Source organism: Primulina tabacum, chromosome 4 (assembly GCF_025594145.1).
Source record: "Primulina tabacum isolate GXHZ01 chromosome 4, ASM2559414v2, whole genome shotgun sequence".
NCBI lineage: Eukaryota > Viridiplantae > Streptophyta > Magnoliopsida > Lamiales > Gesneriaceae > Primulina > Primulina tabacum.
In genome coordinates, this window is record NC_134553.1 from 34390112 (window position 1) to 34462200 (window position 72089).

At 38.4% G+C, this 72089-nt stretch overlaps 1 protein-coding gene across 1 annotated transcript; it reads left to right on the forward strand.

Annotated features, from left to right (window-relative positions):
* The first annotated feature begins 39182 nt into the window (after positions 1–39182).
* LOC142543213 (uncharacterized) lies at positions 39183–56178 on the forward strand. Its single transcript, XM_075650321.1, has 9 exons — positions 39183–39651; positions 53364–53513; positions 54079–54293; positions 54397–54467; positions 54622–54783; positions 55047–55240; positions 55443–55601; positions 55702–55790; positions 55941–56178. Exons 1-9 carry the CDS (start codon positions 39282–39284, stop codon positions 56037–56039), a joined length of 1509 nt encoding a protein of 502 aa, XP_075506436.1. The 5' UTR covers positions 39183–39281; the 3' UTR covers positions 56040–56178.
* The last annotated feature ends 15911 nt before the right edge of the window (positions 56179–72089 follow it).

A 72089-nucleotide genomic window follows, 5' to 3' on the forward strand; every position in this document is an offset into this window, starting at 1 on the left:
CTTTCTGTGGACAGACTCTGGCAAAGTGTCCTTGTTGTTTACAGATATTGCAGCGACCCATCACACCCTGACACTGCTCTGTGGCATGTCGAACTCCACAAGAACTGTAATACACACCTGTATACTCTGTACTCTGACCAGGACCTCTCTGTCGTGATCCACTGGAGCTCGACGAACTGCTCCCTAATCTCTTGAACTGTTTGCCTTTCACTTTCAATTGGTCTTTCCTCCCGCTGCTACTACCACCGCTCTCAAATCTGGGAGGGGGTTGAACTGAGGGATGTGGCGGTCTCGAAGTCAGAGCGACATAGGAAGTGCTTCGTTGCCTAAGCAATCCAGCTTCTGCCCCCTTGGCACGGTTCAATGCATCAGCAAAGTTGTTGGGTCTACCGGTATTCACCAAAGTAAAAATATCCGGATTCAAGCCATTGATAAACTGATCTGTAATGGCCTCGTCATTTTCTGCGACGTGAGGAGCGAATCGAAGCAATGTCGAAAACTTTGCCACATATTCCTCAATTTTCAGCTGTCCCTGTCTCAAATTGGCAAATTCAACGCCTTTGTCTTTTCGGTAGGACACGGGAAAGAAGCGTTGATAGAACTCTGCTTTAAAAACTTTCCAAGTGATCTCTGTGCCATGATGCTCCAATGCTTTCTTCGTGGTAAGCCACCAGTTCTTTGTAACTTCTTGCAGTTGATATCCAATAAGTTTAACTCGTCGCTCGTCGGTGTGGTCAAGAGATTCAAATAGCATCTCGATGTCATCGAGCCAACTTTCACACTCAACTGAACTTTCTGTGCCCTTCAGTGTCGGTGGTCGAAACGACTGAAACCTTTTCAGCAAAGTCTCCATCGGTGTAGCGGTCACATCCATTGGATCATTGGAAGTATTGCCCTGTTCTGATGCACGACCTGCTACTGGTTGCGGTACTCGTCGAGGAGGCATATCTGATTATCAAACGAATTAGTACACAATCTATACAATTTGTCCCAGTCCTTCTCTAATCATATACCTCTGATCCAGAATCGGTTCTGATTCAGTCTTTGCAAATACATGCTGTAATCAACTCAGATAACAAAACAACATGTAATAGTGAAAGCAATAAATCATGCTAGCACAAGAAAAGCAAGGAAAAATTTCAATCTACCCCCGCTCATTCTATTCTATCTCAGTCTAAAGGATCTATCGCTCTGATACCACCTGTTGTGGGGACCCGGGCTCTAACTCAATTGTCTTTGGGATTAATTGGATATTTGCTAGAAAATGTGGGTCATAAAAAAATTTCTTTTAACAACATAAACCAGTGTATATAAATCATACACAAATGATAACTCTATTTTATTTTAAACAAAGAAGGTACATGTCTTGTTTCATTACATACTTAAACAAACTAGTATTTGATCACATTACATATCAAATGTAAAAACTACTAGTCCATCTTCTACGTCCGTAATCACCACGCTATCTCGATCTCTCATCTTTGTCTCGACCCTGATCCTGTCTCACCTGTTGTCATGTACACATACAGAAACAACAACAGCCGGAAACTCCGGTGATAACAAATCCCAGTATAAAACATGTATACATGCATGTCATGCAATTTCATACAAAATCATAACACATAATTCAGTAAATATGACACATTAGTGAATACAGATAAAACAATTTGACTCTTACTCTTTAACTCGACTCATATCTAAATTTAGGGATCCCGGTGTGAATAAGACGTAACAAGTCTCCCACCTACTCTCCCAATCGGGGTGGCGGTACGTCTTATTCCTAGACTTCGGCCCTGTCTGTATCGAATATCTACAATCGGAGTCAATCTTCTCCTATGCCTCGATACTACCGAACGTCTAGAAACTTGGCATATCTGCCAATGACTCTCCTATCTCAATGCTTGTATATAAATCAATATTAAGCACAACATAACAAGGTATAGAAGTCTATTATGTGATTGTGGGAAACTCAAACCGGATCTGATTCGAGTTATATCTCCCCAATCAAACATTGAATTATACCTTTCGTTGTTCAGTCTTTGTCAAGATCGGAATCTAGAAGTCAAATCTTGCCGATATCAATCTGAAATGGCAATGTCAAATAGCATAATATCAATTCACAACTCAAACCGATACATGTACATATCAATATTCAATCTCGGTACATTTAGACGGCATAACAACGTAATCTCGCGATACTGGTCATCTCAAACAACAATAATCAGTCACAATAACTCACAATATTCCTCATAAACACCTAGCAATGCTGAAATCTGCATATCTCAAATTCGATACATGCTGAAAATTAATAACAATAGCATACAATGTCCGTTCTACGATCCGGTTGTGAATATCATTTCACCATAATCATAAGAACACATGATAGTAAACAAAATCTGATTTCTCCAATCATCTCACTTCAAAACATGCTGAAATGTAATAATACTTACGTCCTTTCGAAGCTGGTGATGAGAGGAACACGAATCTAGTCTCGGATCGAAAATCGGATGGTGAGATCTTGTGCAAGCTAATTTCTAAGCAAAGAGCATTCTTGAGGTTTTCATGGGAGTTATTTCGGTGGTCTGCTGAAGAAATGCTGAAGAATGAAGACTCAGCACTTATATTGCATGGCAAGGGACACATGGTTTATTTTTCAAGTTCCACGTCGCACCGCAGGTGCGCTCATTCTTCTACCACGGGTGAGCGGAGCATATTGGATCATATCCAAAATTTCAGAAGAACGACCGCGGGTGCGCTCTTGTCTCGGTGCATCCACCGCAGTTGCGGTCCTTTTTTTACCGCGGGTGTAGTCCTAGCTACTGTAAACCTTCAACATTTCATGAGAAACGATCGCGGGTGCTCTGTCTCTGCTGTCCCAACAATATATTTTGCAACTAGAATCGAGTCGCAACATCGCTTCTTCGGCCTTCGATAAATACACCAAATCATGCATTAATAATTTCTGATTACCAACTCACATCTCGGGCATTACAAAAATGCTGTAAAAGAAACACCATTGCACACAACACCAGATTAATCACATAACCGAATCCATCTTGGGACACGCAACAGAAAATCCATCGGGATAATCGAGGTGTGGGTCCCTAAGGGTCTAATCAGTTCAGGACCCAAAATAGAAAAATGTACCAAATTCTCATTTTAATGATTTCAAGTACTAAAGAAAAAGAACTTGGAAGAATCCATATAGTTTTTGGATAGTGGTTGTTCAAGACATATGACATGAAATAAAAATCTCCTATCAAAAGTCGTAGACCAGAAAGGACCAAGAATCACCTTTGGTGATAACTCTAAAGGTAAAGTTGTGGGTAAATGGCAAAATTATCATTAAAGATGTGCTCTTAGTTGAAAAATTGTGCTATAACTTGATTAGCATAAGTTAATTATGTGACAATAGTTACACATTGAGTTTCACAAGAACACATGCATTGTTAAATTTGTTGCGGACAATACTGTATTGACCAATCTTAGAGAGCAGAACACATATATGGTGAAATAGAATGATGATAGTTTAAATGCTCCTACTTGCTTTATCTTCTTAAAGGAAAACAAAAATTGGCTTTGGCACAAACTATTCAATCATCTAAATTTCAAATCCATTGCCACTATCAGCAAGCTTAAGTTGGTATTTGGTTTGCCTAATATTGATTTTGTTTAAGATAGAATCTACAATGCTTGTCAACTAGATAAACAGGTTTGTTTAGCATTCAAAAACAAAATAAGAAATTCACCAGCTCTTTGCCTGTAACAACTCCACATGGACCTATTTGGACCCATACAAGTAATGAGCTTAGAGGGAAGGAAATACCTTAGTAGCAATTAACGACTTTTCCCGGTTTACATGGGTAATATTCCTGAGTTATAAAGATCAAACCGCCACCCAACTCATCAAGCTCCTTAAGAGACTCCAAAATGAAAAGACTGTAGTGGTAGACAGGATCAGGAGTGATAGAGGAACTGAATTTCTTGAAGATCATGACATCAAGCATGAGCTCTCAGCTGCCAAATCACCACAACAGAAAGTAGTTGCTTAAAGAAGAAAACGAACTCTCAAGGAAGAAGCTAGGATTATGCTAGCAGAATCCAGAATCTCTCAGTGATTTTGGGCAGAGGCTGTGCAACACTGCCTGTTATACTCAGAACCGGTCCATGATCAACAAGAATCATGAAAAGGCTCCATACTGAGGTGTGGACTGGAAAGCAGCCCGAAATTGAATACTTCCAGATATTTGGTTGTAAGTGCTTTATTCATAATAATGGCAAGAAACATTTAACTGCATTTGACGTTAAATCTAATAATGGTGTCTTCCTGAGATATTCAGCAGTGAGCAAAGCATATGGATTATATAATCACAGAACTCTCACTGTTGAAAAATCCATACATATTTTATTTGATGAATCATCCATCTATCACGACAATAGTAATAGCAGAATTCATGATTTAACTGATAAATTAGATGCTACTAACCTTGAATCTAGCAGTGATGATGAGATAGGTTTAAGAAGAACGGTTGAGAACATTTCTGAAAAAAGTCCAACCGTTCAAGAATAATTTCATCATGGAAATGAACTAGTGAACAATCAACCACAGGAAACTAATCAGATGGAGGAGGAAATTGCATAACAAGAAGATGCAACGGCTCAATCAACAGAGCCCAATCCATATAAACCATGTCTCCGATGGAAAAAGGATAATCCACTCAAGCTGGTCATCGATAACCCAACCGCTCCCCTTAGAACAAGAAAACAAATGATAAATGAACTTATGCATGCTGCTTTCATTTATCAGTTAGAACCTAAGAAGATCGGTGATGCACTAAATGATATCAATTGGATTGATGCCATGCAGGAAGAAATTAATCAATTCGAAATAATTAAAGTTTGGAATTTAGTTTCTCGACCTGCTAATCTGCATGTAATTGGTACTAGGTGTGTGTTTAGAAACAAGATGGATGAAAAAGGTTCAATAGTTAGAAACAAAGCAAGACTCGTTGTAAGGTCTAGAAAATTCGAACTACGTAATCTAACTGCATGCAATCTATGGTTTTACTAAAATATGTGTTTAATTATTTTATTGCATGATTATTGCATGGATATGTGGTTAGTTCATGGTTTATTTAAAGTTTCATGCATTAGGACTTAAGTTGTATTTCACGCTCGAACGAGGAACGGAGACCAGGGATAATTAGGAAAATATTTTTATTAAATAATTATTTAATGTATGGTGTATGAAAGATCGTGTGCTGGGCACCTTGAGGTGCTTCAAATACAATATTCTCCAAGAGCTGCAATAACTCGTATTCTAAGAAATATATACACCGATGAATTAGAACGAGTTTGGTTTTAAACCAAGCGGAGAACACTCGAAATAATCCTTCGTTAAGAAACACTGATAAATTTTATATTCTGTGTAGCTGAATAACTACAAAATAAGAGAATCGGTTTTGGTATATATTAGTTCAGTTATGGTGAAAACTGAACTGACGGATGCTCTAACTGATCAAATCAGTTTAAGACTAGGGGTTAACAGTTAGACTACACGAGATATGTTTATGTATGTTCGGAGACTTCAACTGCTCATATGTCACCTCTTCTAACACCTCGGATAGGATCCAATAGAAGACTCTGATTTATATAACACCTTGTACAAACCCACCCAGCTTATGGCTTACCCACTGGCTAACTGAATTCCTAGACTAGACTGAAGGCAGCACCTTCCAGTCAACACTTGTTTAACGTCTGTATATCAAAGACTACATACACAAGTTTATTGTCTTTGTGTAAGATTATTTTAAGTGGTGGTGTGTGTGTGTGAGAACTGATCTCTGATTATAACACGGAAGTTTTCTCATACACTGAGGGAGTTGTGCTTCTAATATAAGCTGATAACACGATGAAATGTTCCCTCTGGGCTGATTGCTTCTTGTAAGCGAATATGCAATATGCGTGCCCTTTTACTCTGTATCTTCACACACTTCTATATTATTGGTATTCACCGATCTTCTATTTATAGGCGGGAAACTGATCGTACAGTGAGACTCAATAATTGTATTCTTTGCAGCTTGAATGTGTTCCTTGAGATTCGTGTCTTGACTTTCCAACATCTACGCTGGAACATTTTGTCTTTAATCTTTGCTGCAACGTTCATTATTATACCTTTGATCGTACAATAACTTTTCCTCGGTGCACACAGCTGGATTCCATTGAATAAGTTTGCCGTGTTCTGCAAACTGATTGAATCTTAACTGTTGTTCTGAATTGATCAGTTGAACTGACCTTGAACTGGTTCGATGAAATCAGTTGGCTTGTCATCTGAACTGATTTCGCTGCTTCAGTTGAACTGGTCAGCTAAACTATTCATCAGTTGAACTCTTCATTAGCTAGCTGGGCTTCTGAAGGTCTTCTGCTGGACCATCAGTTGAACTGGTCTTTGATATATCAGTTGAACTGATTCAGTTTGGGCGATCAGTTGACGTTTTCAGTTTGCATCTCGATAGCTTCAGTTTTGGCTCGATAACTGATCAGTTCGACGCCTGATCAGTTCCAGCTTCCTGTGCACTTAGGTAGAATCATCAGTAACAAAATAACAAGTTTTGTTATCATCAAAATCAAGATTGCGAACATGAAATGTTCTAACAATCTCTCCCTTTTTTATGATTACAAAACTTGAACAGGTAACGCGATTTTAAAACAAATTTTTCAGTTTTAAACTTTAAAATTTAACTGAGTTTAACATTAAATTGAATTAAAACAAAAACAATTTTCAGTTCGAGGGATAAGAAAGCTTCAACTCAATAACTGAATATAAAATCGAGTTAAACCGTGATTAAAACATTTTTTCCAGTTCGAGGGAACTAAAGCTCCTCCTCACTAACTGAATTGAAAAATCCCCTCTAAAATTAATTATCTTTGCCAAAATTTAGTAGCTTTAATCATTCAAGCAGTTTAGGCAAGAAATTTGGAGATTTCAGTTCAAACATACAGAAACATAATTGGATAAACATGATGTTTATTTAATCAAATAAATTTCTCTTTTATTAAAAATTTAAGTACATCATCAGTTATAAGAGACAATTGCTACTACAATAGCATATTTTAACCAGCATCAAATATCAATCAGTTTATGCATGTAAGAACTGAATATACCAACAACTGGTTGCCTTGAACTCTTGAAGTGCTGCAATGATATTGAGTCTTATTGCCAGACTAACAGCTAGCTGCCTTGGACTTGATCTCTGTGTTTCCAAACTGGCTGGGCTGATTCAAATTGGACTCAGATGATGTTGAACCGCATTGATCATCTGCTTGAATTTGATATGGCAGTTAAGCGGCGGTATCCTGCTGATGATTAAGCTCAACTTTAATCATCCAACATCTCAAGATAGCTAGGCTTCGTCTGTTGATCAGCTTCAACTGGAAGGTTGGCAGCTGAGACCTTGTCTTCCGATCAGTTTTGCTGAATAACTAACAGGTAGGACTCATACCCCTGCATGCTGATTAAAGCCCCAAAGCTCTGAGTCGAGTGAAGTGGCTACTATGTTAGTTGCAGAGCCAATCCTCTCAACTCTTCGCAATGAGTGTTAGATAAACATTCTCAAATAGTTTTGAAAATAATATAAAGTACTTTTAAATATCTTTTAAAACTATTTTATAGTAAAATAATTTTAGTCAGTTTTCAAATGTCGTTCTTAGAACAACTAGCTCTGATACCAATTGAAGGATTGTGTGCTAGGCATCTTGAGGTGCTTCAAACACAATACTCTCCAAGAGCTGCAATAGCTCGTGTTCTAAGAATATATACACCGATGAATTAGATCGAGTTTGGTTTTAAACAAAGCGGAGAATGTATGCAAAATTTAGCGAGTCGGGGGACTTTTTGAGGGTTCAAGCAATAATTTCAAAAATGTACCTAAACGAAAGATTCTTCGGGAGTGTTACTGGGCTTAATGGGTTTATTTTATTGCTTAATGGGCCCAAAAATCTTTTAATCCCTTTATTTTTAATTAAGGGCCGATTAGCACCTTATATTATGATTTAATCACCTCATTTGCAAACCCTAAACCTAGCACTAACCTCTCGCCCCCCCTCTCTCATTCAAAAGCAACATTCTGAATTTCCAGCAGCCCCATCTTCGAAAATCCTCTCAAAGTTTTCAAAGAAATCATTCCCCACCTCTCCGGTGCTCGTCCTACGCGAAGATATCTAAGGTTTCGAGTGTATATTTGCAAAAGGACACCATAAATCCTTTTTTTCTTATAATACACGCTATTTATGATGATGTGTGTGTTTTTGCACGAGATATGCATAAATATTTTATGTTTAATCATTTATGCATCGTTTTGTCACGAATTATGTGTTTGTTGACATATAACTCATGTTTTTGCTATTGTTGTGTAAGAGGATGCCGAGTGGTGGTGCTAGGGGGATGCACATGTCGAGAGTGATGGTGACTAGCCGCTGGAGTCACTGGTTTGTCGAGCTTGAGTAGAAAGGGATCGGACCGAGGGCATGGTTCGACGTTTGGGGGCTAGCTCGTGTTATGGGAAGGGAATCGGCTGTAGGAGAGTCTATCCAAGCCACGGTGCAGTACCTAAGGGGGTTGAGACGTGGTCTAGGAGGGCTCAACCACGGCTGGCCAAGAGCTATGGTTCGGTCATCGCGCAAGAACCAGGTAGGGTGAGTGTGGTCTTGTCTTCGGGTGAATCGCGTACGGTTGATTGCATGGACACTAGGCGAGGTTAGGGTCGGTCCAGTAGGCTTTCCTGGGTCTGAACTTGGTCCTAGTTAGCCATGGTTCTTGGCTGGTTCGAGTTGGTTAGGCCTATGATCGAATAATCAAAGGCTTGGTGCATTAGGGTTTGTAGGAATCAAGGTGCAAAAAATTCCAGCAGGTAGTAGCGGGTTTTAAGGGGTTCTAAACAGCTGGAATAGTGTTGTTTAGGGGCTGATAGGGTGTGAATAAGTTGTGGTTAAAATTTGGGAAAGTTTGGTTAAGTTTCGAGTTGATTCGGGTTAAAACCGGGACCCCGGTCCAAATTTAAAACGAATCGAATAAGTTATGAAACGGGCTCGAGTTTACATTTAATAAATGATTATAAATATGTTTTGAAGTGTTTTAAGGTGTTTGGTTGGCTTCGGGTCGAAATTTTGAGGTTCATGGGTAAAACGGTTAATTAGGGTTTCCAGGGGCAAAATGGTCATTTTGCACCCAGGTCGAGCTAGCAGTCCTTGAAGCGCCCTGATCACAAAAATTTCATGTTTTAAATGTTTATGATATCATGAACATGGATTTTTATGGAAATAGGAAAAATACACTGCATGCTTGATTTTAAAGAAATTTACGTATATGCATGATTTTAATGATTTTTATATTGTGATGAATATGATGACATTTTTTTTGGAGGAAGAAAGTTAGTTGTGACTAATATGATGATACGATAATACGATGACATGTAAGTTCAAGGCTCAGTGGATGGGTAATATTGTCGCTGATGTCCCCGCCGCCGGATACCGCGGTTATGCGTAGATGGATCCATCGACTAATACGATGATACGAAAGTCACAACTAAAGAACGGAATTCAAATAAAGAAAAATGAATATGTATATGTTGATATGATGCGATTGGAACATATATATGTTTTATCATGTTACATTTATGCTTACGATTTGAAGCTCTTCAAATGTATTTTTATTTACAGTACTCTTCACTGTTGCATGCTATGTATATGTACTTGTTAACGATTCAGGATGTTGAGTCTTTAGATTCACTAGGTATGAATGATGCAGGTGAGAATATTGATGAGGAGATTGGAGGCGCTGAAGACTGAGTAGGTGGAGTTGGATGTGCGCACGTTAATCCGATGACCATACTTTTTCCGCACATTATGTTTATGAGTTAGGAGTGAAGATGGATATTTTCATATACTTTCGTTTTTACATGTCGATGGTTTGTCATGATAGTTGCATGCTTCACATTTGATTTATTTTACACGACAGTCTAGGGTTTGACGATTTCTCTTATTTTTAACTACAGTAATTTTTACCAGTATTTGCACATTTATATTTAAAATGGGTGGTTGCCAGCTGTTATTGCATGCATGCATTTAAATGTATTTTGAGATTTACTTTACAAAAAAAATTCTATTAGTATTTTAAACAGCAGACTTTTCAGTTGGTATCAGAGCAAGGGTAATGTATAGGGTTGTGCCACCGCCAGCTTCAGCAGCTCAGTCTTCAAGCTTCAAGTCTGTAAGTTTGCATGTTTTAAATGTTTTGAATGGTTTAATTCTATAATCTGCACGTTTACATTATACATGTTTTTCAGTGATTTACAATATATGTTTAGCTGTTTACTTTATTTGAGGATTAAATGTTTTAAAAACTAGATTAAATTGCATGATGGGTTACGTTTAGAATTTGTAGTATATTCAGATAATATGCCTCACAGACGCGCCCCCAGCACTGATAGACAGGATGATACTTTTGAAGGCGATAGAGGCCTTCCACCACCTCCACCTCCAGGAGACGCAGCTTGTGGGGACCCGAACCTAATTCATATTCTTAATCATTATTAGGATCAAATGTAACAATCAAGTAAACTGGGTCATAAATTTTTTTTTTTAAATACATAAGTGCGGAACATATGATAATCAATCTGATATACATATCAACAGTAAAGTACAAGTCTTGTACAAAGTACATTTATCTCAAACTAAGGTTCAACCACTATACATCAAGTGTTGAAAGCCAATTCTACTTCTAAGTCCGGATCTCCACGCTAATCTTGATCTCTCATCCTCTTCTCGAACCTAATCCTGTCCCACCTATTGTCATGCACACATACAAATACAACAACAGCCGGATAACTCCGGTGAGAAATATATTTCCAGTATAAACAACATATACATGCAATCATATAAACAGATATAAAAGCATGAAACAGATATCAATAACATGTATCATAATCTGAAAGACATGAATCAATATAAAATCGTAAATCAAACTCTTGACTCATAATCTCATACTCGACTCTTCTCTAATCTAGGGATCCCAGTTCCTGGACATTGGCACACTATATCGAATCTCAGCAATAGAAGTCGATCTGCTCCTAAGCAACATCGATATAAACCAAACATCCAGTGTCTTGGCACATCCGCCAAAGACTTGGCACCTCAGCCAATGACTAGGCACATCAGCCCATGACTCAATACATGCTTTGCTATAAATCAATAGACTAAGCATATCAATCTCATGAATTGCAAACATCAATGCAATAAAATAAAGTATGTGGTTTTGGGAAACTCAAGTCGGATCTAACTCGAGTCGTATCTTCCCGGTTCAACATTGATTTATACCTTTCTCTTGACGATCTGACGAAGTCAAAGTCTCGAATTCGAAGCCTGTCAATACTCAATCTGGCAATGACAATATTGAGGAATACAATATCAATATACAACCCAACCAATACTGGATATAATCAGAACTCAATCTAATTCTGTTTCAACGGCATAACGGCACAATCTCGATATACTCAGCAATACAATATCAGCAGATATCAATCTCAATAACTCATAATCGATAAAAAAAACTCAATCTGATATCAAATTTGTATAATCTCAATCAATTCAATTCTAAAAAATAATAACAATTTCATACGGTATCCGTTCTTCAATCCGGTTTCGATTATACAATGATAACAATCTCAGGAACAAATAATAACAATCATATCATGATTCATTCCAGATCATATTTTCAAACCATAATGAAACATAATAGAACTTACGTCCGTGTGAAGCCTTTGCTGAGAGGAACACGGTACTGAACTCGGATTGAAAACAAGACGGTTGGATTTTCCGCAAATCACAATCTATGATTTTAAGACTTGAAGCTTTCCCCTGAGGTTTTCTCGTTCTTTCCTCTGTAGCTTTCCCAAGGAGAATGAAGGTAATTACATATATATTGCATGGCCAAGCCAAGTGGCTTCTCTCTTGTGATGCACGTCTCGTGCATATGCGCGACCTCCCTCGGCGCATATGCATGAGACCTACTGGTCTCGGCATTTTCATTTCCTCAGCTCGCGCATATGCGCGTCCTCTCTTCGTGCATATGCGCGAGGTTCTCTTCCATGCTCGCGCATCGCGAGGTTTTCTGCCATGCTCGCGCATATGCATGGGTCCTGGTCACGCATATGCGCGAGGTTCTCTGCCTGCCTCACACATATGCGCCCTGCTTGGTCGCGCATATGCGCGAGGGGTTCAGTCCTCGCACATAATTCAAGTCTTATTTTGTCTTTCCCGGTCAGATCCTTTTCGTCTATAATCACCTCAATTATCAATTAATCATTTCAGATTACAATAATCAAAATCTCGGGTATTACAATTCTCCCCCTATAAAATCTGATTTCGTCCTCGAAATCGCAAGCAATCAAATCAGATAGCAATTCAGATATAATAAGAAATGGAGAATAGAAGCTAAACAGTAAACTCACATCAGTGAAATAACTCTGGGAATTTCTGTCTCATGTCTGATTCAGTCTCCCAGGTAGCTTCTTCAGTGTCATGACGACTCCACTGAACTTTCACAAGCGTAATAGTCTTCGTTCTGAGTTACTTTTCTTTACGATCAAGAATCTGAATCGGATTTTCGAAATAACTCAGAGTCTCATCTAGTTCTGCCTCGTCTGGCTGAATAATATGAGATGCCTCAGGAAGATACTTCCGCAATAGAGATACGTGAAAGACATCATGTATTCCAGATAAAGAAGGCGGTAAGGTGAGTCGATAGGCACGATCTCTTATCTTCTCGAGAATCTCATATGGGCCAATATAACATGGAGACAACTTCCCTATCTTGCCAAATCTGACAACACCTCTGAAAGGAGAAATCTTCAGAAATACTCTGTCTCCTGCCTCAAATACCAACGATCGACAACAAACATTGGCATATTTGGCATGTCTGTCTTGAGCTGTCTTCATTCTATTCTGAATCAGCTTCACTTTCTCAGTCATTTCTCGAATCACATCAGGCCCAATCTCAGGTACCTCAGAAATATCATCCCAATAAAGAGGGGATCTGCACTTCTTGCCGTACAACGCTTCAAATGGAGCCATCTCTATACTCGTCTGATAGCTGTTGTTGTACGAAAACTCACAAAGAGGCAAAGATTCTTGCCAACTAGTGCCAAAATCTAGCACTACAGCTCTAAGCATATCTTCCAATGTTTGGATAGTCCGCTATAACTGTCCGTCGGTCTGTGGATGATATACGGTACTCAGATGCAACTTCGTACCTAGAGTTTGCTGCAGACTGTGCCAAAAGTGCGAAGTAAACCGAGGATCACGGTCTGATACAATCTACTTCGGCACCCCGTGCAATCTGACCACTTCTCTGACATAAATCTCTGCCATCTGGTCATGTTTGTACGTCATCTTGTACGGAATAAAACATGCTGATTTGGTCAATCTTTCAATCACGACCCAAATCGCATCGCAACCTCTGGAGGATCGTGGTAGCTACGTAACAAAATTCATAGAAATGTGATCCCATTTCCATTCAGGAATAGACAAGCTGTGCAACATACCTCCTGGTTTCTTTATTTCGGCTTTTACCTTCTGGCAATTCAGACATTTTGATACAAACTCTGCAATATCTGCTTTCATCTGTTTCCACCAAAATTGTCTTTTCAAATCATTATACATCTTTCTGCCACCAGGATGAATACTGAATCGACTACTGTGCCCTTCTGACAATATCTGTCGTTTCAAATTTGAAACATCTGGCACAACAAGACGATTATTCACATACAATACATTATCACGAACCTGATATTCTGATTGATGCCCTGCTCTGACCATCGAAATCGAGTTCTGAACATTCTGATCAACTTTCTGAGCTTCTTTAATTCTCAAAATCAGCTCTGGTTCAACTTGAACAGCATAGAGTCTCAATGGTTTACAATCTGTCTCAAATATCAATCCAGAAAGACAGCAATCTTCAATCAAATTTGAAACACCAATCATCGATAAGGATAAAGAACATACCTTTCGACTCAGTGCATCAGCTGCTGCATTCGATTTTTTCCGGATAGTATTTGATTTCACAATCAAAATATTTCAGTAAATCAAGCCATCTTCATTGCCTCATATTCAATTCTTACTGTGAAAACAGATATTTCAAACTCTTGTGATCAGAATAAATCTCAAACTTCTCACCGTATAGGTAATGTCGCCATATCTTCAATGCAAAGACGATGCCTGCCAATTCAAGATCATGAATTGGGTAGCGACACTCATGTGGCTTCAATTGTCTTGAGGCATAGGCAATAACATGTCCTCGCTGCATCAAAACACAACCTAATCCTCTGTGAGAAGTATCACAATAAACAACAAAATCACCAGTACCTGACGGGATAGTCAACACAGGAGCACTGGTCAATCTCTTCTTCAATTCTAGAAAGCTGATTTCACATTCTTCTAACCAAACAAATGGTGCATTCTTCTGAGTAAACTGAGTAATCGGCTTAGCAATACTGGAAAAATCTTTAATGAATCGACGATAGTAGCCTGCCAAACCCATAAAACTGCGTATCTCTGGCACTGATGTCGGTCTAGGCCAACTGATCACTGCCTCAACTTTGCTAAGATCAACAGAAATACCATCTCCAGATATAATATGTCCCAGAAATACAACTTGCTTCAGCCAAAATTCACATTTAGACAGCTTTGCATATAATTTCTCCGCCCTCTGAATTCTCAACACATTTTATCAAATGCTCAGCATGATCAATCATATTCTTTGAGTAAATCAGAATATCATCAATAAATATAATCACGAAATCATCAAGATACTTATGAAATACACGGTTCATCAAACCCATAAATACGGCTGGAGCATTTGTTAAACCAAACGGCGTGACAATAAACTAATGACCATACCTGGTTCTGAAAGCTCTCTTCGATATATCAGAATCTCTGACTCTCAGTTGATGATATCAAGATCTCAGATCGATCTTAGAATAAACAGAAGAACCCTGCAACTGATCAAATAAATCATCGATACGAGGCAAAGCATATTTATTCTTTACCGTAGCCTTGTTCAGTTTTCGATAGTCAATGCAGAGTCTCATTGAACCGTGCTTCTTTCTCACAAATAGTTCTGGAGCACCCCAAGGAGAAACACTCGGTCTGATGTAACCCTTGGCCAGTAAATCTTCTAACTAATCTTTAAATTCTTTCAGTTCAATCGGTGACATTCTGTACGGAGCTCTAGAAATCGGAAATGTACCTGGTACCAATTCAATGCTGAAGTCTGTCTCTCTGACTGGAGGCAAACCCGGAATCTCATTCGGAAAGACATCAGCAAACTCGCATACCACTGGCAAATCTATCAATGATGGGCTCGATTTCAGTACGTCTACTGAATATACAAGTCATAGATAATGCAGATATCAAAGGAATTCTCGATCTAGAACCCTTACCGTAAAATTTCCATTCATCAGCCATCTCAGGTCTGAATCTCACAATCTTGTGGAAACAATCTACGGTAGCTCTGTACTTGGTCAGCATATCAATACCATTAATGCAGTCAAAATCAGACAACCCAAGTACATTACAGTCTAACTCAATCTCGTGCTCGTCATACTGTATCATACAATGTTTCACAGAATTCACTGATATAAGACCTCTCCCCAAAGGTAATGAGACAGATACTACAGCAGATAATGACTCAACAGGCAATGCATGAATCAATGCAAATCGCTCAGAAATAAAAGTGTGGGATGCACCCGTATCAATCAATACGTAAGCAGGATAACCACATAAAGAACAGTTACCTACAACAACATCATCTGGTGCTTCCTGGGCCTGTTCTTCAGTCAAAGAAATTACCCTGGCCTGCTATCTCGGAGGCTGGCTAACAGTCTGGCTTCCTCCTGGCCTCTGCTGTGACTGAGTAGTAGCCGGTGGCTGGAAGGAGTGAACAACAGATGATTGTCTATCAGTCTGAGCCACTGATCCAGATGATTCTGCTCACTGGGATCTTTGGGAACCTCTCTGTGGACATACTCTAGCAAAATGTCCCTGCTGTCTGCAGATGTGGCAACTACCAAATAATCCTTGGCATTGCTCTGTGGGATGTCTTTCTCCACAAGTTCTGCAATAGACCCCTGTACTACTCTGGCTCTGTCAGGAACCACTGGAGCTAGATGAACTACTCCCTGACTTCTTGAATTGTTTTCCTCGAGCTTTCAAATAGTCTTTCTTTCCGCTGCTGTTACTGCCACTCTCAAATCTGGGAGGGGGTTGTTGGAATGGTGTAGAAGTTTGTTGCTGTGGTCTCGGTGCTGGAGCAACATACGAAGCTCCTTTCTGTCTCATCAGACCTGCTTCTGCTCCTTTGGCTCTATTCAGGGCATCAGCAAAGTTATTCGGTCTTCCAGTGTTTACCAATGTAAAAATCTCAGGATTCAACCCATTGATAAACTGATCAGCAACAGCTTCATCATTCTCAGCAACGTGCGGAGCAAATCGTAACAAGGTAGAGAACTTGGCCACATATTCTTCAATATTCAACTGACCCTGTCTCAGATTAGTAAACTATGCACCCTTGTCTTTCCTGTACGATACTGGAAAAAATCTTTGATAGAATTCAGTCTTAAAGATTTTCCAAGTAATAACTGTACCTCGAAGCTCCAACGTCCTCTTAGTCGTGAGCCACCAATTGTTTGCAACATCATGCAACTGGTGCCCAATCAGTCTAACTCTGCGTTCATCTGTATAATCCAATGAACCAAATAGCATCTCTATGTCATCGAGCCAACTCTCACACTCAACAGAATTCTCTGTGCCCTTCAAAGTCGGCGGTTTGAACGAGTGAAATCTCTTCAGTAATGTCTCCATCGAAGTTGCTGTAACATCCATCGGATTAGTCGAGGTACTACCCTGTTCTGGGACTCTTCGAGGAGGCATATCTGATTATCAAAAATATTAGTAAACAAATACAACAAATCTGTTTCAGTCCTCCTCTATTTATCTTACTAATGATCAAGAATCGGTTCTGATTCATTCTCCACAACACATGTTTCCAATCAAATCAGATATTCAGGTAAACATGTATTAAAGCAGTAAACCATGCTAGCATAGCAAAAGCAGGAAAGAAAACTCAATCTACCTCGCTCACTAGCTTCTATCTCAGTCTAAGGAACCTACTGCACTGATACCACCTGCTGTGGGGACCCGAACCTAATTCATCTTCTTAATCATTATTAGGATCAAATGTAACAATCAAGTAAATTGGGTCATAAATTTTTTTTAAAATACATAGGTGCGGAACATATGATAATCAATCTGATATACATATCAACAGTAAAGTACAAGTCTTGTACAAAGTACATTTATCTCAAATTAAGGTTCAACCACTATACATCAAGTATTGAAAGCCAATTCTACTTCTAAGTCCGGATCTCCATGTTAATCTTGATCTCTCATCCTCTTCTTGACCCTGATCTTGTCCCACCTATTGTCATGCACACATACAAACACAACAACAGCCGGATAACTCCGGTAAGAAATATATTCCCAGTATAAACAACGTATACATGCAATCATATAAACAGATATAAAAGCATGAAACAGATATCAATAACATGTATCATAATCTGAAAGACATGAATCAATATAAAATCGTAAATCAAACTCTTGACTCATAATCTCATACTCGACTCTTCTCTAATCTAGGGATCCCAGTTCCTGGACATTGGCACACTATATCGAATCTCAGTAATAGAAGTCGATCTGCTCCAAAGTAACATCAATATAAACCAAACATCCAGTGTCTTGGCACATCCGCCAAAGACTTGGCACCTCAGCCAATGACTAGGCACATCAGCCCATGACTCAATACATGCTTTGCTATAAATCAATAGACTAAGCATATCAATCTCATGAATTGCAAACATCAATGCAATGAAATAAAGTATGTGATTTTGGGAAACTCAAGTCGGATCTAACTCGAGTCGTATCTTCCCGGTTTAACATTGATTTATACATTTCTCTTGTCGATCTGACGAAGTCGAAGTCTCGAATTCGAAGCCTGTAAATACTCAATCTGGCAATGACAATATTGAGGAGTACAATATCAATATACAACCCAACCAATACTGGATATAATCATAACTCAATCTAATTCTGTTTCAACGGCATAACGGCACAATCTCGATATACTCAGCAATAAAATATCAGCAGATATCAATCTCAATAACTCATAATCGATAAAAAACTCAATCTGATATCAAATCTGTATAATCTCAATCAATTCAATTCTGAAAAATCAAAACAATTTCGTACGGTATCCGTTCTTCAATCCGGTTTAGATTATACAATGACAACAATCTTAGGAACAGATAATAACAGTCATATCATGATTCCTTCCATATCACATTTTCAAACCATAATGAAACATAATATAACTTACGTCCATGTGAAGCCTTTGTTGAGAGGAACACGGTACTGAACTCGGATTGAAAATCAGACGGTTGGATTTTCCACAAATCACAATCTATGATTTTAAGACTTGAAGCTTTCCCCTAAGGTTTTCTCGTTCTTTCCTTTGTAGCTTTCCCAAGGAGAATGAATGTAATTACATATATATTGCATGTCCAAGCCAAGTGGCTTCTCTCTTGTGCTGCACGTCTCACGCATAAGCACCCTGCTTGGTCGTGCATATGCGCGAAGGGTTCATTCCTCGCACATAATTCAAGTCTTCTTTTGTCTTTCTCGGTCTGATCATTTTTGTCTATAATCACCTCAATTATCAATTAAACATTTCAGATTAAAATAATCAAAATCTCGTGCATTACACAGCTACCGAGTCCTGAGGGCATTGCTAGATTGATGGAGCAGGCGCAGCAAGCTCCCAGACCCCAAACAGACGTCTATGAGCAGTTTAGACGGCTCAACCCGAAGGAGTTAGGAGGTACTACCGACCCTTTTGTAGCGGAGTGTTGGATACGGTCATTGGAGCTACACTTTTAGTATTTGGAGATGAGGAATTGCGACCGGGTCAGGTGCGCCACTTACGTGCTAAAGGATGATGCATCCCTATGGTGGGAAGGAGCTGCTAACGTGGTGGACTTGGCTACCCTTACTTGGAGTTAGTTCAAGGATGTCTTCTACAAAAAATATTTTCCACCGGATGTCAGGGGACACCTAATGAGGGAGTTCATAAGTCTCCGACAGGGGGACTCGTCTATGACAGAGTTTATCAGGAAATTCGACATGGGCTGTCACTTTGTACCCCTTGTTGTGAGGGATACCATTCAGAAGTTGAGGCATTTCATGGTTGGCCTCAGACCCACCATGCACTAGGATGTAATGCTGATGAGATCGGCAAGCTATGATGAGGCCACCGCTTGTACATTTCAGGCAGAGCAGGCCCTGAGGGACGATGATACAGAGATGCAGCGGAAGAGGCATCAGGCCCAGCAGAGCTCACAGTCACAGAAGAAGCAGTTAACAGGGCCACCGAGGCATCAGGGGCAGCAAAAGCCCTAGGGTCAGTTCAAGAAGCCCGGACAACAGCAGCCACCACAAGCACCAGGGGCTCCCAAGCCGGAGGAAGGACATTCGTGCAAGCATTGCAACAAATTAAACTACGGTAGGTGTATGAGGGGGACCTTCAAGTGCTTTATATGTAAAGACGAGGTCCATAAAGCAGCTTACTGCCCTAGGAACAATGACCCGACGACTGGCAAGGCCTATGCGATGCATGTAGAGGAGGTGGAGGTTGAGCCAGACTCTACAATTATCATCGGTAACCCTTATGTTTAAAATTTTTATTAACCGCCTCGACTGCACGAATTATTATGTTGGTTGTGGGAATTGTTTATAGGATTGAGAACCTAAAGTAAATTAGGTTGCATGTTATAATAGGTGGACTTAAGGGTTGAATTGATGTAATTAAGAGATTTAAGGACAAAAATGCAATAACCAAAATTTCAAAGACCTTATTGCAAAAAATTCAAAATTGAAGCGCCAAATTGTAAAGAATTCGAAACTTTAAGAGAGCCAAATTGCAATTTCCGGAATTTTTGAGGTAAAATTCAAAATTTTTGACGGGGCACTGGGATTAATTAGTGATTTTTTCGAGGATTTTGGGGATAATTACTGATAGGAAATCTCTTAAGTTTCAACACGATCAGATTTGATGGCATGTTTTGTCGCATGAATGATATATATTTTCAGGTGTAACCATGTATGCATTGCTAGATTTCGGAGCTACACATTTATTTATATCTGAGTCATTTGTCAAGCGACTAGGAATCATAGCAGGAGCTATGGATACGGGATTCAGAGTTTTGATTCCATCCGAAGATCAGATGTAACGTCTACCATTTTAAAAGTGCATAAATATTATATTTTTTTTAAAAGCTCACATTTTGAAATTAAACATTTAAGAAATTGCATGCATGCAGTCCTACTTAAAAATATCATTTAAAAATAATCATAAGTAATTACCAATAAAAATATAACGAAGCAAAAACGAGTAAAAATCCTAACATCAAACAGTAAAATAAAATAACATATGAAATTCTCATATCCTCTCAAATCGTAAAATCATAAGTGCGGAAAACATGAAATCCTCGGGTCGTGTCGTCCCACCAGGTTTGCCTACTCAGAGTCCAGCACCTCCAGTCCCCTCAATATCGAGCTCACCTACATCACACGCCTAGTGAGTTTAAAGACTCAACACACATTTACCATAAATAACAAGCACATATACATGGCACACAGCAGTGAAAAATAAAATACTAAACATACATTTCATGAACTTTAAAAGCGTAACATAAACATGTCGTATAAAATCATGACGTGTCAAAACAGCTCATCGTTAATCATCATTCATCATTCATCGTTATCATTTCCTTTGGTGAATTAAGTTCATTAGAGGTGACAATCGTACGTTATCATTTACAATGGATCCATCATACATAAAACCGTAGTACCCGGCGGCTGTCGGACATCAGTGACAAGATTACCCATCCACTGTGCCTATGCCTCATCATCATCATTTACATATACGTCTTATGCATTTACATATACTTCGATAACCACAACTAATTCATATCATTCAAAAACATCATCATTTTCATCACTTATAAAAATCATGCACATATGCAATTTTTGCATAAATCCAAGCATGCAACGTATAATTTCATAAAATCTTAAAATCATGAACATGATGCATAAACATTTAAAATATGGTAAATTTGTGCTCAGGACGCTGCCAGGACTAAAATCTCACCCCGGTTCCAAAATGACAATTTTGCCTCAAGAAACCTAAAATTACCGTTTTATCCTTGGACCTCTAAAATTTGACCCGAAGCTTACCCAACTCCTTAAAACATCTCAAAAAATATTTTTAAGCAGTTCCTAGATGTAACTCGAGCCCATTATACAACTTAACCGATTCGTTTAAAACTTAGACCGGGGTCCCGATTTTAACCCGAATCGACTCGAAACCTAACCAAATTTTTCCCAACTTTTTACCATACTTAGTACACATCTAAAAGGCCCTAAAACCATCAAAATTAGACCTTAAAACTTTCGAATGGAACCCTGAACGGCTGCTGGAAAAATCCAGCAAGTTACTAACCGTAACTCTAGTGCACCGAATTCACGTTTTAACCTTCCTAGACCGAACCACCGAGGACCAGCCCAAGACCAGCCACTCCTAGCCCTTGACCAGACCCTACTGCGCCTATTTGAACCAAGCCTATATTCCCATGCACCCCAACCAACACGCCGGAACGCTAGCTCCCACCGAAGCTCCTCCACGCGCACACAAGATCTCAAGCCTTCGATCCTAACCTAGCCTTAGACAACCTCGACCAGCCATTGTGGTTCACGATTTGGACTCTCGAGCGTCTGCATCACAGTCCCAAATAGCCCCTTGCATGGTCTCCTCAACCCCTAGGCCGTAACTCCCCCTTCCTCAACCTTGGTCACCAAAAACCCAACCAAAAGCACACAGCCACTTAGTCTCCTACACAAAAACTCTACACCAGCCATAAGACATAATCTCAATGTCTTAAAACAACCCTTAGATTGTCCAAAAATAGCAGTCCCCTTTCAATCATACAAGAAAACGTTAGATGGAGTTAAAACAAGACAATGTTTTTATGTCAAACTCATTCAAAAGTGCAAGAATGATGTAGATCATATCATTATAATACAAATACACTAAAATCAGCACATATATTATATGTAAGATGAGGAAATGAAAATACAAGCGTGCCTTGATGTAATATACGCAAGAAGATCGAAGAAACGAGCGTCGGGGAATTGCCGTAGGAACTTTTCTTGAAGGATATGGCTATGGCCGAATTTTTGCTGCACTTTGCTGCTGAAATGCACGTAAACATGCTGAAGGGTAGAGTGGTTGATGGTTGATGGGTTGGGAAATAGGTTTAGGGTATGTTTTGGGGTTAATTAAATAGTATAATAACTCTAATGGGTCTTTAATTGCATTTTAAAAGTTAAAAATGGGTATGGAGCCCATTAAGATAAAAAATAGGCCCATCAAGCCCTAACACATTCCCGAAAAAAATATTTCGTTTATGTACGTTTTTGAAAATATTACCCGAACCCTCAAAAAGTCCCTCGATTCGATAAAATTCGCGTACCGGATAAAAATAAATCATGCGGGTAAAAATACTCAATAAAGCCCTTTTTTGAAAAATACATTTAAAAACACTCCACATTGATTAATAAAAATTAAGCATGTAATTAAAATAATTTTCCTGATAATTCTCCGGTCTCCGTTCCTCGTTCGAGCGCGAAATACATCTTAAAATCCTAACGCATGAAACTTTAAATAAAACATGAATTAAAACACAAATTATGAAATAAACATGCATTTAATGATTTAAAACAATTTAATAAAATACTGAAAAAATTTAATAACTTGCATGCATGTGATTCACGTGGACCTTCAGATTTTCGGGACGTTACAATCTACCCCTTAAATTAAATTTCGTCCCTGAAATTCGCTTATCCTCGATAAACAAAAATTTTAGACTCTTAATTCTAATATACTAATAACTCACGATTTCGCTGCGTCACTCTGATAAAATTAGTGTAAAACTGTCCTTATGTCTCCTCAATCCTAATTATTTTGCCTACTGAAATCCTCGTTTGCGGATTGCAATTTAAAACAACTTATGGTGACTTAGTTCTATTTTTCCTATGTCCTCGAATTTCTGACTTTCTCGCAATTCCTCTTGCTAGAGATGGATGTCCAAACTCATCGCACTTTTCTTTTCTTATACAACACCCATATGTTCACCGACCTATTACATTAGCATTTATACAGTTCAACTTAAGAAACCTTAGCACCAAAATTTATTGATCGATTTCTGTCCTCGGTAATGCACTTAAAAGTTAAACCTTATCTCAACCTCATAATAATATTAGCCTAAGATCCTTGAATCAAATCTTTATCTTATGGCACCAAATTAACGTAACTTAACTATTTATAAGTACATCCCAAATATCAACTTGTTGCAAATCTTGAATTTCGCGTAACGTTAATCCATTAAACCCAAAATATACTATATTGATCTTCTACCTTAATAATAAAACCCTTCTAGCAATGATTACATGATTAAACTATTTTCTTCACAAATACAATAAAGTTGAGGCTTAAGACCCTTGGACTTTCCTCCTTGAAACAAATGTCACATTCTTACGTATCCTCAATGCTTAATTAATTCTAGCGTAAAAACTTAATAAGTTATCCCATGTTAGTATTAGACTAACTCTAGTAATTCAACTTCACTTATGCTCCATAGCATTCTAGAATCCTCATTTCGAGATTTTAAATTACTTACTCGACTAAAAATCTTAATATTCGTTCATTGGTAACCTATGTTGAACATCACTACTTCTTTTTTATTTTTATTTCACCCAAAATTTTTCGTATGAACACTTATCTTATAAATCTTGAAATTCAAACTTATGCAATCCAAATAATATTAGATAACATAATTTCAACACATATTCACTTATTCTCAAGTTTCTTAATGACTTTAAAAAACAAATTCCTCAAGACAAGGTGTCTACCTCAATTTTTACATGCGTCTATCAGGTAACCTAACCATCCATCATACCCAACTTTATAGAAAATTTTAACCACAAAAAAAATATAAAGTTAAGTCTTAAGATCATGATTAAAACTTATGTTACATCAAACCTTAAGTTGTCAAAAATAAGTTAACTTAATGTCTATTCTTATAACTTAACTAAATGAACAATTTTCCTTAAATTGTTATCACTCAAAATTCTTAATTTTCCAATGCCTTATTCTATTAACACTTAGATTTTCAAGCCCAATATTGAATCATTCTACAATGCCCTTGATTGTCATTCCACATTACAATATAACTCATATATAACAAGGTTCTAATTATCTCTTCAAGCTCACATCACCGAAAATTCTTATCATTTACACCATTTAATTCTCACTTATTGCTAAACTAGTCCCCGAATTTCTTAAAAATTGCAAAATTAACTCTTACTTTCCTCGAATATTATCCAATTTTTCCAAAATCTTTAAAATTCCACAATTACCCATAAGTTGTTGGCGTTCCTAATTCCATTTTATATGTTTCTCGTAACATAAATTTCAATAATTTTAAACTTATTAGACCCAAAATCAATTCTCATAACCTCGAAAAATTACTGATTTAACCCAAGTGCTCCTCTAAAGTTTGAATTTAATCCTAAAAAATTTCAGAATTTGCAATTTGCCCCTTAAAGTTCTTGAAAATTACATTTTTTTCCCAACAACTCTTTGAAATTTGCATTTTTGTCCCCATAAAATTTTCGACCTAGCCTCCTTAAACCTCAAAATTCTCGAAACTCAAAATTTAATCCCAAAGTTTGGTAAATTCGAAAATGGTCCCTTAAAATTTTATTTTTGCACTTAGGTCCTCAAATTATTGGTCAAGGAGCTGATCACTTTGCGCATGCGAGATGGGGCCTCGGTCCATGAGCATGGCCTAAAGATGATTGGGCTCGTGGACAAGCTCGTTGGCATGGATTTGATATTGCCTTCAGAGTTGACCATCGACGTGTTGCTGTTATCGCTGCCTAGCTCATTTGATCCTTTTGTGGTGAACTTCAACATGAACAAGATGGAGCCGACCCTTGAGGAGTTGGTGAACATGCTTGTGACCTTTGAGTCCACCATCAAGAAAGAGAAGCAGGTTTTTTTTGTGGGCTCTTCATCTGGTACGAAGACCGGTCCACCTGGGAAGAGAAAGAAGCGTTCTTTCCAACGTCCCAAGAAGAACGTGCCCTTGAAGAGGCAGACTCTGGGTCCCGGTTGTGGCAGTCACACCAGTGAAGGCTGACAAGACTGTTGACATCTGTCATCACTGCAAGAAGCCAGGACATTGGAGGCGTAATTGCAGGGAATATCTGGCCCAGAAGAGTTCTGGAAACGGTATGTTCTATATTGAAGTAAACATTTCAATTAACTCTACTTATTGGGTATTGGATACCGGATGTGGCTCACATCTCTGTAATGATTTGCAGGCGATGGGAAGAAGTAGAAGGCTCAGGGAAGGTGAGACCTTCTTGAGGATGGGCAATGGAGCAAGGGTTGCTGCCAAGGCCGTAGGAGATGTTTGCTTGTATTTGAACAATGATTTTAAGTTAATGTTAAGAGACGTTTTGTTTGTACCTGACTTGGTGAAAAACATTATTTCCATTTCTATGTTAGATAAAGATGGATTTTCTTGTTTATTTAGCAAAGGTGTTTGCAATATTTACAATAATGAATGTTTAATTAGTACTGGAGAACTTGAAAACGATCTCTATACCTTAAAATTGAAAGATATTCCACTTAACAATGTCCAAGCTATAACAACAACAAACAAGCGCAAACAAGATACTCTAAATTCGGCACAATTGTGGCATGCTCGATTAGGACATATTTCCTTAAGAAGGATGAACAAGCTAGTGGGAGTGGGCATGTTTGATATGTCTGATATTAATGCTCTCACGACTTGTGAATCCTGTCTAAAAGGAAAGATGACCAAGATTCCCTTTAAGGGCCATGTGGAGCGAGCCAAGGGTTATTGGATTTGATGTGTGCGGTCCGCTTAGCATCACCACTAAGCTTGGACATGCCTACTTCATCACTTTACCAATGACTTTTCGAGGTATGGGTATGTGTATTTGATGAAATACAAGTCTGAAGCCTTTGAATGGTTCAAAGAATTCAGAAGTGAAGTAGAGAAACAGTTGGGACGAAGCATCAAGACACTTCGATCGGATCGAGGTGGTGAGTACTTGAGTGCCGTGTTCCAAGAGTATCTTAGGGAGAATGGGATTCTCTCGCAGTGGACTCCGCCCGCTACACCGCAGTTGAATGGTGTTTTGGAGCGTCGTAACCGGACTTTGATGGACATGGTTTGGTCTATGATGGGGTTCACGGAGTTGCCGCCATCCTTTTGGGGATATGCGCTTGAGACAGCGGCACTGTTGTTGAACAATGTCCATTCAAAGGCAGTTGACAAGACACCATATGAGATATGGATGGGTAAGCCTCCCAAATATTCTTATCTTAGAATATGGGGGTGCCCTGCTTATGTGAAGCAGGTTGTGGGAGATAAATTGGATAGTCGATCCATTTTATGTTACTTCGTGGGATATCCAAAGAATTCGGTTGGATACTACTTATATCATCCCAAAGAAACAAAGGTGTTTATTTCTAGGAATGCAACCTTTTTGGAAAAGGAATTTCTATTGGATTGAAAAGCCGAGATGATAGAACTCGAAGAGGTTCGAGAGACACCCACCATTATAGAACCCACACCCGAAGAGCCAAGAGAGGAGATACAAGCTCCTAGAAGATCCAAGAGAGTCTCGAGACCACCTATGAGGTATGGTCTGCTTCTTGAAGAGGGCCATGATGAGCCTAACCATGGATGTGATCCAAGGACCTTCAAGGAAGCGTTATCTGATGCCGATTCATCCAAGTGGCTTGAGGCGATGGAATCTGAGATGAATTCCATGCATTCGAACCAAGTGTGGAATCTCGTGGATCCACCTGAGGGAATTGTTCCCATAGGGTGTAAATGGATTTACAAGAGGAAACTTGGGGCGGATGGGAAGGTATTGACCTTCAAGGCGCGAATGGTGGCAAAAGAATATACTCAAAGACAAGGAGTTGACTTTGAAGAAACCTTTTCTCCAGTTGCAATGTTCAAGTCCAAAAGGATATTGCTAGCCATAGCTGCATGGTATGACTATGAGATATGGCAGATGGATGTCAAGACAGCCTTTCTTAATGGGGATATTAAAGAAGAGATTTACATGTCTCAACCTGAAGAGTTTACATCTATCGGAAGCGAGCATATGGTATGCAAACTTAAAAGATCTATTTATGATCTAAAGCAGGCATCTAGGAGTTGGAACCTCAGATTCGATAGTACAATCAAAGAGTTTGGTTTTGCTAAGAATCATGAGGAACCCTGTGTTTATAAGAAGGTCAGTGGGAGTGCTGTGACATTCCTTGTGCTATATGTTGATGACATTCTACTCATTGGGAATGATGTAGGGATTTTGCAATCAACTAAGATATGGTTAACGAGTAAGTTCTCGATGCAGGACTTGGGTGAAGCATCTTTTGTATTGGGAATACAGATCTATAGAGATAGATCAAAAAGATTGCTTGGTCTCACCCAATCCACATACATTGATACCATCGTGAAGCGGTTCTCGATGGATGAGTCCAAGAGAGGACATCTACCAATGTGTCATGGCGTGTCCCTATCCAGGTCAATGTCTCCCAAGACTGATGCAGAGATAGCGGCGATGACAAGCATTCCTTATGCATCTGCGATTGGTAGCATCATGTATGGGATGATATCTACACGTCCTGACGTGGCTTTTGCACTAAGTGTAGTGAGTAGATATCAATCCAACCCTGGTCTTCCACACTGGAAAGCTGTGAAAGATATCCTTAAGTATTTGAGAAGGACCAATAAGTTGTTCTTGGTCTATGGGTGTAGAGAACTGAAATTGGAAGGCTATACCGACTCTAGCTTCCAAAGCGATATCGATGACTCGAAGTCAACCTTTGGGTTCATATTCATGCTCAATGGTGTTGCTGTCTCTTGGAAGAGTTCCAAGCAAGACAGTACAGCGGATTCCACCACTGAGGCAGAATATATTGCTGCATCAGCTGCAGCAAAGGAGGCTGTTTGGATAAGGAATTTCGTCCAAGAGTTGGGCGTCATTCCTAATGGAGTTGCTCTTGTCCCGGTGTTTTGTGACAACACGGGAGCCATTGCTCAAGCAAAGGAGCCGAGGTCTCATCAGAAGTCCAAACACGTATTGAGAAAGTACCACATCCTCAGAGAGATCGTGGAAAGAGGAGATGTCACGATTGACAAAGTCGGCTCCGCAGATAATGTTGCTGATCCGCTAACTAAGCCTTTACCTTGGACCATTGTTCGAGAAGCATCGCGAATCAATGGGTTTGAAGAATATGGGTAGTTGGCTCTAGTGCAAGTGGGAAATTGTTAGAGTAGGTGCCCGTCGAGCCAAGTGTTGGCCGAGTGTTCACAATGAAACTCTATGTATAAACAATCTTTATTTTAATAATATTTGAATTTATCATTTTGGCACTTCTTTATCTGTATACACATGCTAGTTGCATAGATAAAGCCCTTGAATATACAAATAGTAGAAAGAATATGAGATGCTCATATCATGAGTATCATGAAACTCATATTTGTAATACTGTATATTCTAAACGGTTCCTAGTCGATTCAGCCGCCGCTAAGAAAGATATAGGCCGCTCGAGTTCGAGACTAGTATCTGCGATGTGAGTACCATGTTTCATTGGTAGGGGACATTTTGATGTCCAAGCATGCAGATAGGTGCTCCTGGTAGAGTGCACTGAACAACCCTCCATAAAGGACTTTCCAAGTGGTTCTCACTTATCGAGTGGAAAAGTCTTAGTTTATGGTTGTACACCATTAGTCCTTATGACCCGGGACAACATTGAGACTCTATGTGCTAGAATTACACTTTGACTTGTTTACCGACTCTCATGGGGTCATCAGGTGGCAAGGTTGGGTGTTCTGTCGAGACATATAGGAGTCGATGCATTGTAGTCGGGGATTCACCGCTTACCTTCGGGTATAGATATCCTATGTGTTCTCATGTGTATGTAGGTTGAAATCTCTGATCAGAGTATGGGTGTAATTATGAAAGGGTTTCATAGATTACACCATCGATGCAACTACGACATGACACATAGTATCGATTCATTGACAACTCTCGATAAACCAATGGTTGTCGAATCGGTCAGGATATATGAGTTGAAGGGACCGTACTGTACGCTAACCATAATTGAATGGTTCTTGCAGGCACTATCATTTGATACCTAGGGAATCATGTAAGCGATGCTGCTAGGCGTTTAACATGATTGGTTGGGTACTATCAGACTTGAGTTCTGACGTTCTTGTTATCAAGGAGTTGATAAGTAAGAATGAAGCAATTGATGTATGCTCATATAAGGACATGTTTAGTCCGAATCACATGGAGATGTGAACCCACGGCTAGTTGTATCAATGAACCATTGAGGGCCACAGAAGTACTAGCTTTCTATATCTCGTTGAGAAGTAAAAATAGTTCAATGTGTTGAACGGCTTATAAAGGAGTTTATAAGCGTAAAGAAAAATAGAAGTATGACTTCTATTAGAGAAATGTAACTTTTAATTATGAATGTGTTCCTAAATTAAAAGTAGGTCAAGTGAATAATGTATTTGAAAATTGTGATTTTCATAAACATCATTATGGACTAAATTAAATTAATTCAAGTGTTGAATTAATTAAACACTAGTGGGCCTAGTAGAGTCCAAATAATTAAATTAATTCAAGTGTTGAATTAATTAAATAACATTGGGCCTTGTAGAGCCCAATAGAAAATAATTATTAAACTAGTGGACTTGAGTAATATCAAGTAAAGTTTAATTGGGCTCAAATATGTTTGAGACAATTAAATAAAAGTCCATGGGCCCTTTGTAAATGTTACAAGCCCACTAGATTTTGCATGCTTGAGAGGTGAAGGGTTGTGGATTACTTTTGATTAAAATATTGCATGGCATGCAAGACTACTTTTCACTTTTCCCACATCCTAGACAACTAATTCACTCTCCCCCATTCTAGCACTTGGCCGAAATTTTTTTAAAAAAATTTCTCTCCATTTGTCTTCATTTTTTGGTTGAGGAATTCTTGCACTTCTCTTTGAAAAATCCTCATATTTTTCTAGTGCAAAATATGAGGGGATCTTCCTAGTTGGTGGTGGGCTTGATTGTTAAACAAGGAGTGTTCAAAGGAAGCTTGTAGAAGGTCATCTTTTCAAGAGACAAGTTGTTTACATCTTGGTTGGAGCCATCATCAACCTTAAGAGGTTGATAGGTATAATTTCTTAACACCCTATGTATGACATTTTGGTGTTTTAGTATATGTTACACACTAGTACAAAGGTGTTCAAATTTTTACTCAAAATTTCGGTTTTATGCCCTAGAAAAGTTTTGAACTTCCGTTGCACATTTGAACACCTTAATCGATCCCTTTCACATAAGCCTCGTCATCATCATTTACATATATGTCTTATGCATTTACACATACTTCGATAGCCACAACTAATTCATAGAATTCAAAAACATCATCATTTTCATCACTTAAAAAAATCATGCACTCATGCAATTTTCCTTAAATCCAAGCATGCAACGTATAATTTCATAAAATCTTAAAAGCGTGAACATGATGCATAAACATTTAAAATATAAAATCTCACCCCGGTTCAAAAATGACCATTTTATTACTGGAAACCCAAAATTACAGTTTTACTCCTGGACCTCTAAAATTTGACCCAAAGCTTACCCAACTCCTTAAAACATCCCAAAAAATATTTTCAAGCATTCCTATATGTAACTAGAGCCCATTATACAACTTAACCGATTCATTTAAAACTCGGACCGGGGTCCCGATTTTAACCTGAATCGACTCGAAACCTAACCAAATTTTTTCCAAATTTTTACCATACTTAGTACACGTCTAAAAGGCCCTAAAAACATCAAAATTAGACCTTAAAACTTTCGAATGGAACCCTGAACGGCTGCTGGAAAAATCCGGCAAGTTACTAACCGTAACTCTAGTGCACCGAATTCACGTTTTAACCTTCCTAGACCAAACCACCGAGGACCAGCCCAAGACCAGCCACTCCTAGCCCTTGACCAGACCTACTGGACCTATTTGAACCAAGCCTATATTCCCATGCACCCCAACCAACACGCCGGAACGCTAGCTCCCACCGAAGCTCCTCCACGCGCACACAAGATCTCAAGCCTTCGATCCTAACCTAGCCTTAGACAACCTCGACCAGCCATTGTGGTTCACGATTTGGACTCTCGAGCGTCTGCATCACAGTCCCAAATAGCCCCTTGCATGGTCTCCTCAACCCCTAGGCCGTAACTCCCCCTTCCTCAACCTTGGTCACCAAAAACCCAACCAAAAGCACACAGCCACTTAGTCTCCTACACCAAAACTCTACACCAGCCATAAGACATAATCTCAATGTCTTAAACAACCCTTAGATTGTCCAAAAACAGCAGCCCCTTTCAATCATACAAGAAAACGTTAGATGGAGTTAAAACAAGACAATGTTTTTATGTCAAACTCATTCAAAAGTGCAAGAATGATGTAGATCATATCATTATAATACAAATACACTAAAATCAGCACATATATTATATGTAAGATGAGGAAATGAAAATACAAGCGTGCCTTGATGTAATATACGCAAGAAGATCGAAGAAACGAGCGTCGGGGAATTGCCGTAGGAACTTTTCTTGAAGGATATGGCTATGGCCGAATTTTTGCTGCACTTTGCTGCTGAAATGCACGTAAATCTGCTGAAGGGGAGAGTGGTGGATGGCTAATCGATTGGGAAATAGGTTTAGTGTATGTTTTGGGGTTAATTAAATAGTATAATAACTCTAATGGGCCTTTAATTGCATTTTAAAAGTTAAAAATGGATCTTGAGCCCATTAAGATAAAAAAAAAAATAGGCCCATCAAGCCCTAACACATTCCCGAAAAAAATAATTTGTTTAGGTACGTTCTTGAAAATATTACCTAAACCCTCAAAAGTCCCCCGATTCGACAAAATTTACATACCGGATAAAAATAAATCATGCGGGTAAAAATACCCGATGAAGCCCATTTTTGAAAAATACACTTAAAAACACTCCACATTGATTAATAAAAATTAAACATGTAATTAAAATAATTTCCTGATAATTTCCCGGTCTCCGTTTCTCGTTCGAGCGCGAAATGCAACTTAAAATCCTAACGCATGAACTTTAAATAAATCATGAATTAAAACACAAATTAATGAAATAAACATGCATTTAATTCTTTAAAACAATTTAATAAAAATATCGAAGAAATTTTAAAACTTGCATGCATGTGGTTCACGTGGACCTTCAGATTTTCGGGACGTTACATCATATGTTTACCTCACATATAGTGAAGAGATTGGAGCTTCGGTTATAGAAAAATGATGTGCAGGCATATTTGATTGTGCTACCGTTGCCGAGTTCGATATTATTTTGGCTATGGACTGGCTTTCTTCGAACAGAGCTTCTGTAGATTTTCGACGGAGGTCAGTATCTGTCCGACCGCCCAGCGGTAAGCCATTTATTTTTGAGGCAGCCAGACGCCAGCAGATGTCGCACATCATTTCTTGCATCTGTGCGAGGAAGCTCATGAGGAGAGGCTTATTTTTAAGGCAGCCAGACGCCAGCAGATGTCGCACATCATTTCTTGCATTTGTGCGAGGAAGCTCATGAGAAGAGGCTGCCAAGCATTTTTGGCAAGTATTGTGATAGTGAACAAGCCAGTTAGCCAGAGGCTAGAAGACGTTGAGGTGGTCAGAGATTTTCTGAGCATTTTCCCTGACGATGTTTCAGGCATTCCACCAGACAGAGAGGTGGAATTTTCTATCGAACTTATTCCAGGTACAGTTCCGATCTCTAAGGCCCCCTATCGTCTAGCACCTGGAGAGATGAAAGAGCTGAAGGATCAGATACAGGACTTGATGGACAAGGGATTCATTCGCCCTAACTTTTCTCCATAGGGCGCATCGGTACTGTTTGTTAAGAAGAAAGACAAGAGCATGTGGCTTTGCATTGATTACCGGGAGCTGAACCGGGTCACAATTAAGAATAAGTATCCTCTGCTTACGATTTAAGATCTATTTGATCATCTTCAGGGAGCATCAGTGTTTTTGAAGATAGATCTTCGATCAGGATACCACCAGCTTAAGGTGAGAGAGTATGATGTGCATAAGACAGTATTCAGGATGCGTTATGGGCACTATGAGTTTATGGTGATGCCCTTCAGATTGACGAACGCGCCATCGATCCTCAAGGATCTCATGAATCGCAGTATTTGGATCAGTTTGTCATAGTTTTCGTAGACGATATCTTGATCTATTCTAAGAGCAGAGAGGAGCACAATCAGCATCCAAGGACAGCGCTACAGGTTTTGCAGGACCGTCGACTGTATGCCAAGTTCAGTAAGTGCAATGTTCTAGCTAGACAGAGTGGCATTCTTGGGCCACATCATATCCCAAGACGGAGTGGAAGTTGATCCTAGTAAGGTCGAGGCAATCCGAGATTGACTAGCACCTAAGAGTGTAACAGAGATCCACAGTTTCTTGGGGTTGGCTAGGTACTACAGGAAATTTATTCAGGGCTTTTCTTCTTTTGCGGTGCCCATGACAGCCTTGACAAAGAAGAATGCTAAATTTATTTGGGGATCAGAGTGCTAGGAGAGTTTTGACAGACTGAAGCAGGCATTGACTTCAGCGCCAGTTCTAGCTATGCCATCAAGGCAAGGGGAGTTTGTGATTTATACAAATGCTTCGAAACTCGGTTTGGGCACGGTTCTACTGCAGAATGACAGAGTTATAGCCTATGTGTCCAGACACTTGAAGGTCCATGAAAAGAATTATCCGACTAATGACCTCGAGCTAGCGGCAGTAGTATTCGTCTCGAAGATTTGGAGACATTATATGTATGGGGAGAAGTGCAGGATTTTCACCGATCACAAGAGCCTGAAGTACTTCTTCACGCAGAAAGAGCTAAACATGAGACAGGGGAGGTGGCTAGAGCTAGTGAAAGATTATGACTGCGACATTAGCTACCATCCGGTAAGGCTAATGTGGTTGCGAATGCCCTGAGCAGGAAGAATGCAGTGATCACCCAGTTGTCGGTATAGAGACTGCTGCAGGCTGAGATTTAGAGGTTTGAGCTTCCAGTTTATGTCAGGGGCGATGCCCCTAGTGTCACGAACCGTACTTTTTAACTACTTTAAATTTGATTTTCTTAAATAAGTATAAATTATCAAACTTTGTTAATAAATATTTGCTCATCTAAAATATTTGGAATAAAAAACTACCAACAGTTGCAACAAGTAAACGTTTAAAACATTGAAAACACCACTCCTTAAAATCAGAATAATTGAACATGCATAAAATCTTAAAACATGGGCGGTCCTCGGGTTTAGCATCTTGCGCAGCCCAAGTCAGCTCATTGGTCATCACCCCTCATCTCCTCAATATCATCTTCACCTGCATCGATCAAGTCTAGTGAGTCTACAGACTCAACATGTATAAACTGAAAGTAACAAGTAATACGTAATAAAACCACATGCATCTTTAAAATAGAACGTACATACTTGAAACTTAAACTTACATACATAAAATTGACGTGCCATCATATCATAAAACTTTTCATAAACATACTTGCATCATACATACTTGAACATGCATACATCATTTTTGCGTAGAGATATGTTTCAAAGCAAGTGACCCATACATAAATGTGCCTGATCAGACTAAACCACAGTACTGGGCTGACAGGGAGAATCCACTGCAACATACATGAGATCCCCATTCATGCTTCACTGGGTGGATTGGTCTCTGGTCATGCTTTACCGCTTTCCAATCCTGATCTAAACTCGGTCATGATTTACCGGGGTGGAGAGGTCCTCGACCACGTTCGCCGACTTCCAAACCCGTTCATAATTTGGTCACAAGAAATTTAGCATACCTCAAAAACTTAAAAGTATTTTCTTTTGCACGTCGAACATACTTACTTGGCGTTGAGGAATTCGTTGGATCTCGCTTGGGACCACTGCTGCACATATTAACATGAGTTCAAACACTTATCTTTCAAAACTTAGACGTAGGTATTCATGCTCACCACCGAATTAAATAAATAGCTTATGACATTCTAGATCACTCGGGACTTGACCTCGTTTAATTATCGTACTAAACCATGACATAGAACCCCAAAATAAATCCTCTATTTTATATTCATAACCACAAAACAAATCCTATATTTTATATTCATATTTTAAAAAAAATTATTTTTTTATTTTTATAAAAGGGGGTACACGGACCCCGTGTAGGGGTCCGGGTAGGCACCAAAATTTCGTATTTTTGAAGGAAAAAGGACACGGACTCCGTGACGATGTCCGGAAGGGGTCCGGGTAAATGCTGGACATGGAAATTCACGAAAATTCACTAACTTAATGATTCATTCTTCCAACCCAACCCTAAGGACCATGAATCAACACCTCAAGACTCATCCTAGGATTCTATTACCTTGATTCAAACCCGTACAAACACCCCAAACGTCCCCAAGCATCGACAAGCAACTTCAATACCACCCATGTATTGAAGTCGACACTGAGAGACATAAGCACGCTGGAAAGACTCGTCTTGATACAGTGAGGACAGTCGCCGAATCTGGGCGTTATAGTTGGTATCAGAGCCGATCTCTCTTAGTACGGTGTGGTTCGGGGACGAACCAAGCGCAAGCTGGTGGGCATGTGAGGCCCGGGGCCGAAGAGGGCGGGGGATGATCGCCGGTGCCATGAGGTTGCACGGACAATGAGCTGCTCCTGGCAGGCTTCTAGGTAGAGGTAACATGAATGAACCGATCTCACACCGGAATGAGAAGGATTCCGAGACTGTTCAAATGTAATGGACTGTACAGTTGAAGATGGCTTAAAATATTTGATATGTACTACTCATTTCAAAAAGGTGCATCTTCTTTTCGGTAGCTTGTCAAATAAGAACTTCAAAGTTAAGCGTGCTTGACTTGGGGCAATTTTGGAATGGGTGACCTCCTGAGAAGTTTTTCAGGGTGCGTGTGTGTGAGGACATAAGCACGCTGGAAAGACTCGTCTTGATACAGTGAGGACAGTCGTCGAATCTGGGGCGTTACACCTGGTCTTTCTACTCTCTGACAGTGCAGTCGACACTGAGAGGCATAATTCGAGTAGGGCAGGCTTCTGACGAGCAGCTACAGAAGTGGAGACAGAGGGATGAGTCTAAGGGCCTGAGGTTGTATACCACTGAGGCAGGCATAGTCAGATACCGTGTTCGACTAGTGGATTCCTAACAGTAATTTACTGAGAGCATATATCATGAGAGAGGCCCACATCACTCGTACTCCATTCATCTGGGGAGTACGAAGATGTATAAGAACCTACAGACTTTTTATTGGTGGCTGGGAATGAAGCGAGATATCTTGAGTTTCGTGTCCGAGTGTTTGACATGTCAGCAGGTCAAGGCAGAGCATCAGAGACTTGCAGGAAAGCTGAGACCACTCCCAATTCCCGAGTGAAAATGGGAGAACATTACCATGGATTTTGTGATAGGGCTACCAAGGACAACTTGAGGTTATAATGCCATTTGGGTGATAGTTGATCGACTCACTAAGTCAGCACACTTTCTACGGATCAGGAAGACTTTCACAATGACTCAGTATATAGAGCTTGTATTAGAGAGATAGTCAGACTTCATTGTTCACTTAATAAAAGACATTCTCTGACTGGCTCAGGACATTCAATGGTTTTGCACCTCTAATAGTCAACCATGTCCTGCACCATTCTCGATAAAGATCGGCATTTATTTCACTATCCCAAAATAGAAAGCTTGTATAAACATCCTACAAGCTCTGAGGGAACTAATAGTTACTATAACAGGATGCTCAATAGCAACTCTTCAAAGGAACGTGATTCAAAGCTGCACAAGCAAAGAGAACATTAAATGTTTGCTGAAGAACAATCACAATTTTTAATGATAGCTTCAACTGGTTGGTTGGCTTGCTAACAAGAAGCGGTTCGAAATGTAATTGCTCACGAAAAGTAAAGACACGGGATTTTTATGGATGTTCGGAGATAAAATTCCTACGTCACCCCTTCTTTCTTTTTAGGAAGCATTCCACTAAAAGGCTTTGGTTTTACAAACTTATTGCAACAGCCCACTCCAATCAAAACTTATCAAGTGGTTCACATTTCTAACCATTCAAGAAAAACTTTCAACCGCTTCAATACGATTGAAAACAAATTTTGAAAGACAATATTTGTAAAGAGTTTATTCACTATCCTCTAAGCTCTTTCCCGATCCTAACAATTTCTTCTTCAGAAGAATTTTTAATGTTTTTAAACTCTTCATTAGTATTTAAATTAGGTTATTTAAATTTTTATTCAAGAAATTTTTCTAAATCAGAAACATAAGACTTAAATTTAAAATCTTTTATTTCTGGAGGGGATTGAACATAAAAAGATGCAATAGAAACAATATTAGTTTCTTCATTAGTTTGTACATGAACATCGGGTTTAATCTCATTGATAGCCTTAGCAATTTTATTTATACGATCTTTTAGAGAAATAATATCTCCTATTATTGTAAGATACATATTTGTATAATTTTGTTTTTCAAGTACCTGATTTATATGTTTAACAGTTATCTATAACATATCATTATCAAATACTTTTGAAAAAGTAGTAACGTTTAAAACTTTATTATTTTTTTCTATAATAAAAGATTGCTGAGGAGGATATACATATTTTTGAATCTGTTCAGAAGAAAATTTATAATTTCTTTCAAGAACAAAAATATAATCTATAATAAATGTTTTTAAAAAATCAATGAACAAAATTTATTAATTTATTTTGATTTTCACATTACTTATAAAATTCTGTAATTATATAATAAAATTTTTTTCAGAGAAACTTTTAAATTGCCAATCTCTGAAATATTCTCATTTGGAATTATAAAATCCATGATTGATCATCGCTCTAGCACGAGATCTTTTTGTAAAATCAATTTTTGATTTATTATTAATTAAATATTAAAATTCATTTCTGAAACTGTATCAATTTCCCTAATTTTTTAAAATTACTTTGATGAACTATATTATTTTGATTAATGATTAAATGTTCAACTGGATTTTTTAAAGAAGATTCCATGTCTTCTCTTATTTGAGAAGTAAAAGATCTAAAAGTCTGAGAAATATCCATCATATAATATAAAAGTAAAATAAAAGAATGACTAGATCTTGATCAAATATAAACAGAAGATGATAATAATCTTCTTTGTTCAGTATTGAACTGTATTTGAACATATCCTTTTTAGTTTGTATAACTTGTTGTAAATCTCTATTTATTATATGATTTCTAGGCATATCTTGTTCAATTATCCAATTTTCTGGAAATTCTACTTCTTCCCATTTTATAGATATACGAGTTATAATATTAGATCTTCTAAAACTAGTTTTTATTAGAATGGTTTCATTTAACTGTTTGTCAATTCTTTTACACATGAAATTTACAGTGAATAATTGTTTATAGTAAATACGATAACAGATACATATAACTTCTTTTCCATGAATATAACTATAACTATGTGATTTAACATTTAATGTTAACGAATTTAATATGTTTATATTTGACAAAGATAATATAAATTTAGATAAATATCAAAATATAATTAATCATGAGTCAGATTAGATTGAATTATTTTTATTGGAGATTGTTTCCAATTTAAATTTGAATTTATGATTAAATAAGAAAATCATTTTCTTCTTATAAATGCTATAATAATCCAAAAAGAAGTGCATTGTTTATTTTATTTTTTTGCAATTTTTTTTAAATTGAAAGTTTTAAAATAAGATATGTAAATTAAAAATTCAATAAATTTTATATTCTTCACCCTCTCCCTAGGTTCAAACGATAGGGAATCACTATTTGCATTAAATTTGGTTGGTTTGACCATCAGATTCAATCGACTTCTTTCACTCTCCAGTCAAAACTTGCCCACCAATGGCGGCCTCAGCTCTCAGCATGAACCTCAACCTTAACGGCGTCGCCCCGCCGCGTTTCTCCCCACTTTCTTACGCCTTGAGCGCCAAAATAGGAACAGTTCACAATCATTTCATTGACCCGAATCTCCCCTTCTCATCTTCAGCTTCGATTTGCATCGGCAGCAGAACGACACATATGAGTCGGCCCATGCCGGCGGGAGCAACCGGGTTGTTTTGGGTCCCGGACTCAAGCTCACTCACGTTCGACGTAGTCGTCGTTGGAGCGGGTATAATCGGGCTGACCATCGCCCGCCATTTCCTCCTCCACTCAAATCTCTCTGTGGCCCTAGTCGACGCGGCGGTTCCATGTGCCGGCGCCACCGGTGCAGGTAACTTTACGTTGATTGTTTGATATTTGCAAAATACAGGTATATTTTTTTTGAAATTCTATTTGTTAGTTGAATGTCGTCATTTGTCATCATTCATGATATAATATATTCTCAAAAGAGTTATTTTTTAATTTAACGTTTATTTAACTACTTGATGGATTTAAGTCTTGATATATAAAATCTGCTTCAAAGTTGTAATGTATAATTGAAGTTTATTGTACGATAATATTCTGAAGAAGATGAAATCTCATTTCTGTTTGGTTCGATCATGATATACTGGATTCTTGGCAATACTTATTGCAACTTGATTGTCACACTTTAGTTCCACTGTTTGATGACCTTCCAATCTCAATTCAGTTAGCAATCTTTGAAGCCATATACCTTCGCAAATCCCATTAGCCAAAGATCGAAATTATGCTTCTGCACTAGTTCTTGTCACAGCAGTTTGCATCTTGCTACGTCATGTTACTTGGTTAACCCATACAAACAAGCAATACCTAGATAGGGATCATCTGTCAGTTGGAGCACCTGTCCAGTTAGCATCATTATATAACTGTATATTTCTAGTATTAGTTTTCCAGAAACATAATTCTTTTCCATGAGACCCTTTTAGGTACTTCAATACTCATAAAACAGCCTCCATCTTTTCCTCTGTTGGATTGTTCATGAATTGGCTTATGACCTTTACAAAAATTCAATGTCGGGTCTTCTGTGGGAATGATATATCAGCTTGCCTACTAATCTTTGATATCTTCCTATGTTAACTGGTGGACTCTCTTCCTTAATTCCAATTTTTATATTTGGGTCCGTAGTTGTATCGACAGGCTTGCACCCCGATATCCTTGTTTCTTTCAAGAGATCCAACACATATTTTCTTTGTGAAAACATAATTCTTTGCCTAGATCTGGCCACTTTTATTACCAGAAAATATTTCAAAGGCCCTAAGTTCTTCATCTCGAATTTTTTTAAGAGCAACAATATTATATGAGTGATTTCCTCCTCATGGTTCCCAGTGATAACAATGTCAACATATACGATAATGAGAAAGATCCTATCTTCGTTGGAGTGTTTGACAAACATAGTGGGCTGCTTGGCACTTCATGTGACGTCTCCTTCCAAAACTTTCCCGAGCCTATGAAATCAGACTCGAGGAGATTGCTTAGACCATAGAGTGATTTCTTCAACCTACATACTTTGTTGACAGTGGGAATTGAAACAAATCTCGGAGGCATATCCATTCAGACTGCTTGTTCCAGATCTTCATTCATGAGGCATTTTTAACATCGAGCTGATATAGGGGCGGGCCAGTCCAAATTTGCGGCGATGGATAGAAGTACACAAACCGTATTGAGCAAGGCTGCAAGTGCAAAGCTTTCTTGATAATCCATCTCATATGCTTGGGTATATCATTTTGCTACTAATCGTGCTTTAAATCGTTCAATACTTCTATCAGCCCTATGCTTGTATGTGAAGATCCGCTTGCAACCAACAATTTATTTCCCATGTGGAAGTTTTATGGAATTTGTACCTGGTCTAAATTCACTACAGAGGCTTGATATACAGAAGATTATAGATCAAGCGAGACAAAGTTACTTATAGGGTGTTGAGTGCATGACCTAACTCTTTTTCTCAAAGCAATTTTCCTATCATCAAGTTCATCAATTCTAGTTGAGTCAGAGCTCGTTGTACCTTGATTAATTTTCAGAGAATCTGGCGACGAGGAAGTACCGTTGGTTGGCTGATTTTGTGAGGTTTCCTGATGATTTCCTAGTTGAAATGGCCTTCTGTTGGAATAGACATGGTCAAAAGGTGAAATAGGATGTACAACATGAGGCTATGAGTTTTCTGGTGGAATTGTACGGATTGGGTCGATTGTAGGATGTGTATGGGGATCATTTGGTATGTTGGTGGGAGTTTGTTCGACGCACGGTACAACGAGGAATATGAGCTCCAGATTCTGAGGTTCATTCAAGACAAGCTTTCTTTGAACCGAGGAAGATGGAAAGAAAGGTTCAGTCTCATTGAAGTTGACATCCATAGTAGTGTTACTAAAAAACAGTAGCCAGTAGGCGAGTGGCTATTACTGCCTAGCGCCTAGGGGACTAGGCAGTTTTTTTAAGCTTAAATCCCTTGGGACATTCATAAGCATTATGCTTTTGTATGAAACATATATTCTTATAAAATTTAAAATTGTAATAATAAATTAATAATATATAGATATTAATAAATTTTTTATATATCAATCAACTAAACATAATATGTTTTAAACTTTAAATTAGAGACTAAGTTTTAATTTTATTGTTTTGAATTTTTTTTAAATACAATAATGCCTAGGCGGCCGATTAATTTGGGAACACCAGAAGCCTCGCCCTAGCCAAAAGTCTGGGCAGTGGCGGTCTAGGCAGGGATCTTTAGAACACTGCGTTATGCGTAGAACTTTCTATTGACTGGGGAGTAACACTTGTAACCTTTTCTATTATGAGAATAACCAAGAAAAATGCATTTGAAAGAACAAAGATCAAGTTTGCCCTGATGTTTGGAATGAATGTGGACGGAGGCTAATCAACCTAATAATCTAAGGGGGAATGTTGTGGAGGAGGTGGGAATTGGGGTAAAAGTCGCGTAAGTTTTGAATTGGTGTCTAGAAGTTAAGGACACGAGAAGGCATCCGATTGATGAGGTAAGTGGCATCGAGGATAGCATCACCTCGGAAATGGTGATGGACATGATGAGTGAACAACAAGGAACGAGCAACATCTAGCAGATGACGATTTTTCTGTTCGGCGATACCATTTTGTTGGAGTGGTGTCAATGCAGAAGCTTTGATGAAATATTCCAGTAGAGAACAAGTAATTACTCAAGACGGAGTCGAAGAAATTTCGTGCTCGATCAGTGCGTAGGATTTGAACTTTGCTTGAGAACTTTGTTTGGATCATAATGTGGAAGGTTTTAAAATTTGGGAAGTTTCACTCATGAGAAATACCAAGAGAGACGAGTATGATCATCCACATATAATAAGAACCAATTTGTACCCATTATGTTTTTCCAATGTGAAGGACCCCGTATTTCATTGTGAATTTGGGCAAAGGGTTTCGATGGCGTATATGGTTGTGGTTTGAATGTATTGTGTGCATGCTTAGATAATTGACAAACGTCACTGATAGCCTCATAATTCTGACCTGACTCGGACTCGAGGGAATCCGACACAATTAGAGTAGCGACCCATTAGCTAAAACAAAGAGCCCATAGTAAATCCAATTAAGACTAGAGTTGAGGCAATAAGCCATTTGGAGTCCAACTCCTGACCCACGGCTCAGAGCACTATTATATTCGCAATCTTAAGTTTGCTCTCCGGACTGATTTAAGTATTGAAAGTGCTACATTGGAAACACTTCTGGTGCTCTCTAACGTTTGTTCATCTGTGCAGGATTCAGCTCGGATAAAGCTTCTTACTGCTAGCAGTGGCGACGGCGGTAGTGGACAATTTGTATGGCGGGCTTAATGGTTGATAGTGAGAAGGACTGAGAACCAAAAGTTTAAAAAAAGAAAGTGGAATGTGATTTAAATAACTAGGATTTGATTTTTAAAATTAGCTGACGTTGACTAGGTTTTTAAAATTTGTGTTGACTACAACTTAAAAGTGTTGACTGCCTCACTTGGACCGCCTGCTCGCTATCTCCGTTTCCCTCGACCGCCTGCCCACCGGCCACCGCCTTATAGCTTGGACCGCCTGCCCACCGCTTTATAGCTTGGACCGCCTAAAATATCCACATCATGTGAAGGCGGGGGTGGTCGAGGCCGCCTACCTCCTCGCTGCCTCCTCTGCCCTCGACCGCCTGCCCACCGCCGTATAGCTTGGACCGCCTAAAACATCCACCTCATGCGAAGGCGGGGTGGTCGAGAGCAGCCTACCGCCTAGGCGGTCGCCTTGAGCCATATAGAACACTGGCCATATTTAGGTTGGTCATCTCCTGACCCAAACTTCTTTGTCCGGATAATAGTAGAACTACAATAAACATGGAAGTATTTGGATCACCAAATCGAACCCGATTTGATTTATAAATATTTATTTCATCTTGTTTGTTTGCAGTCAACTATTTATTTATTTAATTACTGGTAGTTAATGACTCAAATAGATTATCGTTTCCTAAAGAAAACATAATTGAAAATAATATCAGTGAAATACAGTCTCTACAGAAACGATACTCGTACTCGTGTACACTATATTATTACTTGACATCGTGCACTTGCGATTACATCGAGCTTGAATTTTATTTAATTTTTACTGAGCATTTCACACTGCAAGTTTTGTTCGACCAAGTTTTTGACAAAGCGGGTGAAATAACACGGATGCTAAACAGACTGCAGAGGAAACGATAACAGATAAAAATAATGCAAAGAAAAGGAAGCACGAAAGCACGGAGACTTCCCTGATCACTGCTCATCCTCATTGTCATCGGGTGGCAAAACGCCGGGTTTCTGATCGTGCGGCTGGGGGTAAGCATATCAGAATGGGAATGGTGATCGGTATGCCAGTGGTGGTGCATAGGCCGAGGTGTCAAGACCCATGTGCAGGCCATACCGCGCACCAAAGACTCCATTGACGTGATGCATGCGCTGTTGACGGCAATGTACTGATCCTGATGAACCACAAAAGCACATAGCTCATCAACTTCATCATTGACTTCCCGCCGTCTGGCTGTGGTTGCAGTGGTGGTCGGCTAGCTGCGGCTTCATCCTCAACCACCTCTGGGAAGTTTAAAGCACGTTTTCCTCGTATTGTTTTCATCCAAGAGTCTTCAATGGGTTTCATCGGTTGCATCCACTCATCATCCACATTGACGACAACCCCTTCTCGCACGCGCAGCTCCGTAATGATAGTGGGGTAAAAGAGTGCAATGCTGGGGCTATGTATGGACTGCTGAATTTGAGAGAAAATAACTCTGCCCACATTTATCGGAATACTCACCATTAGTGCATATATCATCGTGGCTCGGTTATTCCGAACATTGCTGGTGTGGGACACCGACATCAAACGCTTTGACAGAAAAGCGCACCACAACGCAGGCCTAAACCGCAAATATTTCTCAAGAAAACAACTAGGAGTCTTCCAAATAGCCACCGGGTAACAAATTGTTTGCATAATTAATTCAAAGTCCGGGTTGGCTATTAACTCCTCGAATGCCGATTCATCAACAGCAAGGGTGCCCAACAATTCATTTAAAGCGGCGGAGTCAAAAGAAATTAACTTACCCTGAACCATAGCCTTCCCATCAGTCCGCTCGACGCGTTGGCATAGAATTCGCGCACTATCGGAACCACCGCAGCCTTAGATATAGCACAAAATGATTCCCATCCTCGTTCCACGATATTGTTTTGAAGATTTATTGATTTAATAAAGAAATCAGACCCCGCTCGGGAATCGGATGCCTATGCAACTTGGCGTGGTCATACCGCTTGCGAGCTTCTTCATTCACAAATTTCCCCATATTCTCGGATGACGATGAAGAAGCACGTGTTACCTTTGATTTCTTGTGAGCCATGGATAAACTTGGATGCGAGAGAGACAAGATAGCCACCAACAAGTTCCTTGCAAACTATGAAGGTAAAGTGGAGTCGCTGGCGTGCTTAACTTGTGAGGAGTGTAGGAAATCTGGGAGTGTACCTGCAAGTGGAGTGTGAGAGGCTAAAACTCAAAGGGGAGGGGGCGAATTTTTTCTTGGAGGTGAAGTAGGGTTTCCGTAGAATGGTGGAAAGAAGGGAAAAAAATGTTTTATGGCGTGGAGCGCTGCGGCGGTAAATGATCGCCCTAGCGCGAGATGCTCGGTTTTTGACTTTTTTTTAAACAAATGAAATTAATAAAAATAAACAATTAATGTAAAAAGAATTAGCGAACAAAAATACAATATAAAGAGAAGAGTGATAAGTTCCCAATTTATAGTCAATAGCGTGATTATCGGCCATTGTCAGTGTTGCCTGTCTTGGAACTAGGTGATACCATTTTGTGGCTCAATCGCGCAACCTATGTAATGCTTCAATCACTGGGCATTGACCGTGAATGTGCCATCTTTTCCATCTTTCAATGAGACTGCACCTGAAGGGAACACCCTGTCTATCACGAATGGACCCGACCATCTCGATCTGAGTTTTCTAGGAAACAGACGCAACCTCGAGTTGTACAGCAACACTGCTTCACCCTCTTTGAACTCTCTCGGTTTGTTGCGCTTGTCATGTGCTTGCTTTGTGCACTCTTTGTAGATCAACGTCAGATCATAGGCTTGCTCTCTGAATTCATCTAGTTGGTCCAGTTGCAACAACCGGTGTTCACCTGCAAGAGTAAAAATCAAAGTTCAGTACTTTAGTTGCCCAATAAGCTCTATGCTCCAACTCAACCGATAGCTGACACCCTTTCCCAAACAATAACAGATATGGAGTTGTGCCTATAGGTGTTTTAAATGCAGTTCGATATCCTATAAAAAAATGCAGTTCGATAGGCCCATAGAGCATTATCTAACCTGACAGAGCAATCTTTCCAACTGACGCTCAGTACCTTTTCCAAAATCCTTTTTATTTCCCGATTGGAAATCTCAACTTGCCCACTCGTTTGGGGATGGTTCGGAGTATAGATCTTGTGGGTGACATCATATTTAGTTAATAACTTGTCAAAAAGTAGTTGTAAAATTGAGTGACACCATCACTTATGATTGCTCGTGGTGTACCAAATTGACTAAAAATATTTTTCTTTAAAAACTTCAACACCACCTAAGCATCATTTGTCACACAAGACTGCTTCTACCCATTTGTACATATAGTCGACCGCTACCAAAATGTATTTTTTTGTAAAAGAGACAGGGTACAATCCCATGAAGTCTATCCTCCACACACCAATCACCTCACACTCAATGATATTATTCAATGGCAGTTCATGGCGATTAAAGATGTCACCTGATTGCTGGCATCTATCGCAGACAAGAACATATGTACGAGCATCTTTAAAAAGAGTTGGCCAATAAAAACAACATTCAGGTACCTTAGACGCCGTTCTGATTGGTCCAAAGTGACTACCTACCTCACGATCATGACAGTGCCTTAGAATCTGTCCCATTTCTTCTTCCGCTACACATCTTCTTATCATGGCATCTGCACAAATTTTAAACAAAAAAGGTTCCTACCAAAATAATATTTCACATCAGAAAAGAATTTATTTTTTCGGTGAAATGATAAATTTGGGGGTGGTGGGAGACAAGAAAATTTGCAAAGTTCGCATACCAAGGACAGTTTTACATTAAGAACAATTGTTCATCTGAAAACCAATTATTTATCTCGAGATCTATACATTCATTGCTAATATGTTCTAGTCTAGATAAATGACCAGCTACCACATTCTCTACGCCCTTTTGTCCCTAATTTCGAGGTCAAATTCTAGCAATAACAGGTATCCATCGAATCAAACGTGGTTTGACCTCTTTCTTGGCAAGCAAATTCTTAAGTGCAAAGTGGTCAGTGTACACGACAACTTTAGATAGGACAAAGTATGAGTGAAACTTATCAAAAGCAAATATTATGGCAATTAATTCCTTCTCAGTAGTAGCATAATTTAGTTGAGCATCGTTTAAGGTCTTACTTGCATAGTAAATCGTAAAATACCTTATTCTTCTGTTGTCCCAAAACGACACCAACAACAGTATCGCTGGAATCACACATCACCTCAAACAGTATGTCCCAGTCATGTGCAACCAACATAGGTGCATTCACCAACTGTTCCTTAAATGTCTCGAAGGCCTGCACACAATTAACACTAAAATCTAATGGCACATCTTTCATTAACAGTGACAATAGCGGTTTAGCAATTTTATAAAAGTTTCGAATGAAACGCCAGTAAAAACCAGCATGTCCAAGGAAACTTCTAACTCCCTTTATTGACATTGGAGGTGGTAATTTCTTAATAACTTCCATCCCTTGGCCTTGTCAACTTCTATTCCTTGCTCTGAAATTTTGTGCCCCGATACAATTCTTTCCTGCACCATGAAATGTCATTTCTCCTAGTTCAATACCAAATTCGTCTCCTCACATCGCCTCAACACCAAATTCAAATTCTGCAAGCAATCATCATAAGTAGATCAAAAAATAGAAAAGTCATCCATAAATATTTCAAGAAAATTTTCAATCTCGTCATGAAAAATTGCGGTCATGCATCTTTGAAAAGTAGTGGGTGCATTACATAACCCGAATGACATCTGTCTATATGCAAAAGTACCATAAGGACACGTGAAAGGGGTTTTCTCTTGGTCCTTAGGTGCAATCATGATCTGATTATATCCCGAATACCCATCCAGAAAGCAATAAAATTCATGACCCGCTAACCTTTCTCAAGCATTTGATCGATGAAGGGGAGAGGAAAGTGATCCTGGTAGGTGACATCATTTAATTTTCTATAATTAATGCACACTCTCCAACCCGTAATAGTTCTAATAAGAATTAGTTTTTTTTTCTCGTTTGTAAACACAGTTATCCCACCTTTCTTAGGTACACATTGAATCAAACTCACCCATCAACTGTCAGAGATAAGATAGATAATACCTGCATCCAGAAGTTTAACGGTCTCAGCTTTCACTACCTCTTGCATTTTCGGTTTGAGTCTTCGTTGAGGTTGCACCAATGGTGTATACTTCTCCTCCATCAGAATTTTATGCATGCACATCAATGGATTAATTCCCTTTATGTCAGCCACTTTCCAAGCAAACGCACTCTTGTGCTTCTTGAGAACTTCCAACAATTTGCTCTCCATCGCATCTTTCAATCAAGAAGAAATAATAAAAGGCAAATTATTGTTCTCACCTAAATATACGTATTTCAGATGAGGCGGTATCGGTTTTAGCTCAAGGTTTGGTGGCTTCTCTAGGCTTGACTTCTGAAGGGCCAAATCTCTTCGATCACCCAACTCTTCTAATCGCATCCTGACTTGTTTCTTCCAAGGAGGGTTGGAATTCAAATATGCTGCCATTTCCGACTGTGCTTCGTCTAGCTCGTCCTCGTGCAACTCACTCGTGAGTGTGGCCTCAAGTGGATTTTTCATAGCATCCTGCACAACGTTGCAAACAAGTGAATCAACAACATCAATTCTAAAAGCACTCATCAGTGTGCAGTGTGCTTAAGAGCATTATAAAGATCAAAAGTAATCTCTTCCTCGCCCATTCGTAATCGCAACTTCCCTTCTTGTACATCGATGAGTGCTTTGCCCGTAGCAAGAAATGGTCTTCCTAAAATCAAGGGCATCTCCATATTGTCTTCCATGTCAGTACCACAAAATCTACAGGGAAAATAAATTTCTCCACTTTTACCATAACATCCTCAATCACTCCACGTGGGTACTTGACAAACCGATCTGCCAGCTGCAATGACATCCTTGTTGGCTTTGGCTCTCCCAAACCAAGTTTTCTAAACACAGAAAATGTCATCAAATTAATACTTGCACTGAGGTCACATAAAGCCTTTATGGAACGCTACATCACCAATCATGCAAGGAATAGAAAAACTCCCTGGATCTTTTAGCTTAGGTGGGATCTTTTTTGTACCAAGGCCGAGCAATTTTCAGTCAAGTTCACCGTCATGTGGTTTTCTAATTTCCTCTTATTTGCCTAGATATCTTTTAAAAATTTAGCATAAGTAAGCATTTGCATCAGCGCGTTAGCAAAAGTAATATTGATATGCAATTTCTTAAAATTTTTAAGAAACTTACCTAATTGCGCATCAATCTTAGCTTTCTTGATTGCTGCAGGAAAAAAATGGAGGAGTGATAATTTTTGATTGGGCAATGGCTGCAACTGAAGAGTTAGCAGACTTGCCGATGGGCGTGCCAGCTTCTTCTCCTCTTTGCTCCCCTTTTTCATTACCCTCTTGTTCAAGTACTTTTCCATTCATCAATGCAATGGCCTTCACTTGCTTTTACTGATTAGTTTCAGTGTTGCTTGGAAAGGTGCCCGGCTTTCTACTCTACTAGCGATCACCTTAGCCAACTGCTCTATCTGATTCTCCAACCCTTTTATCGATGCATCCTGGTTCTGTATTTTAGTTTCGGTGGATGAGATAAATTTAGACATCATCTGCTCCAAATTAGACTTTTCCTCTCTAGGCTCAGATCTATACATCGGTTGCTTTGCATACTGCTGTCCTCCCTGTGGGCGACTCTTACTGTTTTGACCACCCCATGAGAAGTTGGATGTTGCCTTCATCCAGGATTGTATGTGTTCGAGTATGTAACATTCCTAGGACGGTTTTGAGTCCCCACATGATTCATTAGTGCCACGTCTTGCACATGGAAAGGATTTTCGTCTTGTAGCGGTCTCATGCCTCTTAAAGTGATTCCTGCTCAAATTGGGAGAAGGTGGTTATGTCCGCTCGCAACTTCATGTTCTTTGATGTAGGAAAGTATTTCATGAAGAATGTCTTGGCCATGTCTTCCCAAGTCTTGATTGAACTTTCTGGAAAACAATTCAACCAAGATTTAGCTTTATCTCTCAATGAAAATGGAAATAAGCGTAAACATATAGCATCATCAGAAACTCCATTATGTTTGAAAGTATCGCAAATTTCAAGAAAATCTGCTATGTGAGTGTTGGGGGTCATCTAGTGCGTCTCCCCCGAACTAGATTGTATCCTGAATCATTTGGATGATGGCAGGCTTGATTTCGAATTGATTTGCCCACATAGTTGGTCGCACAATGCTTGGGCGTGTTCCATCAAGCGAAGGTTGTGCGTACTCCAGCATGGGTATGCGCCTTGGCTCCTCGACTCGTAGGTCTTCATGATGCTCTTCCTCACGCTCCTTGTTCATCATGTCCTTGAGTCTTTGTTGTTGTCTTCGTCTGCGGAAGGTTCTTTCGATTTCAGGATCATACTACTCGAAGTCCAAGTGAAGTGATCTTGGCATGCAATGGAAAAGATATCAGGAATAAAATACGGAGTGTCAACTCACGAAAAATAAAAATAATACTAAAAAAATGCGCCTTTCTTGCCGTAGCGCGATGCCTTCTGCCTCAAATTTCACTCATAGCTTAATTTTTATCTTTTCTCCAATTTCCTGCACATTCGTAACAACTCAATTGAGCGGTGATCATATGCAACACATTAAGATAAAATGAACAAAATCTGGACTTCATACACATAAAATGATGCAGACTAAAACTCAAACGATGCAATAAAATACGTAAATACGACCTCTATCACCACTCTCTACTCGGACTCACAACTTGTGATTCAGCAAAGTAATGAAAAGTTTGAGTGAAAAATGACAAGATGGTCAAGTATACCCAAGACTTCTACTGGGCTCGGGAAGCGTTTGCCAAGCTCATCGTTCAACATGTCTCCCGAACATAGAATGGGAAAGCATATCAATTGGCAAAAATGGCTAGCTCCTTGAGTCGACTCCACAGCTCGGAGGTTGCCGGCCAAGAGCTAGTCTCCTAGTTAGAACAAATTGAGGAAATCAGGAAGGAGATTGGAGATTTGATATCCATCGATATCTAACCCAAGGGACCCGTCCGGCCGAGCAGAAAAGAAAATGGGACATCAAGAGAATGGCCCTTTGTTTTGTCCTTCTAGACAACACTTTGTGGTACCCACTTCCAACTCTATAAATACCGGGTAATCTCTGTGGTTTGATTCACATTCACATTTTTTAAGCATAAATCAGCCGATAACCATATGGAACCCGAACCAAGCACCCGTGTGCATGACCCATCTGCCGCATGTACTGATTTTTTAACACAAAATTGTAAGAGTGGAAAAAATGTAACTTTCCAGTCATATGATCTGAAGCACAAGAATCGATTATCCATGAATGATATTAATCGCTCTGAGAAAGTAAAGCAAGTGGAATACCACCTTGTATCGCAACACTACACTTACCAATAACAGAAGTTGTCGAAGGGGAAGATTGCTGTCCAAACAGTTTGTGAAGGAGATCAAATGGCAGTTAGGCAGATGAAGGCTGGTCAGAGACAGCAGTGTTGGCGCGATGCTCTCGGGAGGGTTCCCAGTCCGGTGGCTTACCATGGATCTTCCAATTATGATTCAGTTTCTTGCACTTTTCGCACCAAAGACGGCCCTTAGTGTGGTTGGAATTCTGCCCAGTCTGTGGACGATGAGGTGCAGAAACTTCATAAGAATTGGATGCGATTTGGTGGTTATAGCAAGTTCAGAATTGTCAATGGTGGTAGAGTTGGTCTGCGAGGGGCCCGGCATGACCTTGCACTTGCTTTCCTCCTGCAGGACCTCCAAAAAGGCAGCGCACAGGCTAAGAAAAGGTTTGGTGCTAAGAACCCGACCTCGGACATCATCGAGACTGCTGTTGAGAACCATTAAAACTTGAACACGTTTCTTATAAATGATGGATCTGTAGACTTCCGCATCAGTGGTGCATTTCCATTGGTGTACGTCGGTCATGTTAGTGATCTGCCAGTGGCAGGTGAGAGCCGTGAAGTATTATGTGATGGTGGATGTGTCCTGTGCAGATCGATAATAGTCAATTCTGTCGCAAAGAGTTTGGCCATGTTGTCCCTGCAAGAGTATGTTTCACTCGCTGCATCCAGATATCCTTGGTAGTGGAGTAGAGAATAAAGTTTTCTTCAATTTCAGGCGTCATGGAATTGATCAACCAAGGCATGATCAATTTATTTTCGGAGTTCCACGCTTTGAACTTGGCATCGCTGGCACCGGGACGGGCCGCCTTGCCCGTGAGAAAATCTTCCTTGCCTTGGCCGCAGATGAACATCATCACAGATTGCGACCAAGGGAGGAAGTTGCGGACATTTAATTTGTGGCATGTAATAGAAATAGGAGACGGATTGCCCAAGCCCTGGGTCACGGTCACTGGAGTGGAGACTTCAGAAGAGGAAGTCATTGGCCTATTCTGTCGTCTGATACCATGAACTTTATTATACGATAATATTCTGAAGAAGATGAAATCTCATTTCTGTTATTCATTGATGAGTACAGCAGCATATACATATACTAATCAAAAGATAACAACCTGATCTAATCTATCCAATGTTTAAAAATTAAAACCAGTAGATGAAATTTATCTAACAATTTAAATGCCTACCATTATCTTATTTTCGGATATTCAACAATAATGTGATCTCTAGATACTTATGTTTCATATATAAGCTAAAAGTTACTCGTATTGTCTATTGTAACATTGAACAACTTTTGTAAGTTTACTGTTCGACATCATGAAGTTGGCACTTTTACCGGTATTTTCATTGAATCTTAAACAAAAAATTTGGAGTATGCTTGTAGTTTATAGAAAATATTTGTTTGTTACAAACCATATATATACACGTGTTGCTGAAGGATCGAAGTTGCTGAAACTTCAATTGGTAAAATAGAAAAGCAGGTACATGGTGATGAAATTGGAGGGAAACAATCCAGGTAGTTGGGTCAAAATTGTTCAATCTGGTAAAAGTGAAATTCAATAAATTTACACAAAAATTTCATTTGATTTCGAATAGATTATATATGCCCCGCTTTTCTGAGACTAAAGTCTTGGAGAACAACTGACCACCACTGGGTTTAGTAGTTTCAGTATCATGAAATTATTGCTCTATTTCGTGGTTGTAAAGTACATTCTATTCTCAAACCAATGTGTTTCTATTTACTTGTTCTCATGCATTATGATTAGGTTTGGTATTTGAGCTTGGTCTCATTTTTAGGGCAGGGTTACATTTGGAGGGTTCACAAGATACCTGGGAGTGAGAAATGGGAGCTAGCAATTAGAGGCCACCAGCTGTGGGAAGCTCTAGCTGTGAGTATTCAAAGTCAAGGCATGGATCCTTTACAGGAACTTGGATGGAAGAAGACAGGTAGTACTAAATGATGAGTTTCTGGGAGTTTTTTTATTCTGGTTATTCTGTCAATGCATGAATATTTTTTTATATGTGAATCCGGTTACGTAGAATAGATATGCCTCTGTAATTTTATTAGCATTTTATTTTACTAGCTCGTTATTGCTTATATTGAATTCTATGCCTATTATTGGAGTTGTGCATCTAACTTTTTCTGTGTTTTTTACGCATAAAATATTTCCTCTGTTGGTCGCGTAGTTCTTTTATGGAGATTAATCCAGTGTCTTCACATTCCATGTAGCCAGACTGTTAAAAACAGTTGAATTCGTTCGCAGAAGAATGGACTTCTCCGTGATGATAATATGTGATTATCCTACGATATGTTTTCCTCCAACAGGAATACCTGTTTGGTAATACATGTCATGCGATATACTTGATGAGATAGTTGTGCTTACAAATGTTCAAGTTTTTCTACTTGTGAATGATTCTTCTCTTTGTAATTTCTAGGCACCTCATAACTTTCGTACAAAGTTTAAGTACTTTTGAGGTGTCACTAAAATTATTGATTACTTTTTGTTTAAAGGAAGCTTGCTAGTTGGTAGAACTGCAGAAGACTGTTCTGCGTTGAGGAGGAAGGTGGAGAAGCTAAAGGATGCTGGCTTGGGGGCTGAGTTCTTGTCTAGCGATGATTTACAGACAGAGGAACCTGCTCTTGATCTTGGACAGGAATGTGGTGCAGCTTTTATGCCAGATGACTGCCAACTAGATGCTCGGCGTGCCGTTGCTTTTATTGAGAAGGTTGCAATTCATTTGTCCTCCTTTAAGCGATTATGGCATCTCAAGTCATACTCTAAAAAAATTTGTGCTTCATTCATATAATGCTTATAGATTCATTTGATAGGGTAACAGATATTATGCTGCACATGGGAGATATGCTGAGTTTTATTACGAGCCGGTGACCAGTTTTCTGAGGTCTGGCAGTTACCTATACAAGCTATCATGTATACTTTTGTTTTCGATCTTGACTAGATTAACAACGCATTTTAGGAAATTCTTTGAGTATGAGTGACGGGTATGCATAGACTAGTGCAAGACACCATAAGAATTCTGTTATAATTAAATTTAGGTCCCAGAGTAGTGGAGAGATTGAAGCGGTTCAGACTTCCAAGAATACTCTGTTCAGTAAAAAAGCTGTCATCTTGGCAACAGGCTGTTGGACTGGTTCTTTGATACACGAGGTTTTGAAGAATTCAGAAATTTTAATGAATTTCCCAGTAAAGCCTCGAAGGTGAGACTTCGTATGTAAGTTTGATGTTTAATTTGCTTTGTCATGTTCCAGTCATGTTTTACTGAGAGACTTAAAGTTTCAGTATATACAGAATACAGTATGAAGTCTTGGAACCTCTATCTTGTTTCCTTTATTATTTGCTTTTTTTCAAAATCTAATTACCCTGACAATATTAGGAATTGAGAAGGTATATTGTATTAGTATCCAGATTAAATGATTTTTATGGGAATAAACGAAACTGCTCATGCTTTGTGATTCACGAGACAGGGTCATCTGCTCGTTCTCGAGAATTTCAAGTCCTTAAATCTGAATCATGGGCTAATGGAGGTGGGGTATGGCAATCATGAATCGGCAACCATAAGATCTGCAAAATCAGAATCAGAGATCGGATATGATGCAAACACTTCCTCTATTTCAATGACAGCCACCATGGACATGTCAGGAAGGCTTGTTCTTGGTAGTTCTGAAACTTTTAAGTTTTCTTTTACCCCTTCGTCCTTCAGCCATCATCAAACTCATATGAGTTGCACTTTATGGAACTAACTGCGAAGACTCATTGGAAGGATTTGTGTAGTGCTCCATTCGCTGTCCGGTCTGGCTGCGAAGAAATAACTGGAGTTGCTTACTTATGCTTTCCTTAATCTGCTCTGTTCTTGTAGGAAGCAGCCGTCAGCTTGTCGGATTCAGCACAGAGGTTGATGAATCTATTATTGATCGGATATGGGAACGGGCAAGAGAATTCTTTCCCACCTTAACAAAAATGTCTCTTAGAGATATGAGTAAAAGCCGAGAAGTAAGAGTAGGACTGAGACCTTATAGTAAGTATTCGATGAACAAAACTGTTCATTATTACCTCATATACGTCAGTATTTTAAGTTATTACCAAGTGATCTACCTTGTTATTGTTAAATGAACCAGTGCCTGGTGGAAAGCCGGTGCTTGGACCTATGCCTGGATTGTCAAACTTGTTTGTTGCTGCTGGACATGAAGGAGAAGGACTCTCATTGGTAACTATCCTGTTCTTACTCCAATGTTTCTTGCATCGCAAGATTCGATTATCCCAGACTTTCTTTACACTTGATTGATCAATTGCCGATTTACGAGTAGTTGTACACATAGTGGAAGTCTCACAGGGAAAATTGCTTCGACTCTTACAGGCTTTGGGGACAGCGGAAATGATTGTGGACATGGTGTTGGAGAATCCCCCAAAAGTCAATCCGGAACCATTTTCTGCGAGTGTTTTAAGTTCCTCGTAAATTTCTGTACTGTTTCTCCCACAAATGAATCATTTAATTGTCTTATTTTGTTTGTAAATCACTGCTTCCCGTTCAGCATAGCGATTCGGTTGAGAATTAGAGAAATATTGATTAAAAAAAATGAAGTCTTTTTCTCTCATCTGTTAGTTATTTTACGTATTTGCCTGGTGATCTGGCTTCAAATGGAAAAGTTGGCATGTGTTTAATCATTTATCCGTTTTGGTGGTTGCTGCTGGCTTGAGCATAGTTCATCATGCGCCTCTGGTTTGAGGCCATTTCTTATTTAAAAATTTCATATCCATTTTGATTGTTTGAATTTTTTCTATATATATAAAGAAAATTAAATTCGTCTTCTTCAATTTAATATATTAAAATTAACGAATAAATATATTTCAAACATATGTCAATATTGATTTTTTTTTTTCTGACATAGGTTCTCCAATTAATCCCTTTGATCCAAATCAGAGAACAGACCCATCCAAATTTTTTTTCCTTAATTTCAATAACCCAACAAATTCTATATTTCTAGTTGTCATCATATCTATAATTAAAAAGCTAATGAGATGACACACGTTGCGCATATATATAATATAATATATAAATATTATTTGTTAAAATATATTTTTATTTTTCAAATAATTGTTTTACATTTAATTTCTCTATGTTTAAATTATAGTTAAATACGTTAAAAAAAGTGATTTACCAAATATGTAATATTTGGTTGAGATAAATGTGGAGAAATATTGGTGGAAATCTATTAATTAAAAGTATTACTAAGTACAATAAATAAAATCTCAATTTATATAAAATATTGGTGTAAAATTTAAAATATTTTTCTCGTGGTACGTCGCACAAAAATGATTACTTGAATGGGCTCAAATTTTATGTTATTGATCGATAAAATAGTGTAGATAAGTAAATATATTTTTCGAAAAATAAAACCTATATACATTTCATTCTCCAATGAATAACATTCCTCCAGACTTCCAAGTTCCAATGAACAAGTTAAGTAGTCATCGACCTTAGACAGTACGTACTAATAGCAAATAACCAGAGAGATGAATCACTCAACTAAAATCATTAATAACCTTTATTAGGTTTTCAAAAGGCTATTTTCATGTATTAAATATTCCCAAGAGTCAATTATTCATTTATATATATATATATAAATCATTTGTTCATTTGCATAACAAAGTTTTACGGATTTATTAAATATTATGTACATGCAATATTTAACTTATCTCTTACTATCTGTTAAAACACGAAATTCTTGACAGCAGTAACAAAAAATAAATAAATAAATAACCCTAACTTATTAGTAGTTTTTGAACTTTTCAATAGTAACATTCAACGTTTACTACTTTCCAGGTTCGAAAAATAATCCAAAACATTCTAACCCTTGGGGCAAACTTTAACCGAAAGGTGCTAGACGGACTAACGACAAGCGAGATAAAGAAACCACTAAGAGGAAAGTTGCATTCGCGGCCCTTGTAAAATGAGAAGTCATGAATGTTAGAGTAGATATCCTTGCAAGCCAACAGTTGGTTGAGAATTTATTGACTCAAATATGATAAATAATATTTATTTTAATATAATTTAACTTTTTATGATTTCATTTTACTTTATCTGTATACTCATGCAATCAGTATAGATAAAGTCCTTGATTATACTTTCATACAAATGAATCGTAATTCGATCTTGAAATTCATTTATAAAAAATGTATATTTTAAATTTGTTCCTAATCGATTCAGCCACCTAAAATAAGAATAAAGGCCGCTTGAGCTTGAGACTAGCATCTGTGATGTGTACTGTGTTTCATGGTAAGGGCATAGAGATGTCAAATAACGCAGATTGGTAATCATACGATGATCGTACCGAACAACCCTCCATAAAACTTTCCAAGTGGTTATGATTCATCGAGAGGAAAAGTCCGTAGTTGTGATTGTACATGATTAGTCCTTACGACCCGGAACAACGCTGAGGCTCTACATACTAGGATTGTACTTTGACTCGTTTACCGACTCCGCGAGGGTCACAAGATGGCGAGGTTGGGTGCAATTGCGAAATGTTGTAGGAGCCAATGCATTGTAGTCAGGGATTCACCCCTCACCTACGTGTGTTGATATACTATGTGATCTAACAAAATAGTAGTGCATAAAATTTCTGGCGAGAGTGTGAGATATACATCAGGGAAAGAGTTTTCTAGTTTTGCATTTGATGACACTATGAATATTTCGTGATTGTATCACATAGCTATTGAATCGAAGATGAAAGATTTAGGAAAGATAAAATTTTGTCTCGAATTGCAAATTCAACATTTATAAGAGGGAATATTTGTTCATCAAGCATCATATACAGAAAAAATATTAAAGCGCTTTTATATGGACAAGGCACACCCATTAGCATTATCAATATTTGTTCGATAACTTGACGCTAACAAAGATCCTTTTCAACCACTTGAAAATGGAGAAAAAATCGTTGGTCCAGAAATACCATAGCTAAGTGCGATTGGTGCATTGTCATATCACGCAAATTGTACCTGGACATATCATTTTCTATTAATATTTTAGCGAGATATAACTCATGTCGAACCCGAAGACATTGGAATGGTGTAAAACACATATTTTGTTACCTTCGTGGTACAACTAATATGAGATTATTTTATTCAACAAAATCAATGTAATGCCCGAGATTTTTATTTTGTTAATCTGAGATGATTGATTGATGAATTGATGTGATTATGAAAGGAACAGACCGAGGAAGACGTGAGAAAGACATGTTATATGTACGAGGACAGAACACCTCGCGCATATGCGCGAGAAGAGGCGCGCATATGCGCGAGACAGGCAGAGAACCTCGCGCATATGCGCGAGACAGGGCGCGCATATGCGCGAGCATGTGATATTGACAAGTGCCGAGACAGTAGGTCTCGCGCATAAGCCCGGGGTCAGGGCGCGCATATGCGCGAGCAGAAGATTTAGATGTGCAGAGACCATTAGGTCTCGCGCATATGCGCCGGGAGAAGGTCGCGCATATGCGCGAGACGTGCTTCTTAAAGAAGGATGCCACATGGCTTACGCATGCATGATATATATATCAAATTTTCATTTGTTCCTCAGAATTCAGACTTCCAGCAAAGAATCGAGAGAATCCATAGCTTCTTCCGTGAAGGGTAGAATTGTTGATTTTGCGAGATCCGTCCGTCAGAATTTCAATCTGAGTTTAGTACTGTGTTTCTATCGACAAGAGCTTCCAAAGGACGTAAGTTTTCTTATGTTTCATTATGATTTGAAAATCTGATATTGGAGAAATCATGATATGATTGATATTATTTGTTGCTGAGAGTGTTATCATTGTATAATTGAAATTAGATCGAAGAACAGATACCGTATGAAATTATTATCATTTTCAGATTTGATTTGATTGAGATTATACATATTTGATATCAGATTGTGTTGTTGATTGATTATGAGTTATGATTGGTATATGTTGATATTGTATTGAGGGGTATATCGAGATTGTGCCATTATGCCGTTGAAACAGAATTAGATTGAGTTCTGATTATATCCAGTATTGGTTAGGTTGTATATTGATATTGTACTCCTCAATAATGTCATTGCCAGATTGAGTATTGACAGCTTCGAATTCAAGACTTCGACTTCATCAGATCGACAAAAGAAAGGTATAAATCAATGTTAAACCGGGAAGATACGATTAGAGTTAGATCCGACTTGAGTTTCCCAAAACAACATACTTTATTGTATTTGCATTGATGTTTGCAATTCATGAGATTGATATCTTAGTCTATTGATTTATAGTCAAGCATGTATTACGAGATGAGTCTTTGGCAGAGGTGCGAAGTCATGAGTCTTGGGCAGATGTGCCTAGTTGAGGAGAGTATGTGGGAGACTGTTGCGTTCTTATTCAACCGGGATCCCTAGACTAGAGAAGAGTCAAGTCAGAGATTAAGAGTCACAGAGTGTGATTTACAGTTTTATATTGATTCATGTTTTCAGATTTTGATACATGTTCTTGATAATTGTTATATGCTTTTGTATATGTTTATATGATTGCATGTATACATTATTTATACTGGGAATTATATTCTCACCGGAGTTATCCGGCTGTTGTTGTGTTTGTATGTGTGTATGACAATAGGTGGGACAGGATCAGGGTCAAGAAGAGGATGAGAGATCAAGATTAGCGTGGAGATCCGGACTTAGAAGTAGATTTGGCTTTCAACACTTGATGTATAGTTGTTGAACCCTAGTTTGAGATAAATGTATTTTGTACAAGACTTGTACTTTAATTTTGATGTTTATATAAGATTGATTATCATATGTTGCACACTTATGTATTTTTTTTTTAAAAAAATTTAGACCCAGATTAATTAATTGATCCAATAAATCCCAAAGATGAATTAAGAAGACGAATTAGGTTCGGGTTCCCACAATCAAAGTCTTCTTTAGTTGGATATGCAAATGCAATATATCTTTCTGATCCATATAAAGCTAAATCCCAGACATGTTATGTGTTTACACGAGAAGACACTGCTATATCAGTGGAAGTCGGTGAAGCAATCCTTAACAGCGACGTCTTCAAATCACTCTGATATCATTGCAATGCATGAAACAAGTCGGGAGTGTGTGTGGTTGAGATCAATAAATAAACAAATTATTATTCTAGAGAGGGTTCGTGGCCTTCAAAATAGTGAAATGAAATATTTATCAATTTTTCCACGGTCATTGCCCTAAATTACGTTATCTGCAGAGGCGACTCTTTCTACCGATATGTCTTCTCTTCCCACAATCTCCCGGATTACGTGGAACTTTCTCATTATATGTTTGGATTGCTGATGAGGCCTCAGTTTCTTTTCTTGCGCAACAGTACCGGTGTTGTCACAGTAGACCAGGACTAGATCAACTGTTTGTGGAATGACACCCAACTCTTGGATGAAATTCCTCATCCAAACCCCCTTCTTTGCTCTAGCCGATGCAGTTATGTATACGGCCTCAATGGTTGAATCCGCTGTTGTGTCTTGCTTGTAACTCTTCCAAGAGACATCATCACCATTGAGCTTGAATACAAATCTAGAGGTCGATTTCAAATCATCCACATCTGATTGGAAGCTAGAATCAGTGTAGTCTTCTAATTTTAGTTCTCCGCTTCCGTATACCAAGAACAAATTCTTAGTTCTTCTCAGTACTTATGAATGTCCTTCACTACTATCCAATGCAGTGGACCGGGATTCGATTGATATCTGCTTGCAACACTCAGTGCATATGCAATATTAGGTCGAGTATATATCATATCATACATAATACTGCCTATTGCAGACGCATATCGGAATGCGGCTCACGGTTTCTATCGCTTCATCAGTCTTAGGGCACATAGACTTGGATAGAGTCACACAATGAGACATTAGGAGATATCCTCTCTTGGACTCCTCCATAGAGAATCTCCTCAGTATGGTATCGATATATGTGGATTGAGTGAGCCGTAGCATTCTCTTTGATCTATCCCTATAGATCTGTATTCCTAATACATATGATGCTTCACCCATATCCTTCATGGAGAACTTACCAGCTAACCGTACTTTGGTTGACTGCAACATCCCTACATCATTCCCAATGAATAGTATGTCATCAACATAAAGTACTAGGAATGTCACTACACTCCCACTAACCTTCTTGTATACACAAGATTCCTTAGGATTTTGGAAAAATCAAACTCTTCGATAGTGTTGTCAAATCTGAGGTTCCAGCTCCTTGATGCCTATTTGAGTCCATAAATGGATCTCTAAAGTCTACATACTTTATGCTCAATTCCTACTGATGTGAATCCTTCAGGTTGAGACATGTAAATCTCTTCCTTAATATCCCCATTAAGGAACGATGTCTTCACATACATCTGTCATATTTCATAGTCATACCATGCTACTATGGCTAGTAGTATCCTAATGGACTTGAACATCGACTGGAGAAAATTTTTCCTCATAGTCAATACCTTGCCTTTGAGTGTATCCTTTTTGCTACCAATCTAGCTTTGAAGGTGACCACCTTCCCATCTGCTCCAAGTTTTCGTTTGTAAATCCATTTGCGTCTTATGAGAACAATTCCCTCAGGTGGATCTACTAGGGACCATACTTGGTTCGAATACATGGATCTCATCTCGGACTGCATGACTTCAAGCCATTTAGATGAATCGGCATCATATAATGCTTCCTTGAAAATTCTTGGATCACATCCAGGAATGGGCTCACCTTGGCCCTCTTCAAGAAGCAGGCTAAGCCTTTTAGGTGGTCTTGAGATCCTTTCGGATCTCCTATGAGCTTGTGTTTCTTTGATTAGCTGTTGGGGTGTGATTCTACTAGTTGTGTAGTGGGAGGTTCTTGAATCTCATCTAGTTCTATCATCTCGTCTTTTCTATCTAATAGAAACTCCTTCTCCAAGAAGGTGGCATTCTTTGAAAAAAACACCTTTGTTTCACGAGGATAATAGAAGAATATCCACCAGAGTTTTTTGAATATCCCACAAAGTAGGACAAATTGGCTCTACTATCCACTTTTTCTCCCACTGACTGCTTTACGTAAGTAGGGCATCCCCATATTCTTAGGTTAAAATATTTGGGCGGCTTTCCCATCCATATCTCATATGGAGTTTTATACATTGCCTTTGTACGGAATCGATTCAACAACCTTGCCGCTATTCCAAGCGCATATCCCCAATGGGATGGCAGCAACTCAGTGAATCCTATCATAGATCGGACCATATCCATCGATGTCCGGTTACGACGTTCTGACACACCATTCAACTGGGGTGTGGCAGGCAGAGTCCACTGTGAGAGAATCACATTCTCTTTAAGGTAGTCTTGAAACTCAGTACTCAAGTATTCTTCACCTCGATCTGATCGTAGTGTTTTAATACTCTTTCCTAATTTTTTCTCTACTTCTGCTCTAAATTCTTTGAACTTTTCAAAGTTTTCATACTGGTATGTCATTAAATGCACATACCCAAACCTTGAGTGATCATCGGTAAAGGTAATGAAGTAGGAATGGTCAAATCTCGTGGTAACACTTAGCGGACCACACACATCTGTATGGATCAAATCCAACAGATCATGTGCACGTTCCACTTTCCCTAGGAAAGGGGCCTTTGTTATTTTTCCTTTCAGACAAGACTCACATGTATCTAGAGAGTTTATGTCTGACGAGTCAAACATGCCTTCTCCCACTAGCTTGTGCATCCTTCTTTGAGAAATATGTCATAGCCTAACGTACCACAAATGTGCTTGGTTTAGCCTATCTTGTTTTCTTTTGGTTGTTGTTGAAATCGTGTTTGCTTGGACATTCACTTATCATTGCCAAAACATTTCTGGCCTAGATAATTTCTTATGTCCAGAATTCTTACAGTGAAACATACATGTTCTGACTTATCGGGCCTTTTGGGCACTTTAAGTGTCTTTCGGACTTGCCTCTTATTGGTCTTTTTTTTCTTATAAGGGGCAGAATATTTCTTTCCCTTACCTTGTGGGCCATTTTTTCCCTGACGAGAAGCCCACTAAAAAACAACATTTATCTGCTTTATGGTGGTCTCATAAGTCATAAGTGTTTGACTAGCTCTTTAAAGCTATCATTTATCTTATTCAAATTGAAATTCACCATCAACTCGTCAAATGAGGACAAGAATGACAACAATTGATGTCATGTAGTAACTCGTTGGGAATCACCTATTACAGGCCCACCACCTTCTCAGTTAGCCCAATCATATGTACACCACCCTCATGGACCAGAGCCCAATCTCGCATGTGTGTACTCATGAGCTCCTTGAAAGTTGTGTGCTTCATTATACTAGTTTCATGCACCATGCAACTCTTGCATGTGAATTTGAATGTCAGCAACATTCAACAATTCCTCAAACTGTCTCTACTGTTCATTTGACATAGAAGCAACCATATAACAATTTAGCTTGTATATTATGGTCCCACCATCTTGCATGCTTTGTCAGTTCAGCAAGATTGACATTAATGTGTATGCTATTTTCTCCGAATTTTGAAAATTTTCCTTTCCCAGCCAATCTTTAAAATTAGTATTCGGTTAGCTTGTTTTAATAACAAAAATGAATTACGTGACAAAATCATAAATATACTGATATGAAAATAGAATAAATGTTACAAACTATTTTAAAATATTTTGTAAGACGTAAAATATGGACTTTTGTTTTTACGAATTATCTCCCGCTATTTTTACATTTTCACCACCCTCTGATGACAAACGGGAAATCCAATTTCCTTAGTGAGTACGCAAAGCTCAATTGTGAAATTATGATCCCGAATAATATCAGCCAATCATAATTTTCAAAAGGTAGAGCCCAATTGCAACTCCTTGCAACCCTTACGTAATTTTGCCTCGCATTTGAGGAGGCTCCAATAATATGATCCCTTTTCTCTTCACGTGTCGAGCCCGCCCATCAATGTTGAACCTTAATGGATTGTCGCCATGATATCCCCCAATAATATGAGCCGAAGTCATGGGAGTTCCACGTAGTTCACATCAAATATGTCAGTGGAAGTCACAGCTTTCCGGCTTCCAGGCCTCCCCAATAATATGAGCCAGACACTGACCGCAGGTAGCGTTCATCATGCAACCACCATTGATGGAAGGCAATGAATTATTAAACTTTCTTTTAGTTATAATTTTAATGGGCTTGATTTAAATTTTGAATCTCATCCAAAATGAGGGATTTTATTTTTAACAATTTGTCTCATCATTAATTTTAAAACTCGTGCCATAATTGTTTGTATGATTATCGGATTCATACAACTCTTGTTATTATATTAATAATAACGCACGTACTGATTATTTATAAATTATCACATACATCATAAATAATAAAGGATGATCGATAACCGAGAGCTAATTGATCCGTACGAGCCACATACAGATCCATGTCCATAACCTAGGTAAATATAGGGATGCAAATGCAATATTACATAAGCTTCCAATATTTTACATGTCTTCGATCTTCAAAACGCCTTTTGAGGATCGGGCCCACAGTCTTTAAATCTTGATATCCCACTAATTCTAATATTTACATTAAATATTCATGGCACATTGGGATACAAATTAAGGGGTGAGAACGAACTAGAAACCAGGTCCACTTTTAATTATCAAATAATAAAAAATTACAACATGTAAAAATCCTAACATACACCTAGCACATTGGTCATGGCTTTCTATCATCTTTTTATCATTTAATATTATATATTATATAAATGAGTTAATATCACATATTATCAATATATCGTGTATCTCATAAATTATCATTAACCACCATAATTATCAAATTAAATAAATAATTTTATTTAGTTTCAAATAATTAAATTTCTTTTACAACACCTTTTACCATAAATAATTAAAATCATATTTCAATTATTTATTTTGTAAGAAAATTTATCAAAATTTTTGTAGGTGTAAAATCATCCGTATTTCAAAAATATCATTTTAGTCCCCAAAATTTTGAAAAATTTGAAAATCGCCCCCTCGGCCCGCTTGCGGTGCCCAAGACGTTCCCGGGCACCCGCCCGTGCTGCCCGCCCGCTGCCCGATCCAATTGGGCTCTGGCAAGTACGCCGCAGCGCGCCATGCAGCCTTGAAATCGCCCCAACAGCAGCACACAGCCTGAGCCTTCCTAGACAGCAAAATCGAAACCCTTGCCTTTTAAAGAACCCAAATTTTGATTCCTTTTTTTCCTTCGTTGTCGAGCCCTTAACCATGCCTCTATGGACCCTTAAACCTACTGTAAAACGTCTCTCCTAGTAGCTCTACCATGGCAGCCCCTTTGTGCATCAATACCATGTTGGGACATAGTTTTCTCGCCCCCCAGACGCAACAGAAGTTTAAAATTTTTGTTATTGGGCGTCGTCTGTTTAAAACATTCATAGGGTATTCCAAGAATTATACCTCCAGCATTCTATCAAACTATAGTCGTCAAATTTCAACTCTTTGAAATTTGACTATCTCAACGAAAAAACATAATCCGATACTTGTGTGACCCTCAATGGTTCATGGATACAGCTAGCCGTGGGTTTACATCTCCATGTGATTCATAATAACATTTATTCTTATTTGAGTTTACCCTAGTTAACCACATTCTTTACATCAACTCCTTAATCAAGAATGTCAGAACTCATTTTGATTGCATCTATCAGATCATGGTATGAGCTTCTAGTAGTATCGCCCCATGATCCCCTAGGTATCACTGATAGTGCCTGCAAGAACCTTTAGTCATGGTTAACATACAATACGGTCCCTTCAACACTTATATCTCAATCGAATCTGCAACCATTGGTATATGGATAGTTGCATATGAATTCGATAACTATGCGATTTATCTTTTAGTACTAATAGTGGTATGGTATGTGCAACTAGGAAAACGCCTTTCCCTAAAGCCCATTTCTTGCTCTAGTTAGATATTCCTTGCACTATTAACTCATCAGATCACATAGGATATCTTCACCCATAGGCGAACGGTGAATCCCCGACTACAATATAATTGCTCCTACGTATTTCGAAACTACACCCAACCTCGTCACCTCATGACCCTCGATGGAGTCGGTAAACGGATCAAAGTGCATACTAGTACATATAGCCCCTACATTGTCCGGCTCAAAGGACTAATGGTGTACAACCATAACTGCGAACTATTCCACTCGATAAGTGCAAACCACTTGGACAGTCCGAGGGAAGGTTGTTCAGTGCATCATCATATGATCACTCATCCGTGTGAATGGACATCTCCATGCCTTGCCAAATAAACTTGGCTTTTACATCACATATTCTAGTCTCAATCTCAAGCGACCTTTATCCTTAATTTAGGCGGCTAAATCGACCAGGAACTGTTTAGAATATACGGTACACTTTCTAATGAGTTTCACGATCTTACGTTGTGACGTAGACCTCATGGTACCTATTGCATATTCAATGACTTTATCTATGCAGCTTTCATGGGTATACATATAAATTATAATGCCATAATCAAATAGAATTGTAAAATATCATTAAATAAATATTGTTTTACATTAGAGTTAATAAAATTCCTAGCCATATATTGGCTTGCCGGACACCTATTCTAACATACCATGAATTTAAAAGCATGAAAATCCAAGTTTGATCATGTATAAATCAAAAAAATGAAATTAAATAAGAGGGCATCATATTTTTCATGCAACCACGCATAATTACACATAATATGATATGAACGATGAGCAAAGGAAGATTAAGGCATGCTACACGCGCGAAAAACAATTCTAGACGCGAAGAACGTTGGCGGAGAGAGACGGGGAACTTGCTACCTTTTTTTTTCTTCAAAACCAAAGTGCAAAGCTTCAAAACGTGAGTGTGTGTGTGGTGTTCGGCAGCTAGGGGAGATTCTTAGTGTTTGAGCATGAGTTTGTGTAGGTTTAGGGCTTAGAAATTTCAAAGCTCTGATATAAAAGAGTTGGTTAGGAGTTTAGGCCTAATAACCCTAGCATAATAAGCCCATTAGGCCCATTATAATGTAAGTAAAATATTTTATTTAGGAAAATTTTCGAAAATATTAACCGATCCTGAAAAAGTCTCTATTTTCGTCAAAAATCGATTACCGGTTTAAAATACGACTCGACAGTTAAAAACACATAAAAAAGCACCATTTTCAAAAATTTCATCTTAGATATACCATATATTAAATATATAAAAATAATCATTTAATAAAAATATTTTCCCTTTACGGTCCCCGTCTCAGTATCTCGATCGCATTTCGAATAACCTTTAAAAATGCAGTTTTATGCATTCTAATGGAAATCATTTTTTTAAACATATAAACATGTCTACCACATTTAATTAATGTAATTAAAATAATTTAATTAGACATTTTTCATTTATCCTAGGTTTGCATGCAGTTGGATTACGTTATCATATTTTGAACCTTACAATTCTTTAGCTAGAAGTATAGCCTTGAAGTTCAACACTTTTCCATCTAGACCAAATTTATTATTGTAAATCTATTTGTATCCTATAAGAAAAATTCCCTTAGATGGATCTACTAAAGACAAAACATGTTTAGAGTACATGTAGTTTATATTAGATTGCATAGCTTCAAGCCACTTGGATGAATCAACATAAGATATTGCTTCCTTGAAGTTCCTTGGATAACGTCCATGGTTAGGCTCATCATGGTCTTCTTCAAGAAACAGAAAAAATCTCGTAAATGGTCTCGAGATCCTCTCAGATCTTCTAGGATCGTGTAACTCTTCAACAGGTTGTCGAGGTGTGGGTTCTACAATTTAAGGCATGGGTGTTTATCAAATATCTTCGAGTTATATCATCTCGTATTTTGTTTACAATATAAATTCATTTTATATAAAGGTTGTGTTCCTTGATACAAACATCTTTGTTTTTTTGGGAGAATAGAATTAATATTTAATAAAGTATTTTGGATACCCACGAAGTAGCACAAAATAATATATTGTCCAATTGGTCTCTCATTATCTGTTTCACATAAGCAACACATCCCCATATTTCTGGCTAATAATATTTTGGAGGCTTTCTCATTCATATGTCATATGGTGTCTTGTTTTGAATGGACGTTGTTCAATAAAAAATTTGCACTTTCAAGCACATATCCCCAAAAAAATGGTGGCATTTCAGTGAATCCCATCATAAATCGAACCATATCCATCCATGTCCGATTACAACGTTTTGACACACCATTAAGTTGTGGTGTGGAAGGAAAAATCCATTGTGAGAAAATCTCATTCTCTTTTATATTTGGAGTTTAGTACTCAATTATTCTCCATTTCAATTAGATCGAAGTGTCGTGATACTTTTTTCTTAACTGCTTCTCTACTTCAAATAAAATTTTTTTAACCTTTCAAAAGCTTCACACTTGTATTTCATCAAATAAACACTCATACATCGAGTACTAATCAATAAACGTAATCAAGTAGGAATGATCGTATTTGATACTAACACTTAGCAGGCTATATACACCCGTATGGATCAAATTCAATAGATCATGTGCAAGCTATAATTTCTCTTGGAATGGGAACTTGATAATTTTTTCTTTAAGACAGGACTCACAAGTAGGAAGAAAATTTATATCTAACAAGTCAAACATGTCGTCTTCCACTAGCTTGTGTACCTGTCTTTGGGAAATATGAAATAGTATTGTGTGTCATATGTGCGCTTGGTTAAGATCTTATTATTATTTTTTTTGATGATTATCTTGGACATTCTATAAGACATAAAATATGGATTTTAATTTTATAAATTCTCTCATACTATTTCGACATTTTTATCATATGAAGGATCGTTTTGACACCCTTGAAGGTGATTCAAACACAATATTCTCTATAAGCTGCAATAGTTTATGTTCTAAGAATGAATACATCGATGAATTAAATCGAGTTTGGTTTTCAAGCCAAGCGGAAGACACTCAAAATAATCTTTCGTTAAGAAAATTGAACATTTTAAAACTTTTAGCTTGTGTTTAAGCTGAATAACTGAAATAAGAGGGATCAATTCGAGCTTGAATCAGTTCAGTTATGGGAAGAACTGAACTGATCAAATCAGTTTTAAAAACAATAGTTAACCAGTTAGGGACATAAGATATGTTTATGGATGTTCAAAGACTTTGACTGCTCCTACGTCACCCCTTCTACCACCTTGGGTAGGATCCACTAGAAGACTTTGATTCATACAACTCTTTGTACAAACCCACTTCAGAAGGGCAGCACCTAACAAAAACTCCTAGAACTCAAGATTGTAGGCAACACCTTACAATCTGCATAATGTTTAGCATCTTTATGCCGATACTAAAAACACATTGTTTTACGTCTTTGTGTGAAGAACGACTCAGCTAAATAATAAGCTCAACTCTCTGTATATGTGAGTGAATGTGTGAGTGTATGAGAACTGATCAAATCAATAAAATACGAGGTGTTCTCACACAACTGGGATAACTGCTTCTAGTAAGCTGATATGTAATGAGCGTGCCCTTAGTTTTCTTCACACACTAATATTTAGCTGTGATTTTGCTCCGTCTTCTTGTCTTAAATGATATTTGATCTGGTATTTATAGGCGCTCAGCTGACCGTACATGAAGACTCAATAATAATGTCTGTTGCATTTGCACGTGCTTCTTTAGGACATGTCTTCTCATTCTAACAACTATTATGGAAGCTTTTCTCGTTTCAGTTTTGCTGCAACGTCTATTATTGTAACTTCATCTGTGAGGTTGGTTGTACCTTTAATATTCACGTTTAGCCGGATTCCATTAAATATTCTTGTCGTGACATGTGAACAGATTAGTTACAACCATGGTTCGCTGTCGCGGTCGCGGAGATCGGAACGGATGCTACCGTTCCAGTTACAATGAAATTTCGCGGAACGGTCGCGGAACGGGTATTCAAAAAAGATATTATAAATATATAAAAATTAAAAATTTTGGAAAATATTTAGAAATATAAAAATTAAAATAAATATAATTTAAATAGATTATTTGATATAAATAAGAAATTTAATTTGGCGACGGTTTTATCCAAACAATGCATGTGCTCAAAATTGCATTATTTGTACTACAAAGCAAAGATACGACGTGCAATAGGACCTACAATTGCATTATTTGTACTAGAAAGCAAAGATACGTGCATTATTAAATCCGTCGCTAATTCGAATTTGCGACGGTTTTATGAAAAATCGTTGCTAACTATAGCGACGGTTTTATTAAACCCGTCGCCGATGTAAATCGGCGATGGTTAAATAAAAAGCGTCGCTACATACATAAAACCGTCGCTACTAGCGACGGTTCTTAACAAAACCGTCGCGAATTGCGTTCTGGTTCCGTTCCGAGCGTGGCCCGTTCCGTTTTCCCGTTAAATCGCCGTTCTTCATGCATGAAACGCCGAACCACATCATATACCTCCAAACACCGGAACTCCGTCAAGGTAAGTAGTGTTCCGGTTCCGTTTGGCAAACCATGGTTACAACTGATGCTACTGAACAGATCTGGTGAAATCAGTTTGGACTGATTTCACTATATCATTCTTTTGTTCAGCTGGGTTCTTCATCACTTGAGCTCTTCATCAGCTGGCCAGGCTTCTGAATGTCTACTGCTGAACCACCTATCAGCTGGACAATCAGTTGAATTGTTCTTTGATATATCAGTTGGACTGGTTCAGTTTTGGCAATCAGTTTGTGCTTTCAGTTGGTTGGCAATCGGTTTGTGCTTTCAGTTGGCATCTCCACAACTTCAGTTTTGGCTTGAGAACTGATCAGTTTGTGACCCGCTCAGTTTCAACTTTCTGCGCGCTAGATAAATTTGTTAGAAACAAAATAATAAGTTTTGTTAACATCAAAATCAAGTTTGCGAACATGAAATGTTCCAACATCATTCTTTGATGAAACAAAAAGCCATATTTTCTTTGTGAGTTCTTGGAGTCCAATAAGAAAATTATGATGTCGAAAAATATTAGTCAATCAAAATTTCCAAAAGGTAGAGTCTAATTGCAATGTATATAACCCCCACGTAGTTTTCTTCACGTTTGATAAGGACCCAATAATATTACGTCTTTTATCTTCATGTGTCAATCTGAGCCCAACAATTTTGAATTGTGGTGGACGATTTCCATGAGTTCTACCAATAATATGAGCCGATGTAATGAGAGTTCTACTCAATTCACATCATGTATATAAGTGGAAATCATTTTTTTTTTCCGTCCAGGCCTTCTCAGTAATATAAGTCAGACACCGACAAAGGATAATGTTCATCATACAACCAAGATTGATTGAATACAAGAAAAACTAAACTCATTATAATTTCCTTTTTATGGCTTGATATAAATTTTGAATTGCATCTAAAATGAGAAATTTTAATTTTGAAATTTGTCTCATCATTTTTTAATTTTAAATTTTTTGTCATGTTTGTTTGTATGTTTGTCAGATTAATGCAACCTTTGTTGTTATAATAATAATAGCGTACATACTCATTATTTAATATATATCACATACA

Bases quoted from the DNA above. Each gene is read 5' to 3' on its own strand.
- LOC142543213 (XM_075650321.1), top strand. From the start codon at position 39,282: ATGGCGGCCTCAGCTCTCAGCATGAACCTCAACCTTAACGGCGTCGCC. The intron at 54,784-55,046 runs GTGAGACTTCGT...GTGATTCACGAG, and splicing joins TTCCCAGTAAAGCCTCGAAG to ACAGGGTCATCTGCTCGTTC. The intron at 55,602-55,701 runs GTAAGTATTCGA...TAAATGAACCAG, and splicing joins AGTAGGACTGAGACCTTATA to TGCCTGGTGGAAAGCCGGTG.